This window comes from Scyliorhinus canicula, chromosome 12, assembly GCF_902713615.1.
Source record: "Scyliorhinus canicula chromosome 12, sScyCan1.1, whole genome shotgun sequence".
Lineage (NCBI taxonomy): Eukaryota > Metazoa > Chordata > Chondrichthyes > Carcharhiniformes > Scyliorhinidae > Scyliorhinus > Scyliorhinus canicula.
This window is the reverse complement of record NC_052157.1, coordinates 156560766-156624109: the sequence shown is the minus strand read 5'-3', so window position 1 is coordinate 156624109 and position 63344 is coordinate 156560766. Positions and strand designations below refer to the sequence as shown.

The following is a 63344-nucleotide window of genomic DNA, read 5'->3' as shown; positions in this document are numbered from 1 at the left end:
AAACGGAGAATCCTGCCTAATGTCCTCAGTCTCCCCAGTGTTTATCTGGAGGATATTTAGGTTGATTTCCAGGACTGGAAATGCCCAAGTTATTTTGGTTAATCCTTCTGACTCAAACTTTTCTCCCAGCAATCAAAGGTTACTGGGGGTAAGCGGAATGTGGAGTTGAGGCCCCAACCACAGCAGTCACGGGAGCACAAGTGGATAGCACTGTGGCTTCACAGCACCAGGGTCCCAGGTTCGATTCCCTGCTGGGTCACTGTCTGTGCGGAATCTGCACGTCCTCCCCCTGTGTGCGTGGGTTTCCTGCGGGTGCTCCGGTTTCCTCCCACAGTCCAAAGACGTGCAAGTTAGGTGGATTGGCCATGCTAAATTACCCTTAGTGATCAAAAAAGGTTAGGAGGGGTTATTGGGTTACGGGGATAGGGTGGAAGTGAGGGTTTAAGTGGGTCGGTGCAGACTCGATGGGCTGAATGGCCTCGTTCTGCGCTGTAAATTCTATGAAGCTCTGAAAGATGCAATGGAAAAGCGAGGCAGTCTTTTCCATGTGTGCATTTGTTCTTAACTAAATAGTTCAATATTTGTCCTATTGATTGCTGCTTCACAGGGTTTTACATGTTGAGCATTAATCTGTTAAAATTCTAGATTTGTCAACTTTATCCTGAGCCATTTTATCGCCTTCCTTCAGTTCAAACTAACAGCAACTGCATTTATGTAATGCCTTTAAGTTAGTAAAATGACTTCATAGGAGTAAACAAACTGGATACTGAACCAGATAAGGGGATATTAGGACAGGTGGCCATAAACTTGGTCAAAGAGGTAGGTATTAAGGTGCATCTTAAAGTCTCAGACTGAGAGCCGGAGATGCAGAGATTTCCTTCTCCTCCTCCAAGTACCAGGAACTAAGGGGGTTTTGGTGACCATGGACCTCCATTGGATTGCTTCATGATTATGTTTGGCCAGATGCTGCAGTACATTGCCATTTTCTTCTGCAGTGCAGCTGACTAGACAGCTCTCCCACTCTTCCTGCCCGCCATCAGGCACACTGGAAGGATTTACAGGCTGATAATCAATATATTCAGCCATATTATGAATGGACCTTAGAATCATAGAATCACTTCAGTGCAGAAGGAGGCCATTTGGCCCATCGGGTCTGCAAGAGCAGCCTATCTAGGCTCATTCCTCCCCCCTATCTCCGCAACCCCACCCAACACACCTTTGGGCCAATTTAGCAGGGCCAATCACCCTAACCTGCAAATCTTTGGACTGTTGGAGGAAACCGGAGCACCCGGAGAAAACCCACGCCGGCACGGGGAGAACGCGCAGACTCCGCACAGACAGTGACCCAAGGCTGGAATCGAACCAGGTCGCGGTGTGACACCGTGTCACCGTGCCACCCTTCCCTGGCCCAGAGATAAGGACACTACCCGCACTGCCAGAATATCTCCCACAGTGCGATTTGGAGAAAAATAACTAACAAAAAATACTTGGTAGAAATACCAACAGAATGCCTGCATGGGATTGTGGAAGTAGGCGTCCGGCAGTCCAGGCTTTGAATATTGCTGAAAAAAAGAGAGATGCTGTCCAAGCTTTTCATCTTGCACACACCAGGACATCTCATAAGAATACCAACAGTAAAGGGAACAACAATTCATCCTGCGTGAGAAGAGTGCTGATTAGTTGGCAAGTGAATCCTGATTGGCAGAGGCATTGTCATAGAGAATGCAGCAGGGGACAATTAACTGCCAAGCTTTTGTCCAAATTCAATCTGGGCAAGTCAACTCTGATTGGTCAAGGCATTACCTTTGGGGAAAAAATCAGGGTGTGGCTGTGCCCAAGCTTTTCTTTAGTTGAAAAAGGCACAATGCATGGACATGCTCCTTATTTCTGCAAATGACAGGACCCAGGTGTGGATATATGTGACCTCTGGCATGCATAAGTGAGCCCAACAGATAATCTTCAATTGGTTTTCAGTGTCATTCTTAGCACAATCAGGATTATTTAGCAAGTGTGGTTCAATCTAATGTTGGACACTATGTTCTGAGTCTGACAAGCACAGGCTGGTTGGGTACTTTGTAGAGAACAGACGAAAGTTTGACATCATCCGCTCGCCGTTCATTTGTGTGATAGGCAGAATGTCTTTTGGAATTGACGGCAGCATTCTGTTGGTGGAGAATACCCCTTGTGTTGTTACTGCATAGTAACAGGGTGCAACGGCTAAGGTTGCTCAGGTTTTGGAGACACCTTACCCTTCCAAGGGTAAACTGGGCACTTTTCAGAACCGAAAGTGGCAGCCTTAGGCCCATTCATGAGATTGCATGATCTCGAGAAAACAATGATCTGATCAGGGTAGCCATTAGGATGGGTTTGATGTGCTCTATTTCAGCATCAAGCTTGCACAGTGAGCAAATGGCTCCATCCCTAGAAAAATAATAATCTTTATTGTCACAAGTAGGCTTACATTAACACGGCAATTAAGTTACTATGAAAAGCCCCGAGTCGCCACATTCTGGCGCCTGTTCGGGTACACAGAGGGAGAATTCAGAATGTCCAATTCACCCAATAGCACGTCTTTCGGGACTTGTGGGAGGAAACCGGAGCGCCCGGGAGGAAACCCACGCAGACACGGGGAGAACAAGCAGACTCCGCACAGACAGTGACCCAAGCCGGGAATCAAACCTGGGACCCTGGCGCTGTGAAGCAACAGTGCTAACCACTGTGCTACCGTGCTGCCCTATTTCCAAGGTTTCAGCCTTATAGTATGTAGAACTAAATGCGTTTCTTGACTAATTAAGGTAGACTTAAGGTAGACAGTAATTGAGATTCCCATTGGCAGGTACCGTAACATATGCCAAGGAAAGACAAAAATCTTAGTTAGCATTACTCTTTTCTCAGCAATTGTGGAAGTGTTAGGGCAGTAGTCTTTACTTATAATTTACTCCTGAAATCAATAAGGTTATAAATATTTAAAATCAAGCTTCATGAGTTATTTCGGCACATATCCAGTAGTTATTGAATAAACATTTACAAGCTGGCGTTGGGGCGGTATGGTGGCGCAGTGGTTAGCACTTCTGCCTCACGGCGCCGAGGATCCAAGTTCGATCCCGGCACCAGGTCACTGTCCATGTGGAGTTTGCACATCCCCCCCCCCCCCCCCCCCCCCCCCCCACCTTCCTGTGTCTGCGTGGGTTTCCTCCAGGTGTTCCGGTTTCCTCCCACAAGCCCCGAAAGACGTGCTTGTTAGGTAATTCGGGCATTCTGAATTCTCCCTCTGTGAACCCAAACAGGCGCCGGAATGTGGCGACTCAGGGTTTTTCACAGTGACTTCACTGCAGTGTTAATGTAAACCTACTTGTGACAATAAAGATTATTATTATAAATTGCCCCTCAATTGGGAAAAAAAATAATTGGGTATTTGAAATTTATTATTTTTAAAAGAATCTCTCCTGAGATAGCTCTCTCTCTCTTACCATTATGGAAGAGATAGGGAATTAATCTTCTGGTCAAACTAATCTAAAATACTGCAGCACTAGATTTTAAATCCAGGGATTATTCTTTTCCATGTTTATCCGCACTCCACCCCCATCCTCCAAATGTTCGGAATACTTTCATAGACCGTCCTACAGTGCCTGACCGGCATTACGCTTCTTCAGTCATCAGCAGCTGCCAGGAGTGACAGCAACCTGGACGTGTTTGGGTGGGTCATCAGGAGTCAGTGGGCATCACAGGACAATGGGCATCACATCATTGCACGAATTGTACTTCAGCCTCGGCTAGGAGCAGCTAACTCAGCAGATGATGCACGAGGCGCTTTTAGTCATTGACAGACTGGGATTGCATCAAACTCCTCAGGCATCCCAAACCGCTTCATCGGCAGTGGGATACCATCACTGTTGCTTTGCAGAGACACTGCGACAAAGATGAACGGACATCGCGTGACAATCACCAGGCAGGAATGTTCCCTTCCAGTCGGGGAACACTTCAGCAGTCGAGGGCATTCAGCCTCTGATCTCCGGGTAAGCGTTCTCTAAGGCGGCCTTCAGGATGCGCGACAGCGCAGAATCACCAAGCAGAAACTTATAGCCAAGTTCCGCCCGCATGAGTACGGCCTCAACCGGGACCTTGGATTTATGTTGCATTACATTCACCCCCCACCATCTGGCCTGGGCTTGCAAAATCCTACCAACTGTCCTGGCTTGAGACAATTCACAACTCTTTAACCTGTGATTATCGCTCTCTACAGTTAATCCGTCTGAGCCTGTAAAGACTTAATTACCTGCAAAGACTCGCATTCAAAGCATCGTCTTGCATCATTGACTTTGTCTATATATACCGTGGCAGCACGGTAGCATAGTGGTTAGCACAATTGCTTCACAGCTCCAGGGTCCCAGGTTCGATTTCCGGCTTGGGTCACTGTGCGGAGTCTGCACGTTCTCCCTGTGTCTGCGTGGGTTTCCTCCGGGTGCTTCGGTTTCCTCCCACAGTCCAAAGATGTGCAGGTTAGGTGGATTGGTCATGCTAAATTGCCCCTTAAGTGTCCAAAATTGCCCTTAGTGTTGGGTAGGGTTACTGGGTTATGGGGATAGGGTTGAGGTATGGACCTTGGGTAGGGTGCTCTTATCCAAGAGCCAGTGCAGACTCAATGGGCCAAATGGCCTCCTTCTGCACTGTAAATTCTATATATATTTTTCTGGAAGCCACCTCTTCACTCACCCGAGGAAGGAGCTGTGCTCCAAAAGCTAGTGATTCGAAACAAATCTGTTGGACTTTAACCTGGTGCTGTAAGACTTCTGACTGTCTTGCAGAGTAACAGAGCAGCCGGTTTGTGTAGTCAGGTCCCATAGACGAATGCAGATTTAGTGGTCTTGTTGAAGGTGAGCCAGAATCGCTTGCTCTTCCTGAAGTAGATCAATGGGATCACAGTTTAGGGTTTTTAATCAAAGGATGTCCTCTCCGACTCCCTCGGTGTTATCCGCATTGAAACAGCTTTGGTATGTATATTCAGCAATCGCCGACTGATCTTAGTATTCTCTGGAATAGATCAGCACCAGGGCAGAATTATGTATTGGGGTCTGCCAGTTATTTGTACATGCTCTGGCTGGAGTCTCTCTCTTCTCCCCCCCCCCCCCCCCCCCCCCTCCAAAGATTTCTGACTTGCATTGGGCAAACCTCTTCTGTTCTCTCACAATATAAAAGTTTGCTTTGGTAAATTGCCTGGACAGAAGCAGCTGCTGAAATGATGAGTTGGAAGCTGCCACTCAAAGTATTTTACAATCAGATGGGAAAAGGATTTATTTGGTCCCCGACAAATCCACCTGAGTAAACCTTTCACCGAGGGACTAGGCAGCTAACCTGCTCTTCGGTATCCATCCAATAGGAAGAACACAACAACCCTGCCTGCCAGATTTCCCCTCACACCCAGTGGATTAGCAGCTTGGCTCCGATGGGCTGGCTGAGTGAATCGCAAACAGACACCAGCAGCTTATCACTCCACAATCAGGGTGTTGCTGCACTGATCTCCTGCACCATCTCATGAAATGAAATGAAATGAAAATCGCTTATTGTCACGAGTAGGCTTCGATGAAGTTACTGTGAAAAGCCCCTAGTCGCCACATTCCGGCGCCAGTCCAGGGAGGCTGGTATGGGAATCAAACAGTGCTGCTGGCCTGCTTGGTCTGCTTTAAAAGCCAGCGATTTAGCCCAGTGAGCTAAACCAGCCCTCCTCACAAGCTGAGAACATCTCTTTCCCCCTCCCCCCGGCCCCTTCCAGGTAATTCAGTGGGGGAATGTCCCTGTACTGGGCAGGGGAACTGTGGGGAGAAATCAGCCAAATGCACCCACGTCTCATTCTCCATTGAACAGTTTGTTTGTAAACTACTTCTGTCTACAACAAAAACAACAACTATAGCACCTTTAATGCAGTGAAACATCCCAAAGGTGCTTCTTAGGATTGTTCACAAAATTTGACACCGATCTGTCATGTTCTATAACATCTCCCTCGGTGTTATCCGCATAGAATTTACAGTGCAGGTGGAGGCCATTCGGCCCATCGAGTCTGCACCGGCCCTTACAAAGAGCACTCTACTCAAGCCCACGTATCTACCCTATCCCAGTAACCCCCACTTAACCTTTTTTGGACACTAAGGGCAATTTAGCATGGCCAATCCACCTAACCCGCACATCTTTGGACTGTGGGAGGAAACCGGAGCACCCGGAGGAAACCCACGCAGACATGGGGAGAACGTGCAGACTCGGCACAGACAGTGACCCAGCCAGGATTCGAACCTGGGACCTTGGAGCTAACTACTATGCTACCGTGCTGCCCTAAATGATGAACTACAGAACATATAGTTCAAATAATTTATTCTGAAACTACTGTGTGATAAAGATAACTAGGACAAATAAAATAAAAACTACTAACACTAACTATTGTAGAGCTACTGCAAAATACGTCTATTCTCCAACACAACTTACTCTCAACTCCCCAGACACATGGTTACACTGCCATCTGGTGGCTGGAGGTCACACATAATATTATGCACAGAATTGCTTTATGCAGATCATCACAGCGAGCCACATGAAGAGATATAGGATAGGCAGCATGGTAGCATGGTTAGCACAGTTGCTTCACAACTCCAGGGTCCCAGGTTCGATTCCCGGCTTGGACCACTGTCTGTGCGGAGTCTGCACATCCTCCCCGTGTGTGCGTGGGTTTCCTCCGGTTTCCTCCCACAGTCCAAAGATGTGCAGGTTAGGTGGATTGGCTATGCTAAATTGCCCTTAGTGTTCAAAAAAGGTTAGGTAGGGATACAGGGATAGGATGGAGGTGTGGGTTTAGGTAGGGTGCTCTTTACAAGGGCCAGTGCAGACTCGATGGGCTGAATGGCCTCCTTATGCACTGTAACTTCTATGATTCGTCTATGATTCTATGACCAAAGTTTGGTCAGAGGTCGCATTTAAAGAGCATCTTAAAGGAAGAACAAGGAGGAGAGGGGCAGAAAGGTTTAGAGGGGAGAGGAATTCCAGACTTTAGAGTCAGGCAGCTGAAGGCACAACATTTGACAGTGGAGCAATTAAAATCAAGGACATTCAAGAAGGGGAATTAGAGGAGCATGCATATCCGAAGGGGTTGTAAGGCCGGAGTGGCAATGTTATGGGGGGGATTTGAAAACAAGGATGATCATTTTAAAATCATGGCTTTGCCAGGCCCGCGGCCAATGTAGCATGCCAACTGTAATGATATGCACAAAGCAGATTTGTACATAATGTTAAGCACGACCTCCAACCACTAGATGGCAATGTAAGTCCACCGTGCAGCTCTGTGCCTCAAGGCAGTTGGGAGCAAGTCGTGCTGGAGGATAGACGTATTTTGAAGTAGTTTCACAATAGTTAGTCAAGTGTTAGTAGTTCATTATTTTATTTATCCTCGTTCTCTTATCACGCAGTTGTTCTACAATGAATTATTTAAACAAAATGTTCTGTAGTTCATCATTCACTTTGGCCAGTCTACAGAACATGACAACAATCCAAAGGGTTGAAAAAGGTGAACAGGATTTGGTGCAGGTTAGGGGATGGGCAGCAGAGCTTTGAATAACCTCAGGTTTTTAGAGGGTAAAAATCTGGAGGCCAGCCAGGAGTGCAGATAGCCTGTCGTGGCTCACCATCTGGACTCCTACCAGTATTGGCACTCGCACAACTGTATCCCAGCATGGCTAAAAAAGGATGTGATTTATGAAAAGCACAATACTGTAGATGCTGGGAATCCAAAAGAAAATGGATAATGTTGGAAACGCTAAAGTTGTTGACCTTTCATTCTCTCGCCACAGAGGTTACCCAATCTGCTGAGTGACTATTGTATGTTCCACTTTTAGTTCACAAAGTTTTACCGTCAGCTGGCAAAACGTTGTCAGCCGTAACTCAGTGGGTATCACTCCTGCCACTGAGACACGAGGATCTGGATTCAGGTCCCATGCCAGGGCTTGAGAGCAAAACATAATACTGACACTTCAGTGCAGTACTGAGGGGGTGCTGCACTGTCAAGACGTGGTGCCTTTTGACAAGGTGCTAAACTGAGGCCCCATTCGTTTGATCGGGTGGATGTAAAAGATCCCATGCCACTATTTTGAAGAAGAGCAGGAGAGTTATCCCCAGTGTCCAGGCCAATATTTATCCCTCAATCATCATCACACAATGATCTGGTCATTATCACATTATTGTTTGTGGCAGGTTACTGCACACGAGTGCAGTACATTTCAAAAAGTAATTAACTGGCTGTACAGCGCTGAGACACTCAATACTCATGAAAAGTGCTATATAAATGCAAGTCTTAGGGGCGGCACAGTGGAGCAGTGGTTAGCACTGCTGCCTCACGGCGCCGAGGACCCGGGTTTAATCCCGGCCCACGGTCACTGTCCGTGTGGAGTTTGCACATTCTCTGTGTCTGCACGGGTCTCACCCCCACAACACAAACAGATGTGCAGGGTAGGTGGATTGGTCCCGCTAAATTGCCCCTTAATTGGGCCACCGTGCCGCCCTATTCTTATACAGTAATCAGAATAGCACGTTGTCCCATCGCCTCACAATTGTCGTGTTGGCCTGATTCTGCTGTTAAAAGGGTCAATCCTAAATTTATGGAAAAGAAACAAATTCAGCCTCGACGCTCCCTGATTGGACAGGATTATCGGTTTTAAACATTTCGAAATTTATTCTCAACCTTAAAAATAAACCCTCTTTACAAAAGGAACTTTTAGAAACAATTTTGTGATTAATTTCATACTTGATAAAAATAAATACATTTGAGAGTCCAATGAAAGAAATCAGTTTATCGCAGCATCTATTCATGAATCACAGCCTTGAAATGACTCATTTATTTAATCTTTCTCCATCTTTGTGAAGTGCCTCGCAGTGACTGTCACATTAAAAACACAATACAAATGTACTTTATTGTACAAATATTAGTGCCCTGATAGCCAACTTATATGCAGCTCCTCTGTCCACTAGACTCCAACCTGTTTCACGCCAGTTACAAGTTGAATATATTTCGATGCGGATTTTTGGGAAACAATGCAAGGTCCTCGTAGCTTTGTAACTCTCAGATAGCGGTTGGGAACTTTTTAGTGGTTCAGAACTTTTTAGTGGTTCAGAACTTTTTAGTGGTTCAGAACTTTTTAGTGGTTTGGAACTTTGTAATGGTTCTCATGCTTCAAGATGGTTTCCATCAATTGAGAAAGATTCAACATATATTAATCTTTTAAAATCTTACAGCGTTGTCCATTTAAAAAAAAACATTATAAATTCCTCTGTCCACATTTATAATTTTTAAAAATAAATTTAAAGTACCAATAATTTTTTCCAATTAAGGGGCAATTTAGCGTGGCCAATCCACCTAACCTGCACATCTTTGGGTTGTGGGGCTGAAACCCACGCAGACAGTGACCCAGGGCCTGGATGGAACCCAGGTCCTCAGCGCCTTTAGGCAGCAGTGCTAAACACTGCGCCACCGTGCCGCCCTTCTGTCCACGTTTATTTTTTTATTACTTTATCAGAGTTACAAAGCCAGAGCTCAGAGTGTGGACAGGAGCAAACCTCTAATCCAGCTCCTTGCCTGCTCCAAAAAAAATAATTCAAATTGAATCCAATTCATGGTCCCCACAAGAAAGACATACCAGATCCACCTGACCTCACGCTCACCTGAGTCAAAAGGCCGAGAAGCGATTCGTCCACATTTATAATGGAAACTGCAACAAAACTAATCATGGTGTAATAACACCCTCCTGCCAAAGGAGGCACTGCAATGACATGAGGACACAATTTCAGCGTGACAAGTTTACATTGGTCCTTTCCACTATAAATGTAGAGCTTATGATAGAAATAAATGTTAAAAGTAATAAAGTGTACATCTTTAAAATTATCCTTCCACGCTAACCCCACTACCCGAGTGGCACACTTGGTCTCAACTCCATATGTGCATTGCCATCGGAGATCCACTGGTATTCATTTCACTCTGGAGATGCAGAGCCTGGGAATGGGTGTGAATGGGTGCATCATTCAGCCCTAGTCAGGCACTGGGGGCCTGGGGTTCCTGTGCAGCATCCTCATTTTGTGCCAGCTCTTCTGAATCACTGGCCTGTCCCGCTCTGCGACTTATCCAACTTCCGCTGCAGGTAGCGAGTCCTTGCGTCAGATATGGACTTCTCATCATTCCTCCTTTGCAGCTTCCTTCGGGCTTCTTGTAGGGCTTGCTCTACAAAGGGAAAGAGTGTGGAAAGTTAAACGCGGCATTTGATGCAGGAGGCAGCGGCTCGTGATACTGTCGCTGGACCCAGGTTCAAATCGCACCCTGGTACATGATGAAATGTGAACCCAATAAAAATTCAATCGCTGGCCGTGAGATCATTGCCGACTGTCGTTAAAACTCATCTGGCTCACAAGTGTCCTTTAGGGAGGGAAATCTGCCATCCTTACCTGGTCTGGCCGACACGCGAGGCCAGATCCACAGCAGTATGGTTGATTCTTAAAATGCCCTCCTCTGAAAGGCATTCAGTTCAAGGGCGATTAGGGATAGCTCAACGGCAATGCCCACATCACATGAATGGCAAAGAAACTTTAAACCCTCGAAGCAGTAGTGCTCAGCATTCCTGGGTGCAGGTTAACACTTCCAGTTTGGACACGGTAAGCTCCAGTGATAGGGAAGCATGATTTCATGTGCAGTGCATTGCTGAGCCGCAAGATGCTTTCTGCTATGCGTCGAGTTAGCTGCTGTAAGATGAGCAGGGTATGTGCAGGTGTAGGACAGAAAATGAAAGTTAACTACATGCCAGGAAAACATAACAAAGAACAAAGGAACAGGCCCTTCGGCCCTCCAAGCCTGCACCGGCCATGCTGCCCCTCTAAACTAAAATCTTCTACATTTCCGGGGTCCGTGTCCCTCTATTCCCATCCTATTCATGTATTTGTCAAGATGCCCCTTAAATGTCACTATTGTCCCTGCTTCCACCACCTCCTCCGGCAGCGAGTTCCAGGCACCCACTACCCTCTTGTGTAAAAAAACTTGCCGATTTGAGGTACAACATTTGACCTCAATGTCTCTGGGCACGGAAGGCTGGAGGGGGTGGTGGTGGGTAATATAATGGACTCTGCTGGGATCTGCATGCAGGCGTGTGTTCAAATAGCTCTACACTGGGGCAGCACGGTGGCGCAGTGGATAGCACTGCAGCCTCACAGCGCCGAGGTCCCAGGTTCGATCCCGGCTCTGGGTCACTGTCCGTGTGGAGGTTGCACATTCTCCCCGTGTCTGCGTGGGTTTCACCCCCACAACCCAAAAGATGTGCAGGGTAGGTGGATTGGCCACGTTAAATTGCCCCTTAATTGGAAACATGAAATGGGTACTCTAAATTAAACAAAAATAGCTCTCCACGATCTGTTTCAGCTAAGGAAGAATCAGCATAAGGGCAAAGTACCAAAGAGCAGAAAGTACAAGTGGAACTATGTTCCAAGTACTTTCGGGAGCGGAAGAGACAAAAACTAGGATAAGAACAATATGTTTTTTGTACTTAAAATTGTCAAACACAATTTAAAACAGAAATGCAGTCAAAGGATTTGGTCTTAAAATAGGAGAATGAGAATTTGGGCAGTTGACCTCCAGCCTCAGAATACGTTCAGGGCACGGACTCTGCACGTACAACAGAAACTATAATTTCCTAATATGGTGTCAGCTTGGCTCCGTTGCAGGACTCTCCATTGACTCAGAATGCTGTGGGCTTAGGGTCCACCAAGCTGACACTCGGATGCTGCATTATCAGAGATGCTCCCCTTCAGATGAGATTCTGAACTAAAGCTTTCTTCTGCACACTGTAGACCAGCGGGGCTTCCCACTGCTGGCCAAAATTATACCTCCACCTAGAACATACGCCAAAATATCTTGTCCATCACATTGCTCTTTGTGAAATGTTTCTCTGCAAATTGGCTACAAAACAGTGCGTGCGCTTCAAAGTAATTAATTTGGTGTGAAGGACAACGAGGAGCAATATAAATCCAAACTCCTTTCTTTTTCTCATATTCCATTTTCATGCTGTTTTGATTCAATATTTGACAAGGTTTCAAGATTCACTCAGCGATACAATACCAGGACTGACTTAACTGGCTAATCCAGACACCTACTGCATGATGTGCTACCAAGCCTGATATCTTGGCCTCGGCCAGAGTAGCGATGGTGCCACAGTGTCTAGGGATGAGAATCTGATCGGCACCTCATGGGTCCTGCCGTCAATCGCCAAAGGCAAGAAACGCAATCGGACCTAGCTGACCGACACTCCCAAACCCACCATCTCCACCAGCGAGGAGGACAATGGCAGCGGACGCACGGGAACACTCCAACCCTGCGTCACAGACCATCCACCCAGTTCAGCTGGGTCAAAGTTCTGGAGGTCCCTCCCTAACACACTGCGATTGTACTTTCTTTTTTGTTTCAATTTTTCCAATTAAGGGGCAATATAGCATGGCCAATCCATCTACCCTGCACATCTTTGGGTTGTGGGGTGAGACGCACAATGTTATGGTCAAGCAGAAACGGGGAGAATGTGCAAACTCACACGGACAGTGTTCCGGCGTGGGATCGAAACTGGGTCCTCAGCGACGTGAGGCAGTAGTGCTAACCACCGCGTCGGCCGTGAATCCACTCTCACCACATGAGCTGCAGCGGTTCGAGGGGCTGGGCAACAAATGTCGGTCTTGACAGTGACATTTGTGAATTCATCCTGTGAATTGATTTGTAAGAGAGAATCTCATCCACCATGCTCAGGAACGGACACGAGTGAGTCACCAGATGGCAACTGAGGCTCCAACAGGGTTCATAGTCCTGAGAAAATGACGGGAGGGGCTTTGGAGGTTGGAGGGCCAGCAGCTCACCTGATTGTTGTTTGGCCCTGTGTAGTGCCTCGCTCTGTTGGGTGATGCCTGGGGTCATCTCATCCCTTGCCACGCTGCTCAGCTGGTACGCATCAATCTCGTGCAGCTTGGGCAGCAGATCCTTCACCCACTCATAACGGATGGGGCACGTTGTCCGCACATAGATCTTAGACGTGACCATAACATCGTGAAAGATGATCCAATCGAGCTGGCTTTCCTGATCGAATAGCTGGGGACAAGTATAAGAAAGCTACTGCAGTAGGATTGTTTTTTTCTCCATTTTCCCATTTGGAATTTAATTACTTCTCCCCACCTTTGTTTCAGACAAGATTCCCGGCTCAAGGGATAATCCACTCACTCCCTGCTCGCTGCCACCCTCCCCTCTAGCTGTCACTTCCTTTAGCCCGACCACCCGTCGAGAACATTTTCCTCCTCCAATTCTGACCTCCTGTCCATCCCTTAATTCCTTTGCCCCACCTTCGCAGCTGTACTTCCTGCTGTCGAGTCTCTAAAGTTTGGAAATCCCACCCCAAGATTTTAGTCGCCTGTAACAATGTCACCTCCTTTATCTCTGTGCCAGTTGTTTTTGTTTGATAATGCTTCTGAGAAGTACCAGGGGACCTTGCACGATGTGAAAGGAGCTATATAAATTCAAGTTGCACTGAGATACATCATAGAATTGTAGAATGGTCAGAATATAGAGAGAAGCCATGTGGCCCATCATGTCCATGCTGGCCCGCTGCAAAGTCTACTCCACGAGCCCTACTTTTCCTCTTTCCTGTGTTTTCTCCAGATAATTATTCCAACCTCTTTTTATAACAATGATGGAATCTCCCTCCACCACACTCTCGGGCAATACATTCCAGATCCCAGTCACTCGCTGCCGACAAACATTGTTACTGATCTCACCATTGTTTTCTTGCCAATCCCACCTTAAATTAGCACCCTCTGGTCTTCAGCTCTTCTGCCATAAGAAATATTTTCCATACAATTCCTAGTGCAGAACGAGGCCATTCGGCCCATCGAATCTGCACCGACCCTCGGAAAGAGCACCCTACCTAGGCCCACTCCCCTCCGCCATATCCCCGTAGCCTGCCCATTGATCATGGCCAATCCACCTAAAATGCACGTTTGGACTGAGGGAGGAAACCAGAGCACCCGGAGGAAACTCCACACAGACAGTCACCCAAGGCTGGGGGTGGAACCCGGGTCCCCGGCGCTGTGAGGCAGCAGTGCTAACCACTATGCCACCACGCCGCCCTTATCTTATCTACGCTGTCCCGAACCCCACCCGATTTTGAGCCCCTCGATGAGATCTCTTCGTAACCTTCTCTCAAAAGGAGAACACTCCCAGTTTCTCCAATCCATCCACGTAACTGAAGTCCCTCGTTCCTGGAACCATTCTCATAAATCGTTTCCGCGCTCTCTCTAAAGCCCGCACACACTGCCTGTTGTGATGCCCAGAAATAGACACAATGCTCCAGTTGAGGCCAAACCAGTGTTTTTATAAAAGGTTCACCACGATGTCTTTGCTTTTGCACTCTATGCCTTCCCTTTTTAAGTCCAGGATCCAGTATTAACCACTTTGTCAACCTGCCCTGCCACCCTCAACAACCTGTGCACCTATAGCAGGCTAGGGCAGTCCGAGGCTCCATCCCTCAATGGTGCTGTGATAAGCCCCATATGGACCAGGGTTACGTAGAAACATACATAGAAAATAGAAGCAGGAGGAAGCCATTCAGCCCTTCAAGCCTCTTCCGCCATTCACCATGATCATCCAGATCATGGCTGATCATCAAGTTCAATATCCTGGTCCTGCCTCCCCCCCCCCCCCCCCCCCACCAAATCCCTTTAGCCCCAAGAGCTGTATCTAATTCCTTCCTGAAATTACACAACATTTTGGCCTCAACTACTTTCTGTGGTAGTGAATTCCACAGATTCACCGACCTCTGGGTGAAGCCATGTCTCCTCACCTCAGTCCGAAAATGTTTACCCCTTATCCTCAAACTATGGCCCCTAGTTCTGGACTTTCCCCACCATCGGGGAACATTCTTTCGGAATGTACCCTGTCCAATCCTGTTGGAATTTTCTAAATTTCGATGAGATCCCCTCTTCTAACCTTCAAGGAATATAATGGGGGGAGAAAGGTCCACAAACGTTTCCCTGTTTCTGTTCACTCTCTAACTGATGGTGCCTGTGTGAGGGCAGGTCAGGCTCCGTTGTGAACACCCCTCAGTGGAAATGCTGCGAGGAAAAATAGAATGACAGATAAACCCAGGAGCAATATATTACGTACAACGGAAGACGGATGAATGTGGACAACGGATCCGTGTCCATCCATGGTGTGGAAGGATTTACCCACAGACCTGCAAAGAAACACACCAAGGGTGTTACTTTTAGCACTTATACTTTGTGAGGTTGTACGTTCTCCTACATTCAGTGAGCAATCTGTTCCAGTGCTTTACCGTCACATTTCAGGGTTGCTGGGCAACAGTCTCAGGAGGCTCACATGTGGCTCGTATTGGTTACAGAGTAAACAGGAACTCCTAAGTGGAATTCAGGGAACGTGAAGCAAGGAAGAGAACTGGGATCCGTCAATGAAAGGATGGGAATCTGGGTAGAGAGGGCAGAGCCGGGAATAACAGAGCAAAGGGATAGATTGAGGGAGAAACCAGAATATAAATCTGGCCTTGCGCGCAACGCACAAGTACAGTGAACAAAATTTTACAGAGGGATCAGGTCCACGGCGACTTTCAACTGAACACAAACCAGGGCCGGCCAGGTCTCCTCAGAGTTCCTCGGACTGCAAGCGAGGGTCACTTGGACAGATGGGAGATTTTTCTACAGGTGAAAAGTGGCTCCGTTGACAGCGCGACCCTCTTATCACAAAACAACGACACCCAGTCTTACGGAGGTGTGTCTGGATTCAACTCTGACCGTTCACCTCTGTCTCAGGTTCAGATCCGCCCTAGAGCGATGAGATCAAAACACCTCAGGGTCGGCAGGCTGCAAGGGTCCGGTGTGAAATGAGTTGGGCGGTCTCAAAAAGTGGTGGAAGAGGGCCAGGGCCACTGGATAAAAGTCTCCAGAATTTGACAGAAAATTGGCACCACAATTTCAGACAGGCCGCAGTCACGGGGCTGAGGGCGATTGTGTTGTCTTCTCGCCTGGCTCACCTCACACTGGAGCTGGGATCAGTGCTGCTAACTCACCTTCTGGCCACGTTGCTGAAGTAGCCAGCACATAAACATCTCCTCAGCAGCTCAGGCTTGGAGCCATCAAATGTCTCTACGGGGAAGTCTTTCCTCTGCAAACAACAACAGGGACATGAGACAGTCCAAGTGAGAGAGCGCGAACAAGCAAGAGTGAAGGAGAGGGGGAAATATATTCTTCGCCGAAGGCATTAAAAATATTTTAGCCGAAAATCAATTAATTGGCAGACCCACCTGTTTCAGTTTATTGAGTATTTCCCCGAGCTGTTTCTCGATGCTAAATGCAGTCTTCAACGCTCGCCAATGGATCCAATGTTCACGGCACCAGGTGGCGGGGGAGTCACTGAGGGCAAATATCACATTGGTGGGTCCACAGGAAGAGGGGAGGGGTTTGCAGCTGGTCAACAATGGCAGAGAATAAACATGTTCATGACGGTCTCCGTGTCGAAGGATGTGACTCACACAGGGCCGTTGCTCCCTTCATCAAAGTCTTTTCCAGAGGGTGCCCCCCCCACCCCCCCCAGCACCTTGCCCAAGTGGCCATTCTTGGCTTCCAGTGATATCCCGGGCAGGGAATTCTGGCGCCTATTTGACCACAGGGACTCCAAAGCCCCCGCATGATCCTGTCACTCAAAGTCCACACAACTTTCAGAGATGAATAACCAACAGAAGCTCTGACAGGTCTTCCGATCCCCAATGAGGTGCACCGAGAGTAATTGTGATGCCCCTGCTGAGGGGAGCTATCTCAGCGCAGACTAGATCATAGAATTTACAGGGCAGAAGGAGGCCATTTGGCTCATCAAGGATGCACCGGCCCTTGGAAAGAGCACCCTACATAAGCCCACACCACCCTATCCCCGTAACCCCGTCTAACCTTTTTTGGGCACTAAGGGCAATTTAGCATGGCCAATCCACCTAACCCGCACGTCTTCTGGGGCTTGTGGGAGGAAACCGGAGCACCCGGAGGAAACCCACGCAGACACGGGGAGAGCGTGCAGACTCCGCACAGACCCAGCGGGGAATCGAACCTGGGACCCTGGTGCTGTGAAGCGACAGTGCTAACCACTGTGCGACCGTGCCCGCCCACATCAGGTGAGGGTTGTACCCACTAACCCCTGGCATCATTGCAACTCCCTCGGGTCAAGGTCATTTGTTTCTCCCTTTCTTGGTTTCTCTTCAACCTGTTCTAAGGCCCTTTTCCAGCGTGCACAGTCAAGACAGAGTTCCTTTGGATTTCCCTACATTGTTGCACAGTGGGCCTCTTGCCTCAGAGTTGCGGGTCCCAATCTGGAGACTGAAACTCAGAATCCAGGCTGACACTCCCAGTGCAGTACTGAGGGAGTGCCGGACTGTCGGAGGTGCTGTCTTTCAGATCCCACCCCAATCTGAGGAACCCAGTCCTTCCTACATTGGCTACACTTCAAAAGCCTGAAACACACTTTGGGACTTCCAGGTCCCGATAGACGCTATCGAGATTCAAATTGTTTCCTTTTTAATTAGTCCCTGACCTCCATCAATATAGCACAACTACATCCAGGAATTCTCCACCCGCCCTACCTCCCGTTAAGCAGTGTTCGCAGAAGCCCAATTAACTCCATACTCGAACAAAAAAGAAGAATTCCAATGAAGATCATAGTGGACTCGAAACGTTAACTCTGTTTCTCGCTCCACAGATGTTGCCAGACCTGCTGAGTTTTTCCAGCACTCTGTTTTTTATTTCCGATCTCCAGCATCCACAGTATTTTGCTTTTATTAAATCTTCCGCACTCCACTCTGCCTGTTCTGGTTAGGCCGAATCCGTCTCCTCCACCTCCCACTCCGCCCTTACCTCTCGCTGCACCTCTTGAAGACGGTGAGTAAGGTGACAAAGTCATTGCTGCCTCCAGCCTCCAGTGCCAGCTTCCGGTGTCTCAGCTCAGCTTCCTTCTGTTTCTCCGGGTTCCCTGCAGGGATACAGTACAGAGACTCAGCCCGTGTCCTCCTGACCAGCCCGTTAATATCCGCCCCAGGTTGAGGAGCTTTGTGATTGGTTTTCCCAATCCCACGGCTTGGCACTTCTGCGCCAGGCCAGTGGGTAACATGCACCATCTCTCAAGCACCCAACCTCGAGTTGGTTACAGGGACCTGGAGTAGCTCTCCCGACTATCCCTTGCTGGGAGCTGTTCTTCTCGCAGGCTCCCTAATGTCTGCAGGTTTGTGCTTCTCTGATTATCCCCTACCATTGCCAAATCTCCTTCCTCCCTATCTTCCTGAAGGCTCAGACTTTCTCTTTTTTTTAATATAAATTTAGAGTACCCAATTCATTTTATCCAATTAAGGGGTAATTTAGCGTGACCAATCCACCTACCCTGCACATGTTTTGGGTTGTGGGGGGCGAAACCTGTTTTGTTATACTCTTGACGTAGCATAAGCTGCTTCCTTGATGTGCACTCTGACAAAGGAAGGTTCAGATTTGGAGATAGCTTTAACACATTTATTAAATTGTTAACAATTCTCCTACTTGGATTCGACTCTCCTGTTAATCCTGCTATAGCTACTCAGACTGACGAGCCAGTCTGCTACAATCCACGTGGTGGGTGTGATGTGTTTCAAATCAACCCTGTGTACTCACTGAGAGTCTCCACTGGAAAGAGGAAGATCATATGTGCTGTGTCCTTTTATATGGTTTGGTGTAATGCCCTCCTGTGGTAGTGTCACCTGTGTGTGTGTCTTGAATGCCCATTGGTCGTGTCCTATCTTACTGGCCTATTGGTTGACTGTCTGTGTGTCATGTCTCTGGTGCTCCCTGTAGTGTCTAGCTAGTCTACGTGTATTTACATTAACCCCTTGTGTATTTACAGTAATGCATATCACCACAAAACCACACAAACACGGGGAGAATGTGCAAACTCCACATACATAGTGACCCGAGGACGGGATTGAACCTGGGACCACGGCGCCGTGAGACAGCAGTGCTAACCACTGCGCCACCGTGCTGCCCAAAAGGCTCAGACTTTCAAAACAGCACAGTGCTGTTCCCTGCTAGCTGCCTCACTGGCAACTAAGTGATCATTCCTCAAACAGGAGTCTGGTTAAGGAATCTCAGTAGAGGGTGGGGTGGGTAAGAGATAGCAGCTACATCCAATTCTACCTGCACCTAATCCGCACTGGTGCAGCAGTGGTTTCTGGCCAGTGATCAGAAGCTCCATTTCCGGCTGCTGAAAACTTACCTCCTCCCTTAACCACTGAGGACAACTATGGTAACACTCAGGGCAGCACATGCACAGTGGGTTAGCACTGCGGACTCACGGCGCTGAGGTCCCAGGTTCGATCCTGGCCCCGGGTCACTGTCCGTGTGGAGTTTGCACATTCTCCCAGTGTCTGCAGGGGACCCACCCCCACAATCCAAAGATGTGCAGGGTCGGTGGATTGGCCACGCTATATTGCCCCTTAATTGGAAAAAATGAATTGGGTACTCAAAATTTATTTTTAAAAAACTATAGTAACACGCTTACCACGACGTGTCTGTGGTCACCCAACAACTGTGCGCGTGTTACTTCTCTCGGTATTGTGCACGTGACCAGCTGTATTTGAAGCCTTCGAGCAATTGTCACGTACAATTGGGGGGGGGGGGGGCAATTGTCACGTACAATTGGGGGGGGGACAATTGTCACGTACAATTGGGGGGGGGGAGGAAGAGAGAGAGAGAGAGAGAGTCAGTTGTCACGTACAATTGGGGGGGGCAATTGTCACGTACAATTGGGGGGGGCAATTGTCACGTACAATTGGGGGGGCAATTGTCACGTACAATTGGGGGGGGCAATTGTCACGTACAATTGGGGGGGGCAATTGTCACGTACAATTGGGGGGGGCAATTGTCACGTACAATTGGGGGGGGCAATTGTCACGTACAATTGGGGGGGGCAATTGTCACGTACAATGGGGGGGGCAATTGTCACGTACAATGGGGGGGGCAATTGTCACGTACAATGGGGGGGGCAATTGTCACGTATAATTGGGGGGGCAATTGTCACGTACAATTGGGGGGGCAATTGTCACGTACAATTGGGGGGGCAATTGTCACGTACAATTGGGGGGGCAATTGTCACGTACAATTGGGGGGGCAATTGTCACGTACAATTGGGGGGGCAATTGTCACGTACAATTGGGGGGGCAATTGTCACGTACAATTGGGGGGGCAATTGTCACGTACAATTGGGGGGGCAATTGTCACGTACAATTGGGGGGGCAATTGTCACGTACAATTGGGGGGGGCAATTGTCACGTACAATTGGGGGGCAATTGTCACCTACAATTGGGGGGGCAATTGTCACGTACAATTGGGGGGGCAATTGTCACGTACAATTGGGGGGCAATTGTCACCTACAATTGGGGGGGGGGCAATTTTCACCTACAATTGGGGGCGGGGGGGCAATTGTCACGTACAATTGGGGGCGGGGGGGCAATTGTCACGTACAATTGGGGGCGGGGGGGCAATTGTCACGTACAATTGGGGGGGGCAATTGTCACGTACAATTGGGGGGGCAATTGTCACGTACAATTGGGGGGGCAATTGTCACGTACAATTGGGGGGGCAATTGTCACGTACAATTGGGGGGGGCAATTGTCACGTACAATTGGGGGGGGGCAATTGTCACGTACAATTGGGGGGGCAATTGTCACGTACAATTGGGGGGGGCAATTGTCACGTACAATTGGGGGGGGCAATTGTCACGTACAATTGGGGGCGGGGGGGCAATTGTCACGTACAATTGGGGGCGGGGGGGCAATTGTCACGTACAATTGGGGGGGCAATTGTCACGTACAATTGGGGGCGGGGGGGCAATTGTCACGTACAATTGGGCGGGCAATTGTCACGTACAATTGGGGGCGGGGGGGGCAATTGTCACGTACAATTGGGGGGGCAATTGTCACGTACAATTGGGGGGGCAATTGTCACGTACAATTGGGCGGGCAATTGTCACGTACAATTGGGCGGGCAATTGTCACGTACAATTGGGCGGGCAATTGTCACGTACAATTGGGGGGGCAATTGTCACGTACAATTGGGGGGGCAATTGTCACGTACAATTGGGGGGGCAATTGTCACGTACAATTGGGGGGGCAATTGTCACGTACAATTGGGGGGGCAATTGTCACGTACAATTGGGGGGGCAATTGTCACGTACAATTGGGGGGGCAATTGTCACGTACAATTGGGGGGGCAATTGTCACGTACAATTGGGGGGGCAATTGTCACGTACAATTGGGGGGGCAATTGTCACGTGCAATTGGGGGGGCAATTGTCACGTACAATTGGGGGGCAATTGTCACGTACAATTGGGGGGGCAATTGTCACGTACAATTGGGGGGGCAATTGTCACGTACAATTGGGGGGGCAATTGTCACGTACAATTGGGGGGGGCAATTGTCACGTGCAATTGGGGGGGCAATTGTCACGTACAATTGGGGGGCAATTGTCACGTACAATTGGGGGGGCAATTGTCACGTACAATTGGGGGTGGGTGGGGGAAAGAGAGATGGTAACATAGTGGCAATATCACCACTGGACTCCAGAGGCTCAAATTAATCCAGAGTAATCCAGTAATCTAGAGTAATCTAGTAATCCAGAGGCACAGGTTAATTCTCTGATGACGTGGATTCATATTCCACCATGACAGCTGGAGGAATTCAACTCCAATTGATAATCTGAAATATAAAGCTGGACACACAATGGCGACCATGACAACTATCACTGATTGTAGCAAAGACTCATCTGGTTCACCGATGCCCTTTTGGGAAGGAAATCTGCCGCCCTTATCTGGTCTGGTCTACGTGTGACTCTAGACCCACAGCAGTGTGGGTGACCCCTAACAGCCCTCTGAAATGGCGGAGCAAGCCACTCAGTGCAAGGGCAATTAGGGATGGGGAACAAAGAACAATACAGCACAGGAACAGGCCCTGCAGCCCTCCAAGCCTGCGCCGACCATGGTACCTGCCTGAACTAAAACCATATGAGCTAACGGAGTCCGTATCCTTCCATTCCCAACCTATGCATATTTGTCTAGATGCCCCTTAAATGCCGCTGTTGTGCCTGCTGCCACCACCTCCCTAGGCAGCGTGTTCCATATAATTACCAAATAAAATATTTAACAAATGCTGGTCCTGCCAGGGACAGATACTTCCCATGGAAGAATTGAAAAAAAAGTTCTTCTGATGTCCTATGGGATTCCCTGCCCAGTGAAGCAGTTGAGGCTCCTTCATGAAATGTTTTCAAGAGAAAGATGGATAGTTTTTTGAAGAATAAAGGGTTATGGTGTTTGGGTGGGAAAGTGGAGCTGAGTCCGCAAAAGATCAGCCATGATCTCATTGAATGGCGGAGCAGGCTCGAGGGGCCAGATGGCCTGCTCCTGCTCCTTGTTCTTATGTCCTGACCAACATTCCTCCCTCAACCACCACCAAAAACACAACTTGCATTCGTATAGCGTCGGTGACGTTCAGAAACTGACCATCCGTCTGTATTGCTGTAGAATTCTGCAGTGTGTAAAGTGGCTGCCACCTTCCTCCATGTAAAAGTGACTGCAGTTCGGTTTCTGGGACAACGCGTTTGTAAATTCAGGTTCTTGCTGAACAGGCCATTCTTTTTACCTGGTCGAATGAAAGCGTTTTCCACTGAAAGCATGGCGGCCACCGGAAGCAAAAGACATTCGCACCCAAACGCCGCGGCTTTTATCACCGCCCGTGTCAGAGACGGCAGGAGGGGAAACTCCACCATCAGTCGCCCGAGTTTGGTCACGCAGCCCATCCTGCGAAGGGGAAGAAGAAAAGTGACTAACAAAGACTCTGAGGCCCGTTTACTATTTTAGGTGGATGATAAAAATCCAAAGACGCTATTTCAGGAAGCCCTCCCCGGTGACCTAGTCAATATTTATCCATCGGGGCAGCACGGTGGCCTAGTGGTTAGCACAACCGCCTCACGGCGCTGAGGTCCCAGGTTCGATCCCGGCTCTGGGTCACTGTCCGTGTGGAGTTTGCACATTCTCCCCGTGTCTGCGTGGGTTTCGCCCCCACAACCCAAAAATGTGCCGAGTAGGTGGATTGGCCACGCTAAATTGCCCCTTAATTGGAAAAAATAATTGGGTAATCTAAATTTTTTTTAAAAAATGTATCCATCGACCAACATCACTAAAACAGACTTTCCGGCTAAAATCTCATTGCTGTTTGTGGGAGCTTGCTGTGCACAAATTAACTACCTTGTTTGCCATATTCCAATAGTGATTTGGTCCTACGTTTGTTAAAGGCATAAATTCTGCCTCTTACATTTTCAGTTAATAGGACTTTAGGGTCCTGTCACTCAGGATTAAATGACATTCTTCAATGAATCCATGACCATAAGGGGAGAACGTGGAGGGGCCCCCAATGGGTAAGCCATCATGTTACTGATTAATATTCACCCCACGTGCTTCAGGTTAGATTCCCGGTCTCGGGTGTGTCAGGTGCCTTCAGCGATGGGGAGACAGCTACAATTTGCCTCCAAGTCCGGGGTTGGACAAGGGTTATCTATAAATTAGGGGGTCCTCAAATAAAATCAGAACATGGCAGAAATTCAGCAACTGGAAGAGAAGTGGAACAATTTGGGCAGGTGTTTTGCCAACATGACCAAGTGTCAGATTGGCTCAGCTGGCTGCATATTTCTTTTTAAAATAAATTTAGACTACCTAATTCATTTTTTCCAATTCAGGGGCAATTTAGCGTGGCCAATCCACCTACCCTGCACATCCTTGGGTTGTGGGGGCGAAACCACCACGGGGAGTACGTGTAAACTCCACACGGACAATGCGATTTGGGGGAAAGCATAGGTTTGAGCCAGGGAAGTGGGATGGAAATTTTCGGAGATGGGAGGAGAAAGGAATTAGGACACTGAAAGATTTATTTCTTGGGGGTTGTTTTGTGGGATTGAAGGAGTTGGGAGCGAAGTATGGGCTGGAGTAGGGGGAAATATTTAGATACATGCAGGTTCGAGACTTTGAGAGAAAGGAGATACAGAGCTTCCCGGTAGAGCCGGCTTCCACATTGCTGGTAAAGGTGCTGACCACAGGGGAACTGGAGAAGGGGGCAGTGTCGGCGGTTTACGGGGCTATTTTGGAGGAAGAGAAAGCGCCGCTAGAAGGGATGAAGGTAAAATGGGAGGAAGAGTTGGGAGAGGATATGGAGGGGTTCTGGGGTGAGGTGCTCCGGAGGGTGAACGCCTCCACCACGTGTGCGAGGTTGGGGCTGATACAGCTGAAGGTGGTGTATAGAACACACCTCACAAGGGCAAGGATGAGCCGGCTCTTTGAAGGGGGTAGAAGATGTGTGTGAACATTGTTGGGGGAGGGCCCGCAAACCACGTTCATATGTTTTGGTCCTGTCCAAAACTGGAGGATTACTGGAAGGAGTGGTGCACGTGAAACTGGACCCGGGCCCTCGGGAGGCCATATTCAGGGTGTCGGACCAGCCGGGGTTGAAAATGGGTGCGGAGGCAGATGTTGTAGCCTTCGCCTCGTTGATCGCCCGAAGGCAGATCCTGAAAGGGTGGAGATCAACCTCTCCACCCTGTGCCCTTACATTCGTTACTGATTATTGTTTACTGTTGGGTGTAAATTTGGGAGAAAATGTGAAAAAGGAGAATAAAAAATATTTTCTTTAAAAAAAAACTTCACATGGACAGTGACCCAGAGCTGGGATCAAACCTGGGACCTCGGCGCCGTGAGGCAGCAGTGCTAACCACTGTGCCATCTTGCTGGTTGCATATTTTACCTCTGAATCAGAAGGTTCAGAGTTCAAGACCAACTCCAGGACGCGAGCACATTATCTAGGTTGACACTTGCAATGCAGTGCTGGGGGAGGCCTGCATTGAATGTTCTTTTATGTAAATAAATATGATTATTAATATTTTTTCATAGTAAACACAATCATAGAAAACAATTAACCAAAGTTACGCAATAAAATAGCGAGGCTAACAAGCAAAAGCACATATTAACTTAACCCCAAACACTTAACTAAACCCCCTCAGAGCGGACGGTGACTAAACTCGTTAAAAAAAGGAAATGAATGGTGGCCATCTTAGGGAGAACCCTTCCAACGACCCGCTGATGGTGAACTTGACCCGCTCCAAATATAAGAACGACATGAGGTCACCCAACCAAGCTGAGGCACTGGGCGGAGTAGGAGACCTCCACCCAAGCAGAATTAGTCTCCTGGCTATCAACGAGGCAAAGGCATCCACCTTCACCCCCGTCTGAAGCACTGATAGCCCAAAAGTGGCCATTATCCAAATCAACATTGAGTATCTCTGACATGGTGTTGCAAAAAAGAGGCTGAAAAGCTCATCAAAAATAAGACCAGAACAAGAGCGCTTATCCCGCCCCCCCCGTGAGCAACGCTCACACCAATCCGCCACCCGAGAAAAATCCGCTCATCCACGCTGTAGTGATATTATGGTTGATTTGATTTGATTTATTTTCTCATGTACCGAAGTACAGTGAAAATTATTTTTCTGCAGCCGAGGGAACGTACACAGTACGTGCATGGTGGACAAAAGAATAATCAACAGAGAACATTGATAAATGGTACATCGACAGACAGTGATTGGTTACAGTGCAGAACAAGGGGCCAAACAAAGTAAATACATGAGCAAGAGCAGCATAGGGCGTCGTGAATAGTGTTCTTACAGGGAACAGATCAGTCCCGAGTGGGAGTTGTTGAGGAGTTTATAACTGTGGGGAAGAAACTGTTCCTCGTCTGGATGTGCGGGTCTTCAGACTTGTGTATCTTCTGCCTGATGAAGGGTCTGGAAGATGCCAATGCCTGGGTGGGAGGGGTCTCTGATAATGCTGTCTGCCTTCCTGAGGCAGCAGGAGGTGTATATAGAATCAATGTGGGGGTGGCAAGCTTGTGTGATGCATTGGGCTGAGTTCACCACACTCTGCAGTTTCTTGCGATCTTGGACCGAGCAGTTGCCATACCAGGCTGTGATGCAGCCGGATAGGATGCTCTCTATCGCACATCTGTAGAAGTTTGAGAGTCGAGGCAGACATGCCAAATTTCTTTAGCTTCCGTGGGAAGTAGAGATGTTGTTGGGCTTTCTTGACTGTTGCATCAACGTGAGTGGACCAGGACAGACTGTTGGTGATGGTGACCCCCAGGAACTTAAAGCTATTGACCATCTCCACTTCGGAGCCATTGATGCAGACAGGAGTGTGTGTCGTGCTGCACTTCCTGAAGTCGATGGTCAGTTCCTTGGTCTTTCCGACATTTAGGGAGAGGTTGTTTTCGGTGCACCATGCAATCAAGTGATTTATCTCCCTCCTGTAGCCTGATTCATTGTTGGTTGAGGTACGGCCCACCACAGTCATATCATCCGCAAACTTATAGATTGAGTTGTAATTCACTGACTGACAACTCGGAGTCTCACTAGTATATAAGTGAATGTTATCAGCTGACCCCTTAGACTGGCTGGAGGAAGTCAAAGAGAGAGGCTGCTTGTGCATATTTTAACTGTTGTTTTATCTGGAAGGTATTAAACACTGAGAAATAACTATTAGCCTGCCACAGAGATTTGAAAATTGTGTAGTCTGCAAGAATTTAACAGCATGGAGTCGTTGAAGCCACAAAAGAGTCTCAGCTTTCATGGTAATTTGGACAGCTACTGGCGTGTGTTTAAACAACAATTTGATCTGTTTCTTATTGCAGTAAATTTAGAAGATCAAATTCATGCAAGGTAGCGATACTCCTAACAGCGGCAGGGACAGAAGCAATTGCTGTGTTTAATACGTTTCAGTTTGCAAACGATGAAGACAGTAAAACATCAACTCACACCGGCTCAAAGGTCAATGTACAGATTCTACAATACAAGATCTGAACTCAGTATCATTAATAGTGTGGTACTTTGTTTGAACACTATAGTCATACCTCAATCTCTTCGAAAGGATATACTAAAGAGGATACACAAAGGACATTTTGGGATTGAAAAATATAAATGGAGAGCTCGTCCCTCTGTTTACTGGCCAGGCATAAACCAGTATATTCAGAATATACAGTGCAAGATGCCATTCGGCCCATTGAGTCTGTACCGGCCCTTGGAAAGAGCACCCTACCCAAGCCCTCACCTCACCCAACCCCGCAACCGTGCCCCACCCCACCATTTTGGACACTTAGGGTAAATTAGCACAGCCAATCCACCTAACCTGCACATTTTTGGACTGTGGGAGGAAACCGGAGAACCCGGAGGAAACCCACGCAGACACGGAGAGAACGTGACCCAAGTTAGGAATCAAACCTGGGACCATTGAGCTGTGAAACAACTGTGCTAACCACTGTGCTAACATACTGCCCTTGATATTGAAAGGATGGTCAGTTGTTGAGACACACGCGAGATGCATCGTTGCAAGCAAACAAGAGAACCTAGGCAAATATCTCATTTACCTTGGGCACCTCGTAGCTATTGATCTCTTTCACCTACGAGGGCAAGATTATATAATGGTCATAGACTATTTTTCAAACTGTCCAGAAATGGCTCTACCCTCAAGCATAACGGCAAGCAGTGGAATATTGTATACCAAGTCAGAACAATTTAGGTCCCACATCAAAAATAAGCTGATGTGAATCCAAATCGGGGTTGGAGGCCAGCAAATTATTAATAAAATTCCTATCATCCCAGTTCCAACATCGATATTAACCAGAACCACCAGAGTGCCCGCCAGAGAGCCACAGATCAGGCGGCATGGTAGCAAAGTGGTTAGCACTGGCGCTGCACAGCGCCAGGGTCCCAGGTTCAATACCCGGCTTGAGTCATTATCTGTCTGTGCGGAGTCTGCATGTTCTCCCCGTGTCTGCGTGGGTTTCCTCCGGGTGCTCCGGTTTCCTCCCACAAGTCCCGAAAGACATGCTTGTTAGGTGAATTGGACATTCTGAATTCTCCCTCTGTGTATCAGAACAGGTGTCGGAGTGTGGCGACTCGGGGCTCTTCACAGTAACATCATTGCAGTGTCAATGTAAGCTTACTTGAAATGAAATGAAATGAAAATTGCTGATTGTCACAAGTAGGCTTCAAATTAAGTTACTGTGAAAGCCCCTAGTCGCCACATTCCGGCGCCTGTTCGGGGAGGCTGGTACGGGAATTGAACCGTGCTGCTGGCCTGCCTTGGTCTGCTTTCAAAGCCAGCGATGAAATGATTTAGCCCTGTGCTAAACCAGCCCCTACTTGTGACAATAATAAAAAGATTATTATTATTAGATACTAACCTGTCTGCCATTGGGGTCAGCCAGGATCTTAGTGGCAGAAAACTGAACCCTTTTATTCATTAATACCCTGGCCCCTACCATCAAAGCTCCAATGAAAGACTTGTCCCACCCACCCCTTTCACATCCTTGTCTCGTCAGGAGTCTCTTTCAAAAACACCGCGTCGGAGTTTAAACTGTTAAGATGAGCAAACACTCTCAACCATTTCATTGGGCCATTTAACCCCGACATTCCAGGTGACCAAACGAATTGGGGTCTTCCAACCTGCCTCAATCCAGAGTCAGCCAGTTCCACCAAGAGAAATTACCCAGCAGATACACAACAGGTACAGCAACCAGGCCCAGCCAAGATGGCCGCCAAACCAAATCACAAGGCAAAACAAAGAAAGATCTGCAGGCACTGCCAGCAAACCACACCCCGCCACCCCCTTCCCACTCCTTGCCCTCGGATACTACCACACCCAAATAAGCAAACAAATAGATGCAAGGAGAACACAAACAACTACAATCTACTTGTAACAAACCTAAACCACACAAGAACTCAAGCTCATTATCGAAAAAATGACCACAATGAGCTGCAGTCAACCCTTCAACAGGGCTCCCATGAGCTAACTCTTAGGTTAGCAGGGCGGCTTCCAACTAGAGTGAAGGAAAATGGTTACAAACAACAAAAGTCTCAAAACCGCATAAACCATAGAATTCCGACAGCGAGCAACGGTTTATTTTCAGAACAATCAGAACAGAACCCCACATAAAACTGAAACCCAGACTGTAAAAATTCAACCCCAACAAGATCAGGAAAAATCAAAAATAAACATGGAACCACAGCAATTCAAAACGGCCACTCCCAATACCCCCAAAAATTCAATCACACCGTGCCCAACCCGCGTTTCTGAACAGAGGAGCAAAGTACTTCCTCCCGTCCAGCGCATCAAATAAATAGTCCTTTCCCTCAAACGTCACTCTTAGCTATACCGGGCACATCGCTTTTGTACAGCTCCACCTTGGCTTTGCTGATCGCAGCCCTCTTCTTTGCCGGCTCCACTCCCAAGTCTTGGTAAAACCTGATGGTGCGGCCTTCCCACTTGAAGTCTGGATGCTCCTTTGCCCATCTCAGAATCCGCGCTCTCTCTTTGAAACTTCACTATTATCCCAGGCGGTGCACCCTCAAGACGAGGCCTCGCGGTACAGTGTACGGTGGGCCCGGTCCAACTCATGATGGGACTTGACTCCATCCTCCCCCACCATCTTCCCGAACATCTTTGGGTGTCGGGCCTGCCATCCCCTCTGGCAGCCCCACGATTTGAATGTTTAGCCTCCTGGACCGATTCTCTAAATCATTCACCTTGGCCTTCAGCGATTTATTTGCTTCGGCCATCAGAGGTATCGGCACTTCCAGTCAGGCAATCTGATCACGGTGTCTCGAAAGGGCCTCGTCCATGTTTTTTTATTGTGGCTCCATGGGCTTTGACAGTTTCATTGTTCTGCTCCAGAGCCTCTCGGATGGGGGCAAAGATCCCCACCATTGATTTCCCGAGGCCCTCCGTCACAAGTTCCATCGGCAAGGTACTCCAAAGCACCTTGACCGTTAGTGGACTGGCCAGAGCCTGCCATTTTATCTGCCGTCGAGCTCTGAGACGCCTCTGACTCCGTCAACAAACTTCTACCGTCTACCTTCTTTCCCCTGACATTTCTGACCATTTCACAGATTTAAGATCTTTATCCCATCAATTCTGTGGGTTTTCTAAAGAAAATACCCCCTGAAACTAAGAGAGAAGTGCAAATAGTGCAGGTCTCCAGCATATCTATCTCCCCCCCGGCGCGCGCGCGCACTGGTGTTCTTAACGAGTTGTTAAACTGAACACAAAGTCAGCGATGGGGCCACTCACTCACTCACCTGTCAATAGCATCGTTCTGGTAAAGCTTCTTCAGTGCCTCCAGGATGTGCCTCTCCTCTGGGCTGTCAAGGTATGAAAACCTACAGAGAAACCAAGCAAACCTCACTCAGGAGTGTGGAAAATTCCATGAGTATGATGTCCTTTGTCCGCTCCCCTTGTGGTGGGTGGTTAAGTGGGACACCGCACTGTGACTTGTGTCAGATTGCACCGTTCTGGGGACGGGCCCCCACCTGTATTTGATCTCTGTTTACAAGGTGATATCATTGTTTTTTCCTTGTCTTGGAGGGGGGGGGGTGGGACGTGAGGTCTGTTTAGGGTTAACTACAGCAACTGGAAATTTGCCATTGGTTTCATAATTGCGCCAAACGGCTCTGCAGTGATCCTAATGACAACTAGGTTTGCTCCCTACAGGAGCCTGGCATTCTGGTCTGTATAATCCTGCTAACCAGGGTGGGTTGGTCTTAGCTGGACAAGGAATGTGAGGTTTACCAGTGCTCGGGTGGCATGGTGGCGCACTGCTGTCTCACGGCGCCGAGGACCCGGGTTTGATCCCGGCCCCGGGTCGCTGGAGTTTGCACATTCTCCCCGTGTCTGCGTGGGTCTCACCCCCACAACCCCAAGACATCCAGGCTAGGTGAATTGGCCATGCTAAACTGCCCCTTAATTGGACCTGGGTTAGTGGATCAAGCTCCAATGGGGACTCTGCACTTCACATCAGGCAAAGGAAAGGTCTGAGCGGAGGACGAGGAGCTCTTCAATGGGAAGGGAAGCAATTGGGGGCTTCACTCCGTAGCTTGATGCCCTCTGCAGTGAGACCCTGGGTGACGTGGGAAGCTGTAGCTATGGATTGACACAAAACTGAGGTCCTGAAAACCTGCAGAAGGCAGAATTAGCGATATACACTTAGCTCGTTTTTTAAGTTAACCCCCACACGGTACATGTAAACTCTCAGTGAGGAGGGGTTCAACAGAGGGAACGGGAAAGGTGTTGGTCCATTGGGATTCTGTACAGTCGAACGGAAAGAGATTTAGTTTGTTAAGAGTCTACAATAACCAGAAGGAATTGCACCCGAGCTCCAGGTCTCCGCAGCTGGGTATCCGGACCCGGTTACCTCAAAACACCCGGCCCCTATTTCACACTTCATTCACGTGAGGAGGTACAGACAACATCTTCCATCTCTGTGGCAGAGGGGAATAGAAATGGTATTCTGAACTACTTAACCCAATAACATTGTTCACTCCGAGACACTTCAGGGTGAGGATCACAGACGTTAAACTGCTTCTCTGGATCTCTGGTACCATGTGATCGGGCATGCACACCTCCCAGAATTCTTTGCTGTAGAGCCGATAGCATTTCCCAGCAGATGTCCTTCCAGCTCTCCCTGTGCGTTGCACAGCTTCACTCCTGCGACAGGGAGGAATGGAAAAGGGGGTCAGGCTGTGAAGCAAAAACAACTTTCGCTCTGAGCAGTATCAAAACTTTTCCCAGCGCTCGTATCGGAGAGTGGTGTGTTGAGGAGTCACAATCACCTTTTTGTTGTCTACAAACTGCTAATTTTAAATTGCATTTACATCTCATGTACAGTAAGAATGAATAGGAAAAGGTTTGACCTATTGGATTTCTACTCGATATGAATGAAAAGGAAGCATTTTCCCATTGAGATTCTGTTCTATTGGAGTGAATAAGAGGGATTTGGAACGTTGGGATTCGATACAATGAGCCTGAAATTTTATTCTGTGTCTATTTGCAATGAACTGCATTTAAAAAAAAACTTACTTTGAGATTGGAACCACCTCCAGTATGTCGAGTCCAACCCGTGGATTGTGATTGAGCTGCTTCACGAAGCCACAGTCTACAACATACCTGTAATTAAAGAGGTGGAATCTGTTATTAGAGAGTCATTACAGCACAAAAGAGGCCCTCAGCCCATCGAGTCTGTAACAGCCATTGATCACCTATCTATTCCAATCCCATTTTCCAGCACTTCATCCATAGCCTTGTAGACTACGGCGTTTTCAAATGGTTGTATCACAGCCTGGTATGGAGCCTGCTCTGCCCAAGACCGTGGGAAACTACAAAAGGTCGTGAATGTAGCCCAGCCCATCACGCAAACCAGCCTCACATCCATTGACTCTGTCTATAATTCCCGCTGCCTCAGAAAGGCAGCCAGGATAATTAAGGACCCCACGCACCCCGGACATACTCTCTTCCACCTCCTTCCGTCAGGAAAAAGATACCAAAGTTTGAGGTCACGTACCAAACGATTCAAGAACAGCTTCTTCCCTACTGCCATCAGACTTTTGAATGGACCTACCTCGTATTAAGTTGATCTTTTCTCGACACCTTGCTATAACTGTAACATTATATTCTGCAGTCTCTCCTTCCACCCCTGTGTATGGTGTGTGTTGTCTGTACAGCATGCAAGAAACAATACTTTTCACTGTATACTAATACATGTGACAATAATAAATCAAATCAAATCAAATCAAGTGCCCATCTAAATGCTTCTTGAATATTGAGGGCTCCTGACTCTACCATCCTCTCAGGCAGTGAGTTCCAGATTTAACATCACACAATACCAGTAACTAGCTCCAATCACGAAACGCAGTCCACATTGCCTGATAACATTGAGACTGGATGGAGGGATATTCAATTCTATTCAAATATTTCGGGGCAAGAATTAAATCGCTCATTCCTTGACTGAACTCCAGTTAATTTCTGCTGTATTTTTGAGTTGTAATTCTGGAGTCTATCGTCTGACCTATCAGTAAATAAATTTTATTTGATTAAAAAAAAAATTTAGAGTACCCAATAATTTTTTTTCCCAATTAAGAGCCAATTTGGCGCAGCCAATCCACCTACCCTGCACATCTTTGGGTTGTGGGGGTGAAACCCACACAAACATGGGGAGAACGTGCAAACTCCACACAGAAAGTGACCCGGGGCCGGGATCGAACCCCGGTCCCGAGCGCCGGGAAGCAGCAGTGCTAAACACTGCACCTCCATCCCGCCCGGTGAATAAACTTCTAAATTGATAGTCGGATAGAATTTGCAATTATATAGCAGCTTTCACCCCTGGGGGGGGGGGGGGGGGGGGGGGGGGGGGGGGGGGGGGGGGGGGGGGGGGGGGGGGGGGGGTCAGTTCAGTTGGATGGTCTTTTAGTGAGGGCGGATGGTCAGAATGGGGGGGTCTGTGGTGGGAGGGGATGGTCAGTATGGGGGGGGAGGGTCTATGGTGGGAGGGGATGGTCAGTATGGGGGGGGGGCTGTGGTGGGAGGGGATGGTCAGTATGGGGGGGGTCTGTGATGGGAGGAGTTGGTCAGTAGGGGGGGGTCTGTGGTGAGAGGGGATGGTCAGTATGGGGAGGGTCTGTGGTGAGAGGGGATGGTCAGTATGGGGGGGGGAGGGTCTGTGGTGGGAGGGGATGGTCAGTATGGAGGGGGTCTGTGGTGGGAGGGGATGGTCAGTATGGGGGGGGGGGGTCTGTGGTGGGAGGGGATGGTCAGTATGGGGGGGTCTGTGGTGGGAGGGGATGGTCAGTATAGGGGGGGTCTGTGGTGGGAGGGGATGGTCAGTATGGGGGGGTCTGTGGTGAGAGGGGATGGTCAGTATGGGGGGGGAGGGTCTGTGGTGGGAGGGGATGGTCCTGTGGTGGGAGGGGATGGTCAGTATGGGGGGGGGAGGGTCTGTGGTGGGAGGGGATGGTCAGTATGGGGGGGGGTCTGTGGTGGGAGGGGATGGTCAGTATAGGGGGGGGTCTGTGGTGGGAGGGGATGGTCAGTATGGGGGGGAGGGTCTGTGGTGGGAGGGAATGGTCAGTATGGGCGGGTGGGTCTGTGATGGGAGGGGATGGTCAGTATGGGGGGGGGAGGGTCTGTGGTGGGAGGGGATGGTCAGTATGGGGGGTCTATGGTGGGAGGGGATGGTCAGTATGGGGGGGGGGGGGGGTCTGTGGTGGGAGGGGATGGTCAGTATGGGGGGGGGAGGGTCTGTGGTGGGAGGGGATGGTCAGTATGGAGGGGGTCTGTGGTGGGAGGGGATGGTCAGTATGGGGGGGGGAGGGTCTGTGGTGGGAGGGGATGGTCAGTATGGGGGGGGTCTGTGGTGGGAAGGGATGGTCAGTATAGGGGGGGTCTGTGGTGGGAGGGGATGGTCAGTATGGAGGGGGTCTGTGGTGGGAGGGGATGGTCAGTATGGGGGGGGGGAGGGTCTGTGGTGGGAGGGGATGGTCAGTATGGGGGGTCTATGGTGGGAGGGGATGGTCAGTATGGGGGGGGGGGAGGGTCTGTGGTGGGAGGGGATGGTCAGTATGGGGGGGGGGGGAGGGTCTGTGGTGGGAGGGGATGGTCAGTATGGGGGGTCTATGGTGGGAGGGGATGGTCAGTATGGGGGGGGAGGGTCTGTGGTGGGAGTGGATGGTCAGTATGGGGGGGGGGAGGGTCTGTGGTGGGAGGGGATGGTCAGTATGGAGGGGGTCCGTGGTGGGAGGGGATGGTCAGTATGGGGGGGGGAGGGTCTGTGGTGGGAGGGGATGGTCAGTATGGGGGGGTCTGTGGTGGGAAGGGATGGTCAGTATAGGGGGGGGTCTGTGGTGGGAGGGGATGGTCAGTATGGAGGGGGTCTGTGGTGGGAGGGGATGGTCAGTATGGAGGGGGTCTGTGGTGGGAGGGGATGGTCAGTATGGGGGGGGGAGAGTCTGTGTTGGGAGGGGATGGTTAGTATGGGGGGGTCTGTGGTGGGAGGGGATGGTTAGCATGGGCGGGGGGTCTGTGGTGGGAGGGGATGGTCAGGAGAGGGTCCCGAGCGCCGGGAAGCAGCAGTGCTAAACACTGCACCTCCATCCCGCCCGGTGAATAAATTTCTAAATTGATAGTCGGATAGAATTTGCATTTATATAGCAGCTTTCACCCCTTGGGGGGGGGGGGGTCAGTTCAGTTGGATGGTCTTTTAGCGAGGGCGGATGGTCAGAATGGGGGGGGGTCTGTGGTGGGAGGGGATGGTCAGTATGGGGGGGTCTGTGGTGGGAGGGGATGGTCAGTATGGGGGGGGTCTGTGATGGGAGGAGTTGGTCAGTATGGGGGGGGTCTGTGGTGGGAGGGGATGGTCAGTATGGGGGGGGTCTGTGGTGGGAAGGGATGGTCAGTATGGGGGGGGAGGGTCTGTGGTGGGAGGGGATGGTCAGTATGGAGGGGGTCTGTGGTGGGAGGGGATGGTCAGTATGGGGGGGGAGGGTCTGTGGTGGGAGGGGATGGTCAGTATGGGGGGGGTCTGTGGTGGGAGGGGATGGTCAGTATGGGGGGGGGTCTGTGGTGGGAGGGGATGGTCAGTATGGGGGGGGTGGGTCTGTGGTGGGAGGGGATGGTCAGTATGGGGGGGGGAGGGTCTGTGGTGGGAGGGGATGGTCAGTATGGGAGGGGAGGGGATGGTCAATATGGGGGGGGAGGGTCTGTGGTGGGAGGGGATGGTTAGTATGGGGGGTGGGTCTGTGGTGGGAGGGGATGGTCAGTATGGGGGGGGTCTGTGGTGGGAGGGGATGGTTAGTATGGGGGGTGGGTCTGTGATGGGAGGGGATGGTCAGTATGGGGGGGAGGGTCTGTGGTGGGAGGGGATGGTCAGTATGAGGGGTCTGTGGTGGGAGGGGATGGTCAGTATGGGGGGGGGAGGGTCTGTGATGGGAGGGGATGTTCAGTATGGGCGGGGGGTCTGTGGTGGGAGGGGATGGTCAGTATGGGGGGGGGGGGGGGAGGGTCTGTGGTGGGAGGGGATGGTCAGTATGGGGGGGGGGGGGGGGTCCGTGATGGGGGTTCAGGTCCAGCTTGGGCAGGAGTGATTTGTAGGGGCTGGGGAAGATAGTCAGGAGGGTGGAGCAATGGGGCTTTGTCAGACGGGGTGTTCGGTAGTGTCATTACCCATAACTGTGAAGTGGTTTTAATTCAATGTTTTTCAGGGTAACTATTACCGTAAGACAGTCGGAACCATCTGAAGTTTGCGATTTAAATTGTACTTTGGGATAGTTCCCATTGCAGGGCAATTGCCCAACAGTAGTTTGAACTTCGTGCTCAATTGCCATGTAATCCTTACCTAGGAAGTGATGGAGTTCGGACGTTACGGCTTGAGGGATATATCTGGCCAGTATACAGCAGAGAGGCCTCTTGCTCCTTTTCCAACTCATGCCTTGAGATGGGAGGCAAGGGCCTCAACCAAAAGATGGCACTGCTGACAGTGCAGCACTCTCTCAGTGCAACACTTAGCTCATGTGCTGAAGGGTCTGCAATACTTCCCCTTTCTATTTGGCAGAGTTCCTTCAACAGTCATTACTAGGTTGGGGGTACCATTCTGTGCTGGAACTTGATAATCTTATTCATCAACATGTTGTTGAAGGTTCTGACCAAACATTAGTTGACAAAGTCACCAGCTAAGCAGAAGATATTGACCAGAGATCCTGCTCCTTCTCATTAGTCAATTAACTCTTTTGGAAGGTTTGTTTATGTGCTCACGAGAGGCGATGGGTTTGACCTGTTCAATAATTCCCTCCCTGGCCAAACTCCACCCATGCTCAGTCCGGACACGCGAGTGATTTTCCCCGTGCCATTTCAGGCACCATAAAGAGGGGCTGCCGGTGTTTATGAATACACAGCCTGTCAGCGCCTTTTGGGGGAGGAGGTTGAAATAATCAAGGGCAATTAGGCTGGGACAGTGAAATCAAGCTTGCACTTTCTTACCTTATTCCATCAATAGTCAGGGAGGTGGCTGCAATATTAGTAGCAACAATGCATTTCCTGATGTGGGGCGGTGCAGGAAGAAAAACCTTTCTCTGCTGGTCTGAAGGAGAAATCACAGTTAGGACTGAGATCCGAGAATCTGACACGTCAACTAAAACGGTGCTTCCACAATCGGACACAGATTTGCTTAACCGTCTGCCAGAGAGCGTCAGTGTTGGGTATGGATATGTTTTTATCCCTGTGTTCCCATCAAACACTCCCAGGACAGGAACAGCACGGGGTTAGATACAGAGTAAAGTTCCCTCTACACTGTCCCCATCAAACACTCCCAGGACAGGAACAGCACGGGGTTAGATACAGAGTAAAGCTCCCTCTACACTGTCCCCATCAAACACTCCCAGGACAGGAACAGCACGGGGTTAGATACAGAGTAAAGCTCCCTCTACACTGTCCCCATCAAACACTCCCAGGACAGGGACAGCACGGGGTTAGATACAGAGTAAAGCTCCCTCTACACTGTCCCCATCAAACACTCCAGGACAGGTACAGCACGGGGTTAGATACAGAGTAAAGCTCCCTCTACACTGCCCCATCAAACACTCCCAGGACAGGGACAGCACGGGGTTAGATACAGAGTAAAGTTCCCTCTACACTGTCCCCATCAAACACTCCCAGGACAGGAACAGCACAGGGTTAGATACAGAGTAAAGCTCCCTCTACACTGTCCCCATCAAACACTCCAGGACAGGTACAGCACAGGGTTAGATACAAAGTAAAGCTCCCTCTACACTGCCCCATCAAACACTCCCAGGACAGGGACAGCACGGGGTTAGATACAGAGTAAAGCTCCCTCTACACTGTCCCCATCAAACACTCCCAGGACAGGTACAGCACGGGGTTAGATACAGAGTAAAGCTCCCTCTACACTGTCCCCATCAAACACTCCCAGGACAGGGACAGCACGGAGTTAGATACAGAGTAAAGCTCCCTCTACACTGTCCCCATCAAACATTCCCAGGACAGGGACAGCACGGGGTTAGATACAGAGTAAAGCTCCCGCTACACTGCCCCCATCAAACACTCCCAGGACAGGTACAGCACAGGGTTACAGAGTAAAGCTCCCTCTACACTGTCCCCATCAAACACTCCCAGGACAGGAACAGCACAGGGTTAGATACAGAGTAAAGCTCCCTCTACACTGTCCCCATCAAACACTCCAGGACAGGTACAGCACAGGGTTAGATACAGAGTAAAGCTCCCTCTACACTGCCCCATCAAACACTCCCAGGACAGGGACAGCACGGGGTTAGATACAGAGTAAAGCTCCCTCTACACTGTCCCCATCAAACACTCCCAGGACAGGTACAGCACGGGGTTAGATACAGAGTAAAGCTCCCTCTACACTGTCCCCATCAAACACTCCCAGGACAGGGACAGCACGGGGTTAGATACAGAGTAAAGCTCCCTCTACACTGTCCCCATCAAACATTCCCAGGACAGGGACAGCACGGGGTTAGATACAGAGTAAAGCTCCCGCTACACTGCCCCCATCAAACACTCCCAGGACAGGTACAGCACGGGGTTAGATACAGAGTAAAGCTCCCGCTACACTGCCCCCATCAAACACTCCCAGGACAGGTACAGCACAGGGTTACAGAGTAAAGCTCCCTCTACACTGTCCCCATCAAACACTCCCAGGACAGGGACAGCACGGGGTTAGATACAGAGTAAAGCTCCCTCTACACTGTCCCCATCAAACACTCCCAGGACAGGTACAGCACGGGGTTAGATACAGAGTAAAGCTCCCTCTACACTGTCCCCATCAAACACTCCCAGGACAGGTACAGCACGGGGTTAGATACAGAGTAAAGCTCCCTCTACACTGTCCCCATCAAACACTCCCAGGACAGGTACAGCACGGGGTTAGATACAGAGTAAAGCTCCCTCTACTCTGTCCCCATCAAACACTCCCAGGACAGGTACAGCACGGGTTACAGAGTAAAGCTCCCTCCACACTGTCCCCATGAAGCACTCCCAGGACAGGTACACCATAGAGTTAGATACAGAGTAAAGCTCCCTCCATACAGTCCCCATCAAGCACTCCCAGGACAGGTACAGCCAAGGGTTAAATACAGAGTAAAGCTCCCTCGACACTGTCCCCATCAAACACTCCCAGGACAGGTACAGCAAGGGGTTAGATACAGAGTAAAGCTTCCTCTACACTGTCCCCATCAAACACTCCCAGGACAGGTACAGCACAGGGTTAGATACAGAGTAAAGCTCCCTCTACACTGTCCCCATCAAACACACCCAGGACAGGTACAGCACAGGGTTAGATACAGAGTAAAGCTCCCTCTACACTGTCCCCATCAAACACTCCCAGGACAGGGACAGCACGGGGTTAGATACAGAGTAAAGCTCCCTCTACACTGTCCCCATCAAACACTCCCAGGACAGGTACAGCACAGGGTTAGATACAGAGTAAAGCTCCCTCTACACTGTCCCCATCAAACACTCCCAGGACAGGTACAGCACAGGGTTAGATACAGAGTAAAGCTCCCTCTACACTGTCCCCATCAAACACACCCAGGACAGGTACAGCACAGGGTTAGATACAGAGTAAAGCTCCCTCTACACTGTACAAATCAAGTTAAACCCTCCATGGCAGGTAGAGCATTAATTATATACACAGTAAAGCTCCCTTTAGTGAGAGTGTGCTCAACAACCTGTGATGAGCCGTCTAAATAGTCCCAACACAATTTTCTCCATTTCCACAAGAGTCCACAATGACAATTTACCAGTTAACGTGAGGGACCAATAATCAGCAGGAAACCACAGCAAGTTCCTTTCACTGAGAAGCTACAGAGAGTGGATCGCACGGTTAAAGCAACCACTGGTTGCTCCCCTTTCTTTCTATATTCATTGTTGGGATGACCAGCATTTATAGCCCATTCCTCATTGCCCTCGAGGTGGCGGTAAGCTGCCTTCTTGAACCACTGCACCAACTGTGCTGTTAGGGAAGGAGCACCAGGATTTTCACCCTACGCCAATGAAGGAATGTCCAGGTGGTGGGGTTCCCAGGTATCTGTTGCCCTTGTCCTTCTAGATGCTAATGGTCGTGGGTTTGGAAGGTGCTGCCTGAGGAGCCTTGGTGAGTTCCTGCAGTGCATCTTGTAGATGATGCACACGGCTGCCACAGTGCGTCGGTAGTTGAGGGAGGAACTGTTTGTGGATGGGAAGCCAATCAAGCAGGGCTGCTTGTCCTGGATGGTGTCGAGCTTCTTGAGTGTTGTTGGAACTGCACTCATCCAGGCAAGTGGAGAGTATTCCATTACACTCCTGACTTTTGTTTTAAACTTTAGAGAACCCAATTCATTTTTTCCAATTAAGGGGCAATTTAGCTTGGCCAATCCACCTACCCTGCACATCTTTGGGTTGTGGGGGCGAAACCCATGCAAACACGGGGAGAATGTGCAAACTCCACACGGACAGAGACCAGAGCCGGGATCGAACCTGGGACCTCGGCGCCGTGTGACAGCAGTGCTAACCCACTGCGCCACCGTGCTGCCTCTCCTGACTTGTACCTTTAGATGGTGGACTGAGTTTAAGCGACTTTCTTTTTCTCCAGCTTTTCCAATGACTCGTCTCTTGTCTGGCCAAGAGGGGAATGTCTCAACTTCAGGCACCTTATTCCACACATCAAGTGCCTGGGCCCAGCTGCACCAATGAGGCGCCAGAGCTACCCATGTGGCAGATGGGATAATGAAGGACAATCAAACCATCCCACAGGGCAGGGACTTAGTGTGAGTGCCCATGTAATTCCTATCAGTGTTCTGGAAGCAGCTCCCTTGGCCCACAGGTGGTGAGTGAGGAGACCACACACAGAAAAGCGAATAATGTGAATTACAAAAAGGACGTTATTTTTTTAAAAATTGCTATAGGCGTTACCTGTTGACATAGACCCATACAGTGGCAGTATGAGCAGCCCTTCAACCGATCTATCCCTCACATCGTATTGGTAATCAATTGATTCTCCCTTCTGGAAGAGCAGGTCACACGCTCGCTCAATCTCCGACTGCCCTATAAAATGGAAATGGTTAAGTAGCACATGTTGAGACTTAGCCAATGTAACAGAACATTGTGAATCACGGATACCTGAAACACAGGAAGATGCCACTCGATCCATCGTTCCTGTGCTGGCTCTTTGAAAGAGCAGTCACATTTAATCCCAATTCCCCGCTTTTCAACTGTAACCCTGTAAATTGTTCATAATCGAGGATGTTCAAAACCATTTTAAATTTATGGATTCACGTTCTGCCACCTTCTCAGGTCCCAACATCTCGGGTGAACATTGTTACTATGCTCAACAATACAAGACGCAGAGCCTCTCTGTGAAACCTATCGAATATACAACATATACATAACATATACATTCACAGTGCTGTTAGGGAAGAGCGTTCCAGGATTTTGATCCTATTAAATTAATTTCTAACGTATATTCATCCACGAGGTGTAGACACACTGGCATTGATTGCCCATGCCCCAAGTTACCCAACTGAATGGCAACTTTTGAGGCTGTCAAGAGTATACCATGTTGGTATAGGATTGGGGTCATATCTAGGACAAATCAGCTAAGAACATAGAACAGTACAGTACAGAACAGGCCCTTCGGCCCTCGATGTTGTGCCGAGCAATGATCACCCTACTCAAACCCACGTATCCACCCTATACCCGTAACCCAACAACTCCCCCCTTAACCTTACTATTAGGACACTACGGGCAATTTAGCATGGCCAATCCACCTAACCCGCACATCTTTGGACTGTGGGAGGAAACCAGAGCACCCGGAGGAAACCCACGCACACACGGGGAGGACATGCAGACTCCACACAGACAGTGACCCAGCCGGGAATCGAACCTGGGACCCTGGAGCTGTGAAGCATTTATGCTAACCACCATGCTACCGTGCTGCCCCAAGAATGACATGTTTAATTCCTAAAGGATATTAATGAACTAGACGGGTTTCTAAAACAGCCTGAAAGGTTCAGAGTCACTTGTTAACACCGGCTTTTTATTCCCATCTTTTAAAAAAAATAAATTTAGAGTACGCAATTATTTTTTTTCCAATTAAGGGGCAATTTAACGTGGCCAATCCACCTACCCTGCACATCTTTGGGTTGTGGGGGTGAAACCCACGCAGACACGGGGAGAATGTGCAAACTCCACACGGACAGTGACCCGGGGCTAGGATCAAACCCGGGTCCTCAGTGCCGTAGTCCCAGTGCTAACCACTGTGCCACCATGCTGCCCCCCCCACTCTTTTTTTTTAAGGTGAAAAGTTGCTCTCGAGCACAAAGTGACTGGCAACTCTTGCGGCTGCAAGAGTTTTTTTTTTTTAAAAGTAAAAGTCAGAAGACTTTGAATAAATTAATAAAGATGTAAACAATGAAATGGAAGCTAAAATATCGAACAGAATGATTTAAAGTCCATTTGTTTATTGAAATTGTAATGTAGGAAATGTGATATTGCCCTTCCGTAAAGAGCAATTTATTTACCTCGGGCGAGTGCACGGTCAATTCCAGCCCCACAGATCCCGGAGTCCCAACATAAGTGAATTAACCGATAATTTGTGTATCATCCTGAGATCTTGAACCCTTGACTGCTCCAATGAGTTACAGGCACCAAAGGTCTTTAAACACAGGCCACCAGTTGAGGAAAAAAAAAGTTTCAACTCCCCAGCCTTTTAATCAGAAGGGAAGCGTTCACTGGCCGGCTAGAAAGGAATTTAATCGCCAGCCTTTCAAACAGAGATTTAAACTTTCCAGACCTGGCTACTGGTTTGCAGACTTTCAGTCAGAAGTTAAACCTTCACAGGACTGCTAGAGAGAATGAGGGGCTGGTTTAGCATAGTGGGCTAAACAGCTGGCTTGTACTGCAGAACAATGCCAGCAGCGCGGGTTCAATTCCCGTACTGGCCTCCCCGAACAGGTGCCGGAATGTGGCGACTAGGGTTTTTCGCAGTGACTTCATTGAAGCCTACTCGTGACAATAAGCGATTATTATTATTATGTCCAGACCTGCTCACTTCAGTCTTTCTGAAGGGCGTCACAAAAAGGGCGCCAAAGCTGGCAAACTCCAATTCCTTTGCCCGCCTGGCGGACAGGCTGTGCTGCAGAACCAGCCCATTACACTGTGACCCACCTGTTAAAAACACTAGGATGTCTCCTTCTGGTTCATTCATGTGAATGTCCAAAGTGACGTTTACAACCTGGAAATGAGGAACAAGGCAAGATTGTGACATTCAGTAAACACCATGGTTTAGAAATAAAGAATTTGTATTTATACGGTGCCTTATCACATTCCCAGGACATCCCACGTACTCTTCCCAGTTAACGGAGTTTGGAGTGCACTTATTTTCTTGTCGGCAAGTGGGCTGACCTATTACATACAACAAGGTCTCAAATTGAGACTGACGAGCAGCAGAGATGGAAGGACAGTCAACCCAAGTTCTTGGCGTTGTTGGTTGAGGCAAAAATGTTTTTTTCCCCTTCATTCTTTCATGGGATATGAGCATCCCTGGCAAGGCCAGCATTTGTTGCCCATTCCTAATTGCCCTTTGAACTGAGTGGCTTGCTAGGCCATTTCAGAGGGCATTTCCGAGTCAGCCACATTGCCGTGGGTCTGGAGTCACATGTAGGCCAGACCGGGTAAGGACGGCAGATTTCCTTCTCTCAAGGACATCAGTGAACCAGATGGTCTTTGCGATAGTTCTATTGTCGCCATCGCTGAGACGAGCTTTATATTCCAGACTCAATCATTGAATCAAAATTTCATCAGGTGCCATGGTGGGATTTGAACCCCAGTCCCCAGAGGATTAGCCTGGGCCTCTGGATTACTAGTCCAGTGACATTGTTGATAGGCTACCATCTCCCCCCAGGACACCAGCAACCTGCAGTTAGGAAGCACATTTAATAAACCATCCCAAGAGGATTCATGGAAGCCAATTCAGACAAAAACTGACACCAAGCCAAGGGAGGCGACTAAAGGTTTGGTCAAAAAGCTTGCCTTTGGGGTGTTTTAAGGGAGCATGGAGAGGCTGAGAGGTTTGGGGAAGGGAATTTCAGAGTTTGGTGCCTAGACGGTTGACGGTACAGATGCCAAAGGTGCGGTGATGGGGGTGAGCGGTGCACTGGAGGTCAGAGTTAGGAGGCTGGGAAATCTCCCTCATCATGTTCCATTAGTGCGATGGGGTAATTCACACCTAACTGAACATGCGGATAGAACTTCGGCTTAACGCCTCAGCTTGGATAAGGTAGCATTCCCTCAGTACTGGAATAGCAGCTTAGATTCAGTCCCCAAAAGGATGGTCCCCCGTGTCTGCGTGTGTTTCGCCCCCACAACCCAAAGATGTGCAGGGTAGGTGTATTGGCCACGCTAAATTGCCCCTTAATTGAAAAAAAATAAATTGGGTAATCTAAATTTTTTTTTTTAAAAAGGGGGAAAAAAAAAAAGTCACCTCTTTAACAAATCCGGAGCTCTCCTTGTCCTTCGGTCCAATCAGGTTACAGAACAGTTCCTTGACGGGATAAGTTCTGCCGGACACGTGACAGACAGGACAGCCGCCCAGATATTCTGAGAGTTTCTCCGTCTCCAGTGTGGCCGACATCACGATGACCTTCAGGGGAACCTGGCGCTCTGGGGACGGCGGCACCCACATCGACAGGGACCTGAGCAACCCGAAGAGGATATCCTGCGGGGAGAAAGCATGCTGCGTTAGGAGGAGTGGTTTGCAAACTGCCCGTTTCTGCACACATCCCAATTTTACAGCGACGGAGTTGACGTCTTCGCTGTCTCTGTGGTAAACCAGCCGAGCGGATCGGCCGTGATGGATGCTTGCTGATAGATACCAGCCTTTCATTCATCTCCATTGATTTCAGTGGGTAACACACGGCCAGGTGTGGGTGACGAGGCCTTCGAGAGGGTGCAGAAGAGATTTATTTTTGATTTTTTAAACTGTTTCCAATTAAGGGGCAATTTAGCGTGGCCAATCCACCTACCCTGCACATCTTTGGGTTGTGGGGGTGAGATCCATGCAGACACTGGGAGAACGTGCAAACACCACACGGATAGTGACCCGGGGCCGGGATCAAACCTGGGTCCTTGGCGCCGTGAGGCAGCAGAGCTAACCACTGCGCCACCGTGCCACCCTGCAAAGGAGATATACTAGAATGGTATCAGGTGGAGACTGGAGAAGTTGGGATCATTGTCCTCAGACTAAAGAAGGTTAAGGGGAAGGCTTTCAAAACTCCGAGGTGTTTTGAACTGGCAGGCAACCAGGGGACAGGATTGTGTCACAAGAACTAGAGGGGAGATGAGATATTATATTACACAGAAAGAAATGGAAGGTGCTGTCCGCAGGGTTTGGGAAACAGATTTAATTAATAACATTCAAAAAGGGAACTGGATAAATACTTGAAAAGCAAAAAACTTCCAGGACTGGAGGAAAAGACTGATCGGACAGCCACAATACCGGTGCAGTGGTGCAGGGCAGGGCGATGGGTGGGGAGGGTAGTGCTGGTGGGGGAAGAGGGTGGAGGTGGGGAGGGGGAAATGTGCCCACGGGACAGTGTGAAACATTTGCAGGAAGAGGTCGTGTTGCGACTGGGAAAATATTAATTTCAAAATAAATCAAGTTCCCATTTAAAATCCAACACTCACGTCACGAACCAAAGCAGACAGAATTGTTGAGAGCAAACTGTCACATAACTGTACTCAGGCTTCTCTCGTGGGCCTCGTCCAGTATGACGATGCTGTAACGACTGAGACCAGGGTCCTGAAGGGTCTCCCGCAGCAAACAGCCGTCGGTCATGTACTTTATCACAGTCTCCTGGGAAGAAAACAAAATCTGCCGTTGCACAGGATTTTTATAATAATAATCTTTATGGTCATAAGTAGGCTTATATTAATACTGCTTTGGGGCAGCACGGTGGCGCAGTGGGTTAGCACTGCAGTCTCACGGCGCTGAGGTCCCAGGTTCGATCCCGGCTCTGGGTCACTGTCCGTGTGGAGTTTGCACATTCTCCCCGTGTTTGCGTGGGTTTCGCCCCCACAACCCAAAAAAAGATGTGCAGAGTAGGTGGATTGGCCACGCTAAATTGCCCCTTAATTGGAAAAAATGAATTGGGTACTCTAAATTTAAAAAAATATATATATTAATACTGCTTTGAAGTTACTGTGAAAATCCCTTAGTCACCACATTCCGGCGCCTGTTCGGGTACACAAAGGGAGAATTCAGAATGTGCAAATTACCCAGCAAGCATGTCTTTCGGGACTTGTGGGAGGAAACTGGAGCACCCGGAGGAAACCCACGCAGACACGGGGAGAACGTGCAGAGTCCGCACAGATAGTGACCAAGCGGGAATTGAACCTGGGACCCTGGAGCTGTGAAGCAACAGTGCTACCCGCTGTGCTAAAGTGCCGCCTGGTTTGCAGTACGGAAACAGGCCACGCAGCTCAACCGCTTTGGTGTTTACATCCCACCTCCCAGTAAGGAGGCAGTGGCATAGTGGCAATGTCACTGCCCTAGCAATCTAGAGAGTCTGGGCAAATGGATTCAAATCCCACCATGGCAGCTGGAATAGTCAGTCTCAGTAACAGTGATTACGACATTGTAATAATCACCCCATCTGGTCCATTAACATCCTTACCAAGACTGACCGACATGTGACTCCAGCAATGTGTTCGAGCCTTAACTACCCTCTGAAGTGAGCCAGCAAGCCACTCAGTTCAAAGGCTAATTCGGAATTGCCAGGGACGCTTACATTCCACGTGAGAATAAAGGAAAAATCGATTCCTTTCTCCGTAATGTGTTCATCGAACTTCAGGGAGATCTGGTTACAAAGGAAGTACAGTCAACCACTCAGCACCGGAGGCAGCACGGTGATGCAGTGGTTAGCACTGCTGCCTCACGGCACCGAGGTCCCAGGTTCGATCTCGGCTCTGGGTCACTGTCCGTGTGGAGTTTGCACATTCTCCCTGTGTCTGCGTGGGTTTCACCCCCACAACCCAAAAAGATGTGCCGGTTAGGTGGATTGGCCACGCTAAATTGCCCCATAATTTAAAAAAAATTAATTGGTACTCGAAATTTATATTTTAAAAAAACATTCAGCACCTCGGTTATGGCATTATTCTAGCATGGGCTCAATTGGCCAAAAGGCCACCTTACTTGCTATAAATTCCAATTATTCTGCGATCAGGGTTTTTTATTTATTTATTTATTTTTAATTTGTATCAATTTCATGTTTTCCAATTAAGGGGCAATTTAGCGTGGCCAATCCACCTAGCCTGCACATCTTTGGGTTGTGGGGGCGAATCTCACGCAGACACGGGGAGAATGTGCAAACTCCACACGGACAGTGACCCAGAGCCGGGATTGAACCCGGGACCTCGGTGCCGTAAGGCAGCAGGGCTGACCCACTGTGCCACCATGCTTGCCCTTTCTGTGATCAGGGTTGCCAAGCCTTCAGGAATTCTCCTGGTGCAGTGGTGATCTGCCCAAGGGAAAATCCTCGGATTATTTCCCCATACCTCGGAGACTTGCGCTTCGCTCGTGAGAGTTTCCCCTTTTCAATTTCAACGAGCAACTTAACCAGGGGAAAGACGAGGTGGCTTCCTCGTGCACGCTTAAAGAAAACACGAGTGATCTTGCCGAAGGCTCCCCTCTGCCTGTAAGCAGTAGTTATCCCTCGGGGTTCCAGCCCTTTTGCAGCGCCACAGAAAATCACTGGCTCCGCTGTTAATCATAAACCCCGAGCGTGGGACCTTTACCTGGGCTTGAGGAGATTCACAAAAGGGCAGGCCAGCTCTCCCACGAGTTCTCAATGCCCCTGCTGGCCCATTGCCCTCAAGTCCACAGGAATTCACGATTAATCTCCTGGACAATACTGTGAGTGACTCAGGATGGGAAAAATGAAACACTGGAGTGTATAAATATTGTGCAAGTTTCCCCCCCTCACACGTTCTCTGAACATTTTTGTTTATAAGTTATAAAAATATTGAAGAGGCCGAAGCAGCTGATTGGCCGGGTGGGGCGGTTACACATGTCATGAAGCCTCCAGGAATATACTTTAAAAAAAATAAATTTAGCATATCCAATTATTATTTTCCAATTAAGGGGCAATTCAGCGTGGCCAATCCACCTAACCTGCACATCTTTGGGTTGTGGGGGTGAAACCCACACAGGCACGGGGAGAACGTGCAAACTCCACACGGACAGTGACCCAGGGCCAGGATTCGAACCCGGGTCCTCAGCGCCGTAGGCAGCAATGCTAACCACCGTGCCACCGTGCTGCCCCCCAGGAATATACCTTTTTTTTTTTCTTTTTTTTAAAATTAAGAGTACCCAATTATTTTTCCAATTAAGGGGCAATTTAGCGTGGCCAATCCACCTATCCTGCACATCTTTGGGTTGTGGGGGTGAAACCCACGCAGACACGGGGAGAATGTGCAAACTCCACACGGACAGTGACCCAGGGCCAGGATTCGAACCCGGGTCCTCAGCACCGTAGGCAGCAATGCTATCCACTGTGCCACCATGCTGCCCCTCCCCAGGAATATACCTAACCGGACTTGGCGAATCCATCCTCAAGTGAACTTGTCATTCAGTTTTTCAATTACTTAATATTACCCAACAAAAACCCATCGCATCTTCAAAACACAAACTGATCCACAGCCTTGAGGGAGTGGGAAAGGATTACACAGAGTATACAGCACAGAAACAGTCCATTCGGCCCAACCAGTCCATGCTGGTATTTATGCTTCACTCCAGCCTCCTCCCATCTTTCCTCATCTATCTGCCATTGTAACCCAACCCCATCTATTCCCAACTCCTTCATACACTTCTCTAGCTTCCCCTTAAATCCACCTGTACTATTTACCTCAGCCTCTCCCTGTGACAGTGTGATCCACATTCTCACCATTCTTTGAGTAAATAAGTTTCTTCTGAATTTCTTTTTGGACCCGGGCAGAAGCTTTTGCACTCAGTTTCAGGGTCGGCACGCTGGCACAGTGGTTAGCACTGCTGCCTCACAGCGCCAGGGACCCGGGTTTGATTCCGACCTCGGGGGACTGTCTGTGCGGAGTTTGCACGTTCTCCCCGTGGGTTTCCTCCGGGTGCTCCGGTTTCCTCCCACAGTCCAAAGATGTGCAGGTTTGGTGGATTGGCCGTGATTAATTGAGATTAGGTGGGGTTACGGGGATAGGAGTGGGCCTAGGTGGGCAGCACGGTGGCACAGTGATTAGCACTGGGACGGTGGCGCTGAGGACCCGGCTTTGAATCCTGGCCCTGGGTCACTGTCCGTGTGGAGTTTGCACATCCTCCCCGTGTCGGCGTGGGTTTCACCCCCACAACCCAATGATGTTCAGGATTGGCCACGCTAAATTGCCCCATTTTTAAATAACATTTTATTAAGGTATTTGAAATTTTTTATAACAGTAACATAAACAATGACATTAACATGGTAAAATAAACATTCCCCCCCCCTTAGCCCAATCTTCACGCACCTCAACCATGCAACAAAAATCCCCCCCCGCCCCCCCCCCCCGCGGAATACTGCATCTGCTGATATTTTAAATTTTCCCCGAGAAAGTCGACAAACAGCTGCCACCTCCGGGTGAACCCGACCATTGACCTTCTTAAGGCGAACTTTATTTTCTCGAGACTGAGAAACCCAGCAATGTCACTAACCCAGGTCTCTACACTCGGGGGCTTCGAGTCCCTCCACATTAACAAGATCCGTCTCCGGGCTACTAGGGAGGCAAAGGCCAGGACGTCAGCCTCTTTCGCTCCTTGAACTCCCGGTTCTACCGACATTCCAAAGATCGCTACCTCCAGACTTGGCACCACCGGTGTTTTTAGCACCGTGGACATTGCCTTAGCAAAACCCTCTTAAGCTTCGGGCATGCCCAAAACATGTGGATATGATTTGCTGGGCATCCCGCGCACCTCGCACAAACTTACTCATCCTAGTCGCTGTCATGTGTGCCGTGGACTACCTTAAATTGTATCAGGCTAAGCCTGGCACATGATGAGAAGGGAATAAACCCTGCTTAGGGCATCCGCCCATAGCCCCGTCCTCCCACTTGCCCTTCAGCTCCTCCACCGGAGTTTTCTCCGCCTCCGAAAGCTCCTGGTAAATATCCGATACTTTCCCCTCTCCCACCCAGGCCGGCACCTGTTTTCTCAGGAAGTCGCGCACCTGCAAATACCCAAAACTATTGCCAGCAGGGAATTTTAATTTATCCTCCAAAGCTTTCAAGCTGGGAAGCTCCCGTCTATAAACAGATCCCCCATCCTTCCGATTCCTGCCCTCTGCCAAGTTGGGAATCCGCCATCTAGCCTACCCGGTGAAAATCTGTGGTTATTATAAATCGGGGTCCAAATCGATGCTCCCTCCACTCTCTCTTATATCTCCTCCATTGCCCCAGAATCCTCAGAGCCGCCACTACCAACGGACATGGAGTATCGGGCCAGCGAGAATGGAAGAGGTGCCATTACCAATGCTCCCAGACTGGTGTCTTTACATGACGCCGCCTCCATCCCCTCCCCCATTTCCTAATCATGGCTATATTAGCCGCCCAGTAGTAACTGCAGAAGTTCGGCAGCGCCAACCCACCCTCCCCTCGACTGCGCTGCAGCAACACTTTCTTCAGTCGCGGGGTTTTACCCTCCCACACAAAGCCCGAAATAACCTTATTCACCAGCTTGGAATGAAGATGGGAGGCACTGAAAGACAAACAGAAATCTGTCATTTTCACGGTCTGTACCCTCCCCGCCAGTGACAGCGGGAGCATGTCCCATCTCTTAAAGTCACCTTCCATTTGTTCTACCAACCGGGATACGTTTAACTTTTTAAAAAATAAATCTAGAGTACCCAATTAATTTTTTCCAAAAATAAATTTAGAGTACCCAATTAATTTTTTCCAATTAAGGGGCAATTTAGTGTGGCCAATCCACCTACCCTGCACATCTTTGGGTTGTGGGGGCGAAACCCACGCAAACACGGGGAGAATGTGCAAACTCCACATGGACAGTGACCCAGAGCCGGGATTGAACCTGGGACCTCGGCGCCGTGAGGCTGCAGTGCTACCACTGCGCCACCGTGCTGCTCTGGGATAGGTTTAACTTGAGTAGTGCCTCCCATTCCTGGGCCACCTGGATTCCCAGATATCGAAAGCTCTTCCCTACCATTCTAAGCAGCAGCTCTCACAGTCTCTTCTCCTGTCCTCTTCCCTGGATCGCAAACATCTCGCTTTACCCAATGTTCAATTTATACCCCGAAAAATTGCCAAATTCCCCCAAGATTCACATTACTTCTCCCATCCCCTCCAATGGGTCCGCAATGTACAAGAGCAGGTCATCTGTGTAGAGCGAGACCCGGTGCTCCCCCCTCCCCCCCCCCCCCCCCCCGAACCAGCCCTTTCCAGTTCCTAGAGGCTCTTAACACCATGGCCAATGGCTCTATGGCCAGAGCAAACAGTAAGGGGGAGAGGGGGCACCCTTGCCTCGCCCCTCGGTGTAGTTTAAAATACCCCGACCTCAGCCGGTTCGTACGCACTCGCTACTGGCGCCTGATAGAGCAACCGCACCCAGTAACAAAGCCCTCACCAAACCCAAACCTTCCCAGCGCCTCCCACAGGTAATTCCACTCCACCCAATCAAAAGCCTTCTCCCCATCCATCGCTACTACCACCACCACCTCCGCCTCCTTTCCTTCTGAGGGCATCATAATAACGTTGAGAAGCCTTCGAACATTGGACTTGAGTTGCCTGTCCTTAACAAATCCCGTCTGGTCTTCCCCTATAACCCCCGGGACACAGTCCTCTATCCTTGTGGCCAGTATCTTGGCCAGCAGTTTGGCGTCCACATTCAGTAGAGAATCGGCCTGTATGACCCGCATTGATCCGGATCCTTCTTCCGTTTCAGGATCAATGAAATCGAGGCCTGCGACATTGTTGGGGGGAGGACTCCCTTCTTTCTTGCTTCGTTAAATGTCCTCACCAGCAGTGGGCTCAATATCTCTGAAAACTTCTTATAGAATTCCACTGGGTAGCCGTCAGGCCCCGGGGCCTTGCCCGACTGCATGACCTCCAGCCCCTTGATTATTTCCTCAATCTCAATTGGGGCTCCCAGCCCCTCCACCAGGTCCTCCTCCACCATCGGGAACCTCAACTGATCCAGAAATTGCCTCATCCCCTCCACCCCAGCTGGGGGTTCCGACTCATATAATTTACTGTAACAGTCCTTAAACACCTCGTTCACCCCCGCTGGGTCCAGGACAGTATTCCCGCCTCTACTCTTTACTTTACCTATCTCCCTGTCCGCCTCTCTTTTCCTGAGCTGGTGCGCCAACATTCTGCTTGTCTTTTCCCCGTACTCATAGATCGCCCCCCCCCCTTGCCTTCCTCAACTGTTCCACCGCTTTCCCTGTGGTCAAAAGCCCAAACTCCGCCTGCAACCTCCGCCGCTCCCTCAGTAGCCCCGTGTCCGGGGCCTCCGAGTATCTCCTGTCCACCTGGAGTATCTCCTCCACTAACCTGTCCCTCTCAGCTCATTCCACCTTTTCTCTGTGGGCCCGTATCGAGATTAATTCCCCTCTGACTACTGCCTTCAAAGCTTCCCAAACCGTCGCTGCAGAGACCTCCCCCGTATCATTTGTTTCCAGGTAGTTCTGGATGGACTTGTTAACCAGCCCACAGATCGCTTCATCCACTAGCAACCCCACATCCAGTCTCCACAGCGGGCGTTGCCCTCTCTCCACACTGACCTGTAGATCCACCCAGTGCGGGGCATGATCTGACACTGCGATTGCCGAATACTCAGTATCCACCACCTTCGGTATTAGCGCCCTGCTCAGAACAAAAAAGTCGATGCGGGAGTATACCTTATGGACATGTGATAAAAAGGAAAACTCTTTCGTCCTCGGCCGTGTAAACCTCCATGGGTCTACTCCCCCCCATCTGTTCCATAAAACCCTTCAATTCCTTTGCCTCAGCCAACCTCCTCCCTGTCCTGGATGTTGACCGGTCCAATTCCGGATCAATAACTGTGTTGAAGTCCCCTCCCATGATCAGGTTATGTGACTCTAAGTCTGGGATCTTACCTAACACCGCCTCATAAATTTCACGTCATCCCAATTCGGAGCATATATGTTCACGAGTACCACTCGCACCCCCTCCAGCTTCCCACTCACCATTATGTACCCACCCCCCTTGTCTGACACGATTCTCCCTGCCTCGAATGCCACTCGTTTGCTGATCAAGATCGCTACCCCCCTGGTCTTCGAGTCCAGTCCTGAGTGGAACACTTGGCGAATCCACCCCTTCCTCAATCTCGTCTGGTCTGTAACCTTTAGGTTTGTCTCTTGTCGAATTGCCACGTCCGCCTTCAGTTCCCTCAAATGCGCAAAAACGCGAGCCCTCTTGACCGGCCCATTCAGTCCTCTCACATTCCATGTGATCAGCCTGGACAGGGGGCAATCAACCCCCCTCCATTGACTAGCCATCACCCTTTTTAGGCCAGCCTCGAGCTTGCGCCCTCCGCTTCCTCGAGTCCCCACTCGGCCTGTCGCCGTTCCCGACCTCCCATTTTTCCCCTAGTAACAGTTTCTCCCCTGTCAACAAAGCAGCTCCTCCCCCCCCCCCCCCCCCCCCCCACCCCCCCCCCCCCCCCCACCGCCCCGGCAACAACACTAAAAACCCAATCCCCAAGTCAAGCTCCAGCTTATAGATTCTATTTCTTGGCGCTCATCTGATGATTGTCTCCACTTATGATCATCCCCTCAAGAAGAAACATTCTCTCTCGATAAAAACCTTTCATAATTTTAATGAACCCTGTTAGGTCATCTGTCGGCCTTCTTCTTCAAGGGAAAAGAGACCCAGCCTGTTGAGCCTGCCTTGTACGTAAACCCACACATTTCTGGTATAGAAACACAAGGCATGGAGCAGGAGTAGCCAAAAATCTATTGATCTTTGACCTCTAGCCTGAGCAGCCAACAAGCTGTCACTGTCCTGTCACATGGAAAAAGTTAATTAAAATCGCCTCCTTCTGGCGACCTCTGACCTCGGAGGTGCGGTCATCAAAGCGAACTTGATATCCCACTTTCTTTCCCAGGGAGCAGTTCATCTCTTCTGCTACCCGGAGAGCCACGGAAATGGCAGCGACCCGGCGTGGCTGTGTGACCCCGATCATTCCATGTCTTCCGAGTCCTTGGGGTGAAGGTGGGTGAATTGCAAAAGCAAACCATCAGCTGTGTGCTTGTTAAAACGAAAACAGAAACATGCTAAACACCGTTTATCACAGGCTGGCTCTCATGCAACTCCTTGCCCAAGTGACCATTCATTCCACAGCAGCTTAGACTGTGTCACAGCTGTTCAACTGCAGAGGGCATCACACCCAAACCAACATATCAGCTGAAGCTCAGTGAATAGCTTCCAAAGTAGCGGCTGCCTGTGTGGTCTATTTGAACATAGAACATACAGTGCAGGAGGCCATTCGGCCCATCAAGTTTGCACCGACCAACTTAAGCCCTCACTTCCACTCTATTCACGTAACCCAATAGCCCCTCCTACCCTTGTTGGTCACTAACGGCAATTTATCATGGCCAATCCACCTAACCTGCACGTCTTTGGACTGTGGGAGGAAACCGGAGCACCCGGAGGAAACCCACGCAGACACGGGGAGAACGTGCAGACTCTGCACAGACAGTGACCCAGCGGGGAAATCGAACCTGGGACCCTGGCGCTGTGAAGCCACAGTGCTAGCCACTTGTGCTACCGTGCTTCCGAGTAAAGATGTCTTGGGCTCAAGTCCCACTCCAGGGGTTTGGCCACGTGATCTCCCAGTGAGGTACTGACGAGGTGCTGCACTGTCAGGGGTATTAAACCATCTGCCCTCTCAGGCGGATGAGGAAAGATCCCAAGGCTGCAGCTTCAAAGAAAAGCGGGGCGTCATCTCTCGTGCCATGCCGATAGTTATCCCTCAATCAGAACCATTAAAAATCAAGCCAAGGGCAGCACGGTGGCGCAGTGGTTCGCACTACTGCCTCACGGCACCGAGGTCCCAGGTTCGATCCAGGCTCTGGGTCACTGTCCGTGTGGAGTTTGCACATTCTCCCCGTGTCTGCGTGGGTTTCACACCCACAACCCAAGGGATGTGCAGCCTAGGTGGATTGGCCACGCTAAATTGCCCCTTAATTGGAAAAATGAATTAGGTACTCTTCAATTTATTTTTAAAAACAAGACAGACGATCTGGTCATTATCACGTTGCTGTTTGTGGGATCTTTACCGTGCGCGAATCCTGCATTGCAACAGCGATGACTTCAATTACTTCATTGGCTGCACAGTGACTTTGGGAAGGCCCGAGGCCGGGGAAGGCCCGAGGCCGGGGGAGGCCCGAGGCCGGGGGAGGCCCGAGGCCGGGGGAGGCCCGAGGCCGGGGGAGGCCCGAGGCCGGGGGAGGCCCGAGGCCGGGGAAGGCCCGAGGCCGGGGAGGCCCGAGGCCGGGGGAGGCCCGAGGCCGGGGAAGGCAAGATGACTTTACAGGATGGTCCTGTAAATTAGTTCAGCTCTCCTGTCCCAGGGCGAATGCATCTGGGACACAGTTGTTCCCATAACCCGTATCTTTACATTCTGCATCACCCCTGTAATACGCAAGTAGCCCTTTCTGTCATGTTGCAGCTTCCATACCACCACCCCCACCACACACACCTCTCAAACCCTCTTCCCCACTCTCTTAGCTCTATAACCCCCCCCCCCCCAAAGTGTCCAGTAATTTCCTCCACACATGTTGGTCACCCTGGCAAAAGGCACTATCGAAATGCAAGTCCTTTCTTACCAGCTTGATACAGATACTGCGGTAACTGTGTGGTTTTCCCACTGCCCGTTTCTCCAGTCACCAGGAGGAAAGGATGTTCCCTGACTGCCTGGACCAGCTGCTCCCTGTGCTGGTGAATGGGCAGCAACCCCGACCCAGACCTGGACCGCCTTGACGCTGCTTCCTTTGGGGATGGACCCTCTTCTCCCTCACTTTTCCGGGGCATCCTGCCTCAATGAGCGCAGAATGGTGGCTCCCTTCTCTCTTTCCCTTCTTCCCTCTCTCTTCTTCTTCCCCTCTCTCTTCTTCTTCCCCTCTCTCTTCTTCTTCCCCTCTCTCTTCTTCTTCCCCTCTCTCTTCTTCTTCCCCTCTATTTCCCTCTCTCTTCTTCCCCTCTCTCTTCTTCTTCTTTTCTTTTCTTTTCCTTCTTCTTCTTCTTCTTCTTCTTCTTCTTCTTCCTCCTCCTCCTCTCCTTCTCCCTCTCACACTCCTCTTCCCTGCAAGGCGACAAGAAACACCAACATGTCGCACCCTGATGACATCATTAAGCCAATGAGAAACAAAGATTGTAACAAATGAAAGAGGGGCCACAGAGGAGCTGCTACCTCACTCTTCCGCCCTCTGGTGCCTTGCTCCAGAACAGCAGCTTCTACTGCTGACACAGGGAACTCTTTGTCATGAGTTCATCTCCCAGGGAAAGGTACATCAAGGGCAAATAACCTTTCCATTTCTCTGCCATCGGCGAGAGTCTGATCTTGAGTTTAATCCTCCTCTGTATTTAATCTTCCCCTTCTTCTGTCTCATCTCTCCCTCTGCGGGTTCCAGTTCCTGAGCCACCGGTCCCTCTCCATTGCTTCACCCTCAGGTGAGCATGACTCGCACACCTGGGACTCTCCAGTGAGTGCCAACAGGCAAATTGACAGTGCATATCAACATAGCCAAAGGTGTCTATGTCCTCAGCTGGCATTCACGACCACACAACAATAAGCTTGCATCTTAATAGCTCCTTTCATAGAATTTACAGTGCAGAAGGAGGCCATTCAGCCCATTGAGTCTGCACCGGCTCTTGGAAAGAGCACCCTACCCAAGGTCAACACCTCCACCCTATCCCCATAACCCAGTAACCCCACCCAACACTAAAGGCAATTTTGGACTCTAAGGGCAATTTAGCGTGGCCAATCCACCTAACCTGCACATCTTTGGACTGTGGGAGGAAACCGGAGCACCCGGAGGAAACCCACGCAGACACGGGGAGAACGTGCAAACTCCACACGGACAGTGACGCAGGGCCGGGATTCGAACCCGGGTCCTCAGCGCCGTAGGCAGCAATGCTAACCACTGTGCCACTGTGCTGCCCGCTCAGCTATCTTTTTCATGTCTCAGTGCCCAGAATTGGAAACATAGGGCGGCACAGTGGCGCAATGGTAGCACTGCAGTCTCACGGCGCCGAGGTCCCAGGTTCGATTCTGGGTCACTGTTCATGTGGAGTTTGCACATTCTCCCCGTGTTTGTGTGGGTTTCGCCCCCACAACCCAAAGATGTGCAGAGTAGGTGGATTGGCCACGCTAAATTGCCCCTTAATTGGAAAAAATGAATTGGGTACTCTAAATGTATATTAAAAAAAGAAATGGAAACATTTTTCGAGGGACAGTCTGACCAGAACAGGCCACGGTAGCATTGTGGATAGCACAATTGCTTCACAGCTCCAGGGTCCCAGGTTCGTTTCCCGGCTTGGGTCACTGTCTGTGCGGAGTCTGCACGTTCTCCCCGTGTGTGCGTGGCTTTCCTCCGGGTGCTCCGGTTTCCTCCCACAGTCCAAAGATGTGCGGGTTCGGTGGATTGGCCATGCTAAATTGCCCATAGTGCCCAAAATTGCCCTTCGTGTTGGGTGGGGTTACTGGGTTGTGGGGATAGGGTGGAGGTGTGGACCTTGGGTGGGGTGCTCTTTCCAAGAGCCGGTGCAGACTCGGTGGGCCGAATGGCCTCCTTCTGCACTGTAAATTCTATGAAGAACAGTGTCCAGATTGAAACGAAAGGGAAAATGCTGGAAAATCTCAGCAAGTCTGGCAGCATCTGTAGGGAGAGAAAAGAGCTGACGTTTCGAGTCCGATAACTCTTTGTCAAAGAAAATGTTCCAGCATCCGCAGTAATTTGCTTTTATCCAGTATCCAGGTTGACCTTGACATCCCTCAGGACGAACTTGGTGAAGCTCCTCCCTAAGAGTAGTATCAGACTGACAGGACCTGCACCTTGCGAATCTGGCCCAGAGTATAATTTTAATCAGTGTTGGTTGGCATTCACAGATCTGAGTTCAAACCCCACTTTCAGAGACTTGCTCTCCAGGCTGACACTCCCAGTGAAGTACTGAGGGAGTGCTGCAGGGGGCGCAGTATTTTGGAAGAGATTTCAATGCAAAGCTCCAGCTGCCTTCTCAGGCAGATCCCATGACTGGGAGGTTCTCCCTGATGGCTTAGTCAATATGTATCCCTAATCAACATCCTAAAAACAGATGATCTGCCATTGTCATGCTGATGTTTGTTGCAACTTAATATGTGCAAATTGGCTCCTGTGTTTTCTACATTACAACAGTAATTATACTTTGAGAGTACCTGACTTTGAAGCACTTTACAGCATCTTGAGGTTATGAAAGATGCTCTATAAATGTAGTACGACCCCTCCCCCCCCCCCCCCCCTCCACATCTACATCAATGGCTCCAAAGTGGAGATGGTCGATAGCTTTAGGTTCCTGGGGGTCACCATCACCAACAGTCTGTCCTGGTCCACTCACGTTGATGCAACAGTCAAGAAATCCCAACAACGTCTCTACTTCCGACGGAAGCTAAAGAAATTTGGCACGTCTGCATCGACTCTCACAAATTTCCACAGATGTGCGATAGAGAGCATCCTATCTGGCTGCATCACAGCCTGGTATGGCAACTGCTCGACCCAAGGTCGCAAGAAACTGCAGAGTGTGGTGAACTCAGCCCAACGCATCACACAAGCTTGCCACCCCCACATTGATTCTTTCTTTTTTTTTTCCAAAGGAAGGGTTTTATTTTTTATAAAGTTAGGAAATTATCAACATAACAGAACTGACCCCAAATGATGATTACTCCATGCATTCATACCATCCTACTTTTCCGAATAATATTCTGTGATTTCTTGCTGGTTTTTACTCAATCTATGGAAAGCCTTCCTAAAACGACAGACGAATAGTCATTCCAATCCCCAAATGATGATGACTCCGATATCCAAATAAAAAACGATGCATTCATTCCCATCCCACTTTTCCGAATAATCCCAAATGATGATTACTCCAATATACAAATCAAAAACTATGCATTCATTCCCATCCTACTTTTCCGAATAATCTTTCCACATCATCTCCATGGCTTGATTTATCTTCAGCTCAGCCAGCCCACATGGTAAAGCCCCTTCCATTGATTCTGTCTACACCACCCGCTGCCTCAGGAAGGCAGGCAGCGTTATCGGAGACCCCCTCCCACCCAGGCATTGCCTTCTTCCAGACCCTTCCATCAGGCAGAAGGTCCAGAAGTCTGAAGACCCGCACATCCAGACATAGGAACAGCTTTTCCCCCACAGCTAATAGACTCCTCAACGACTCCCCCTCGGACTGATCTGTTCCCTGTAAGAAAACTATTCACGACGCCCTATGCTGCTCTTGTTTGGCCCTTGTTCCGCACTGTAACCAATCACTATTTGTTGATGTACGATTTGTCAATGTTCTCTGTCGATCATTCTTTTGTCTACTATGTACGTACTGTGTACGTTCCGTTGGCCGCAGAAAAATACTTTCACTGTACTTCGGTACATGTGACAATAAATATCAATCAATCAATCAAATGTAACTATATTTTTCTTTTTTTAAATGGGAGCAGGAGCAGAGATAGAACATAGAACATAGAACAGTACAGCACAGAACAGGCCCTTCGGCCCTCAATGTTGTGCCGAGCAATGATCACCCTACTCAAACCCACGTATCCACCCTATACCCGTAACCCAACAACCCCCCCCCCCCTTAACCTTACTTTTTTTTAGGACACTACGGGCAATTTAGCATGGCCAATCCACCTATCCCGCACATCTTTGGACTGTGGGAGGAAACCGGAGCACCCGGAGGAAACCCACGCACACACGGGGAGGACGTGCAGACTCCACACAGACAGTGACCCAGCCGGGAATCGAACCTGGGACCCTGGAGCTGTGAAGCATTTATGCTAACCACCATGCTACCGTGCTGCCCCATCTAGGGTGTACTCACACAAATCACTGAACTAGACAGGACAAATTCAGAAGACTGTTAAAAAGCACATAGGATCCATACCTCTATAGATCAAGGTATAGGAAACAAGAAAAGTTATTGTTAAACCTTTATAAATCGCAGGGTGGGCCTCAGCTGGAGTATTGTGTCCAATTCTGGGCAGCACATTTCAGGAAAGATGTCAAGGCCTTGGACAGTGCCTCACACATAAAGACAGCAACCTTCTCCAGGGTGTTCTCAGTGAGAGGTCTTTATCGAACTGCCCTTAACATGTTTGCCCCCGTAGCAGCCTCATGACATAGTTACATAACTGCAGAGAGCCAAATGTGTCAATCAGACTGGTTACATTTCAAAAGCCATATGTGCCTTTGTCATACTGAACAAAAGGTACAAATATCCCCATTTTCCTGGCGAACAAAAAACACATTTACATGCAGGATCTTGTGTGACTGTGAGTTACCCACTGTTCTTATGCTTTAACAACTGTTTGTTCCACTAGTCAGTCTGTGTACATGCATTGCACACATCGGCCAGTATTTTCAACCCCGCCCCCCCATGGCGGGGGCAGCAAGTAATTGAAATCTCTGTTCACATCGACAGGACTGGAAGATCCCGCCAGTGTGAAAGGCTGGAAAATCCTTGTTGGAGTCTTTAAACCACGCAGGTCCCTTAATGGAACATTTGCGCATTGAATTGAACTGTTAATATGGGAGAGTGTTGCTCTCCTGGCTCTTGTTGTCTTGTTTGCGATTGTTGGGGACTTGTGGAACCCTTGGATTGATGGTAATTCTGTTCGCAGAACAGCTGGTGAGATCCCTTCCCCTTGACCAGTTGATTGCAGTGCGGAAGCAGCTTTGCTATATCTGCCTATGGTTGCTTTGGTTACATTTTTCAATCCTCGCTGTGAGTTGCCAACTGTGGAATTGTGGGTCATTCCTTTCCCCTGGTACCTTTGTGCCACCTCTGAAATTTGTTTGTGCCGATCTCACATAGCTTGGTCCATTTTCGTTTTTTAACGGTATACACTCAGCTGGAATCTTGCCCATTAAACCTTAGAGTTCAGCCCTGATTTAAACATTTTCCATTAGTACTGAGTCATTTACCATCAATTAGTACATTTGATTGCATGGATATGGTCTGCTTGACTATTGTCTCCCTCTCTCTGGAGTCCCTTGCTCTGTTGACACATTCAGGGTTACTCAGCTCCAGCAGGAGATGAGTGGCTGTTGCATCCATCTTGTTCTGGACATCAAGATCTTCCCCCTTGCCGATGCATCGGGTTTTGAGGCTAGTTTGTTCTCTCGGTATGAGTATCGTACCATCATATAGCTTCAATCTTACTTTTGAGGGCTTAATTTTGAGATCCCCATGTTGAGGAATTTCACACTGACCTGTGATGTTCTTCGTGTTACATGACGCACCTGTGTCTATCTAACATTTATTGTTCACTTGATACTGTGTGGTCATAATTGTAACAGTCACAAACCATTGAGACTGTTATCTCCTATAGACTTATTACAATAATAATCTTTATTAGTGTCACAAGTAATTAGCCCTGCATTGAAGTTACTGTGAAAATCCCCTAGTCACCACACTCTGGCGCCTGTTTGGGTACACGGAGGGATAATACAGAATGCCCAATTCACCTAACAAGCACGCAAAAGTATGACAAAAATTAAGCAATTTGTCATAATTTGTTTGGATAGTCAGAGACTTTTTCCCAGGGTAGAGGGGTCAATTACTAGGGGGCATAGGTTTAAGGTACGAGGGGCAAGGTTTAGAGGAGATGTACGAGGCAAGTTTTTTACACAGAGGGTAGTAAGTGCCTAGAACTCGCTGCCGGAGGAGGGACGATAGTGACGTTTAAGGGGCAGGTTAACAAATAGGGCCGAAGGGCCTGTTCCTGTTCTGTACTTTTCTTTGTTCTTTATTTGTTCTTTTGTCTTTCGGGACTTGTGGAGGAAACCGGAGCACCCGGAGGAAACCCACGCGGACACGGGGAGAACGGGCAGATTCCGCACAGATAGTGACCCAAGCTGGGAATCGATCCCGGGTCCCTGACACTGTGAAGCAACAGTGCTAACCACTGTTACACCGTGCCGTCCGAACCAACCTGTTGTATCGTGTATAGCTCTTCTTCGGACTCATCTGCTGATATCTCTCCCATGGCCATCTGTGTAGGCTTGTTTTACTTCTGTTTAGCCAACCATTTGTGTGCAAAATTATTCTGCTTCTTGCACTACTTCCCCCATGCTGGACAATCCTTATTTTCCTGTACATGATGTCCTCCAGAATGTTTGCCTCCTGCCCTTTGTCTCCGATTGCTCCGCTCTTTCAGCTAAGACTGTCTCTCAGCATAATGTATCTCCTGGTCTGCACTGCCATACATATGGTCTAGCTGATATTTCACAACTTCCACATTTCCACACAGGTCTATCGCTTTTGTTAGTGTCAGTTTCTCAACTTTCAATAGACTTGTTCTTACTGAGGGGCTCTCACACCAAAGACTAATCCTTCTTTAATCAGATTAACTTTTAGTTGTCCGAATTTACATTATTCTGTAAGCTGCTTTACTGCCGTCACATACCACTCGATGGCCTCGTTTTCATTCTGAACACTAATGTTGAATACATAGCATTCATATGTAATATTCATCTGGGAGTTCAAAATGTGCATTCGAGGTGTTCAAAATCTCTATTGTCTTTTATCATCAGTTAGATTTAGGGTGGTATGCACTTTGAAGCAGTCCCTCCCCAGCAGTGTTAGGAATATGGCTACTATCATCGGTTCAGGCTTGCTAAATAAGTCTGTTGCAATATCATAGTTTTGCCATTGTAACTGGAAAAACAACCAGTTTTTCCACGCATCACTTTTCAATTCAACTAGAGATAGGATTGGAAAATCTAATGCACCACAGTGGCACAGTGGTTAGCACAGCTGCCTCATGTAGCCACCTGGGGTGGCCACGTCCTGATTCCGAAATGGACACTCGCAAAGAGTGCAGGGAAAAATGGACAGCACTAGAAAAACAAGCAGGTGCAAGGTTTCCTGTGGATTGGAACTTGCAGAGCCCAGACAGAACTGAAACTACAAGCCATTAGCATAGAAATGAGCTATCTCCGGGGACAAAAGAGAAACATTTAAGCAATCGGTACCAGGGCAGACTCCCCGGCACCAGTGGAGACTAAAA

General features: G+C 49.3%; 1 protein-coding gene across 2 annotated transcripts; it reads right to left on the bottom strand.

Annotated features, from left to right (window-relative positions):
- Positions 1-9612: 9612 nt before the first annotated feature.
- dhx40 (DEAH (Asp-Glu-Ala-His) box polypeptide 40) lies at positions 9613-56227 on the bottom strand. 2 transcript variants are annotated; one of them, XM_038814637.1, is made up of 17 exons: positions 55894-56227; positions 54120-54265; positions 45768-45887; positions 44517-44750; positions 43202-43268; positions 40949-41080; positions 37001-37100; positions 32054-32140; positions 31499-31681; positions 30277-30357; positions 22746-22903; positions 17947-18061; positions 16353-16461; positions 16119-16213; positions 15203-15272; positions 12907-13135; positions 9613-10243 (listed from the first exon to the last, which is right to left on the bottom strand). In XM_038814637.1, exons 1-17 carry the CDS (start codon positions 56096-56098, stop codon positions 10119-10121), a joined length of 2256 nt encoding a protein of 751 aa, XP_038670565.1. In that variant the 5' UTR covers positions 56099-56227; the 3' UTR covers positions 9613-10118. The 2 variants fall into 2 exon arrangements, with proteins under 2 accessions (XP_038670565.1, XP_038670566.1); XM_038814638.1 differs by lacking the exons at positions 54120-54265; positions 55894-56227 and adding an exon at positions 48976-49121.
- Between the last annotated feature and the right edge of the window lie 7117 nt (positions 56228-63344).

Excerpts from the sequence above, each read along its gene's own strand:
- dhx40 (XM_038814637.1), bottom strand. The coding sequence starts at position 56,098 with ATGCCCCGGAAAAGTGAGGGAGAAGAGGGTCCATCCCCAAAGGAAGCA. Across the intron at positions 44,751-45,767 it reads ACGAGAGAAGCCTGAGTACA|GATATCCTCTTCGGGTTGCT; the intron begins GTTATGTGACAG and ends TTCTCCCCGCAG. Across the intron at positions 18,062-22,745 it reads AAACGCTTTCATTCGACCAG|GGAACCCGGAGAAACAGAAG; the intron begins GTAAAAAGAATG and ends GTATCCCTGCAG.